The sequence below is a fragment of the Podarcis pityusensis genome (assembly GCF_964106645.2).
Source record: "Podarcis pityusensis genome assembly, chromosome: 16".
Taxonomy (NCBI): domain Eukaryota; kingdom Metazoa; phylum Chordata; class Lepidosauria; order Squamata; family Lacertidae; genus Podarcis; species Podarcis pityusensis.
The window spans coordinates 1544785-1616873 of NC_138041.1; the positions used below are offsets into that span (position 1 = coordinate 1544785).

Below are 72089 nucleotides of genomic sequence, written 5' to 3' on the forward strand. Positions count from 1 at the left end.
TTGAATTTTTTTCCTCTTAAGAATGCATCCTTGACATGTTCCCTTGACATGGTTTTCCCCATGTATTCAAAGAATACATGAAAAAGGGGAGTGATACTATGTGCATTGGGACGCGAGTGGCGCTGTGGGTTAAACCACAGAGCCTAGGACTTGCCGATGAGAAGGTCAGCGGTTTGAATCCCTGCGACGGGGTGAGCTCCTCTTGCTCGGTCCCAGCTCCTGCCAACCTAGCAGTTCAAAAGCACATCAAAGTGCAAGTAGATAAATAGGTACCGCTCCAACGGGAAGGTAAATGGCATTTCCGTGCGCTGCTCTGGTTCACCAGAAGCGGCTTAGTCATGCTGGCCACATGACCCAGAAGCTGTACGCCGGCTCCCTCGGCCAATAAAGCGAGATGAGTGCCGCAACCCCAGAGTCGGTCACGACTGCACCTAATGGTCAGGGGTCCGTTTACCTTTACCTTTACTATGTGCATTGGCCTCATCACCACCACAAGTGATTGTTGCTATTGGCTTCATACCCCAGACACCTCTCTATTCTTTGAAGATATATGAAGCTTTACAGGTGAAGGCTTCTCTGTGCAACTGGGAGCCCTGATCATGAAAGTTTTCCAAATGATATTTGACTGTATGTCCACAGCTCCCGCACTATAATTTTGCCTAATAAGTGGAGGTTTTGGAGGTAGAGCTTGTTGGAATGTTCACACAGTTGGGAGAGTCAGTGTAGGGTAAATCAGGGTTTCCCAAACTTGGGTCTCCAGCTGTTTTTGAACTACAGTTCCTATCATACCTGACCACTGGTCCTGCTAGCCAGGGATGATGGGAGTTGTAATCCAACAACAGCTGGAGACCCAAGTTTGGGAAACCCTGGGGTAAATGAATGGAGACATACAAATGAAGAGTTTTGGTTTAGCGCAGAAGAGGATAAGCAGACAATGAGTAAATACCCTCCTCTTCCCCTCCAAGTCTTAACCTTTTTATTAGTTCATCCTTACATAAGCCCAATGATTGGATCAGGGAACAAATCTACAATGACAGCACCTCTTTTATTTGCTCTTCTATATTGCCTCTAATTTGATCATCGGCATTTTTACGGTGCAAATGTGTTTCTCCCCTCTGTTTAGATGGTCCACTTTCTGAGAAGTGCTACATTTAACAACAGTGCCAGGGATACGATTTCCTTTGACCAAAATGGGGAATTGTTAGGTGGACTTGATATTATCAACTGGGTTACTTTCCCCAACCAGTCTTTCGTTAGAGTAAAGGTGGGAAAGATAGACCCTAATGCTCCCACAGACAAAGTGTTCGCCATTTCAGATGGTATCATCATATGGCCTGACAGATTTAACCAGGTAGGACCAGTGGCGACGCTACCTGCTACAACACTGGGAGGGACGTACATCCAGGGGCATGGCTGACACGCGTCCCAGGGGGCATGGCACGTGTAGTGATATTGGGAAATCTTAGTAGAATAAAACTTTGGCTCATGCAGAAGAAGAGCATTATGGGAGAGCCAAAAAACTGTAGAAAGCTGGGAATGTGTATCTGGGTTTAATTGCAGACTTTCTGTCTTTAGAAGTGTGAACCGGGTTATCTCCTTCATCTGCAGGGAGAGAACTTCTATTTGATTTGTAGTTTTGACACCTGGGGTCTCGGATGTAGATTCAGTATGAAAAGGCTATCAGGATAAATTTACCACTAAAAGGAATCTGGTGTGTCTCTGGGAATGAGAGGAGGACGCTTTGATTCTCAAGGTCCTTATGAATAAATAGACTTCTCCTAACAAGCCCGAGTTATTGTTCCCCCATGTAACCATTGGTGAATTGCTAATTAATCTAAAGAACTGATTGGCTCCTAAGTTGTGTCCCCCCCCCCCCCCGTGGGATCCTAAGGGATAAAACTTCAAGAAATTAAGTTGCAAATCGCAGACCATCTTGCCAGGCTTATCATCTTGCCATGCAAAGCCTTTGCTATGCAGAGCAGCCTGCCCGGGGGCGGGGGGCGGGGGCAGCCGAGACACTCTTTTGAATTGCTAAGCTTTGTATTTCTGTTCCTGCTGTGAGTATGTGCCTAGTCAGTGATATTCTATAATGTTTTTATTTTCTGTTTGAAACCTGTAAGAAATGTGCATGCTTTTATTTTCTGAAATTACCCTTTTTTAATAAATTTGGAAAAGGACTTTTGCTTTCTTGTATTCTGTGCCTTTTACCGGGGAAGCTGAACCAGTGCCTAATCCGCTCAGAAACCTACCAGAGTACCTGTTGGATTTCTGGCTGTGTCACGGTAAAGTGACAGAGTGGGGCAGTCTGGTAAATACTGAAAGGTGATCCTCCTCCTGGATTCCTTTTGGGGGACTGATCCTGAATAGGAGATGGTGGCAGCAGCATACTACTGTTTGACTCGTTTTCCGCAAGCCCTTTCACGTCCCTATCACTCTCCCTACCAGGTCTTTCTGGAGTTGGAGGACTGGTGAGGGGGTGGATAGCGTGTGTGAATGCTACAGCGAGCATCAGGGGGGCTGTGCGGTGAGCATCCTGGTGAGCAGGGGAGCCGCGATGTCACCCCCTGGATGGAACCCGTGGCGGCCGCCCCCCGCCTGCCCCCACCTTTGTCCACCAGTGGCTAGGGCCTGTACACACTTCTATATCTATGCACTTAATTTCTGCATTTAAAAAACCTCTCAAAACAAAGCAAAAACAGTTCATTGCCTAGTCCAGTGATGCTGCCAAATTCTGCATGTCAAGTGCTCTAAAAGTGAAGCTGGAAAAGCAACCCCCCCAAACACATTCCTCACCCACTTGCTTATTTAGCTGCATCACTTAGTGCTATTCCTCCCACCCCCCAAACAAGATGTATGACCGCATTCTCAAATTGTGAAAATGTTGGGGACTTACGGAATCTAGGAAAGGGGTTATTTGAGGAATTTCATTGATAAACTTACCACAGTAGCTTTCGAAACTCTGTCCAACCAGCAGTCACTAGACTAATTTTTCACAAAATATATTGGTAGGCACAAATAAATTGCAACCCCTTCTTCTTCAGTCACCCATTTCTTAAGAAAACATCGCAAAGCTTTCAAAACACTATTTTCCCGTAACTGTTAAAACAAGCCCCTCTTTCATTTATCAACAGGCGCAACCTCTTTCTCTATGCAATGACAAATGCTCTTTGGGTTACAGTAGAAAGAAGAAAGAAGGAAAGCCACCTTGTTGTTATGATTGTCTTCCATGTCCAGAAGGAAAGGTATCAAACCATACAGGTAAGAAATGGGTTGTTTTTTTATGGAATATGTCAAGTATTTGGGCATACATTTGTATTAGAAATTCATTTCACTCAGGTCTAAAAATTCATTCAAAGTGGGAAAATTATTAGAGGCCATACAGAAAATATGGTTGTTTCAGAATGGCCAGGGATGACATACAAAAATGGATACCCATAATTTGGGAATTATTTGTGTGTGTAGTAAGGTTGACCAAAATGCTCATATCAGCCATCTCTCTCTGTGTGTGTTTCTGTTCGTGGTGATTATAAAGAGTATATAATGATGATTACATATAACAATGTCTGGATGTGCTGGTAAGAATCTTTCTAAACTGCATGCAGACTTTATAAGGCCTAAAGTCAAAGTGGACTTATTTTTGGTTATCTATTTATGTATGCTATATTGTTACAGCAAGGAGAATATACATTTTACATATTTGGGTCTTCCTGGTGGTTTAATTATTTTTTGGGAGATCCTTATTGTGTTTAGGAATTGTATTTACAGTCAGTCTATATACATACACATTACAGGTGTTCAAAAGCCCAAGGTAGTTGAATGTGCATGTGTACTCCATTTCCCTCCCTCCCCCTCCATGCTGCCCCGGGTGTTGGCAACCCCTGCTACACCACTGAAGCACATGGAGTCAAATGCACCTGGAATACCCCTTTGCTGTTTCAATATATGATGTAACAGTGAGTGGGCATGGTCAACATGCACAGGGATATGGGAGATGGGACCAGTGCATTCATGACCAGTCCCCTACATATTTTTAGCTTACATCTGTAAGTAGACACTGCATGTTAGGAAATCAACTCTAATTATGAAACAAATGTCATCATTTGTATGCTAGGCCTGAAGAGACAGAAGAACATTCACTGGCTTTGTTTTACTTTTCTTTTTCAGACATGGACGACTGCTTTCAGTGTCAAAAAGATCATTATCCAAATAATAACAAAACTTTTTGCATTCCAAAATATATAACTTTCTTGTCCTATGAAGAATCTTTAGGCTACAGCGTCGCCATTTCTGCCCTCACTTTTTCTTTCTCCACAGTTTGGGTGCTTTGGATATTTGTTAAGCACCGAAACACTCCCATCGTCAAAGCCAACAACCGGAATCTCACCTACACTCTCCTCATCTCCCTCATTCTCTCTTTCCTTTGTGCTTTGCTATTTATTGGCCAACCTGGAAGGCTGACCTGCCTCCTTAGACAAGCTGCATTTGGCATCATCTTCTCAGTGTCAATTTCTTGCATCTTGGCCAAAACTGTCATTGTGATTCTCGCTTTCATGGCCACCAAGCCAGGATCCAATATGAGGACATGGATGGGGAAAGATCTGGCCAGCTCCATTGTTCTATGCTTCTCCTTTATTCAAGCCACCATTTGCACAGTGTGGCTGGTAACTTCTCCTCCATTCCCAGATATGGACATGCACTCCATGACTAAAGAAATTATACTGGAGTGTAATGAAGGTTCCACTATCATGTTCTACTCAGTCCTGGGCTTTATGGGCTTCCTGGCCATTGTCAGCTTTGCTGTGGCCTTCCTAGCCAGGAAGTTGCCTGACAGCTTCAATGAAGCCAAGTTCATCACCTTCAGCATGATGGTGTTCTGCAGTGTTTGGTTGTCTTTTATTCCAACCTACCTGAGCACCAAGGGGAAGTACATGGTGGCTGTGGAGATCTTCTCTATCTTGGCCTCCAGCTTGGGGCTACTGGGTTGCATCTTTTCCCCAAAATGTTACATCATTTTGATGAGACCAGAACTGAACAACAAAGAACAGCTCATGAGGAAAAAAGTAAAGAATTTTAAGCCCAAATAGTCTCAAGCCAGCTCTTTGAATCAAATTTACGGTTCAAGTCTATTTTCAATGTAAACCTAATCACACCTGTAGGGGAATCATGTTGAACTCAAAGTAATTAACTTCCTATTAAACATAGGTTGAAATGGTGCATTCCCTTGTAGTAAATGGGACTCTATTGTTGATTCAGTTATTTCCATTGAAAATCATGATTAATTTTAATTATCATTTTCAGATCAGAAAATGTCATGTGAGCTGCTGTTAGTGCGTGGGCCAAGTTTCCATTGTCAGCTATGATTAGGGTAGGGAAATATTGTATCAATGAATTCCTAGAAGAATTGTAGCCTGCTATATTATTTAATTCTAGCAAGTTTAGATGCCTATATATCTTAATATTTGGACATAACCAAAATATAAGGTATGTACTAATTTTGCACCACCAGTTTCACATTTTAGGGAATTTCATTTAGTTTTGCTGCCATACAATATCATCACATATCAATTTATGAAGGCTTTTTGCAAATTTGGGAACTTTAAACTGCTTTTTAGTTTCCCAGGTTTTTTCCTCTTTCCCTTTTCATGTGATATTGATGTCTTTTTATTTTCAGGTGTTATGTACATAAACTAAGTTTCATTCTCAGTGTTACACAGACCATTTCTGAATCTATACACATCATCAATGAGTTAAGTTTTTATATATGTACACTAGTCAGATCTTCTGAATGTTGGGAATTAGAAAATTAGAAAAAAGAAAAAAACTCTTCCATTTGATCATGTGATATGAATCTAGCAGCCCTTTTATGCACTTGTTAAAGTTCTGTTAAGGCAGGATCACACTTCAAAACGACCTTGACAGATTAGAGAACTGGGCAAAAACAAACAAGACGAATTTTAACAGGGAGAAATGTAAAGTATTGCACTTGGGCAAAAAAAATGGGAGGCACAAATACAAGATGGGTGACACCTGGCTTGAGAGCAGTACATGTGAAAAGGATCTAGGAGTCTTGGTTGACCACAAACTTGACATGAGCCAACAGTGTGACGCGGCAGCTAAAAAAGCCAATGCAATTCTGGGCTGCATCAATAGGAGTATAGCATCTAGATCAAGGGAAGTAATAGTGCCACTGTATTCTGCTCTGGTCAGACCTCACCTGGAGTACTGTGTCCAGTTCTGGGCACCACAATTCAAGAAGGACACTGACAAACTGGAACGTGTCCAGAGGAGGGCAACCAAAATGGTCAAAGGCCTGAAAATGATGCCTTATGAGGAACGGCTAAGGGAGCTGGGCATGTTTAGCCTGGAGAAGAGGAGGTTAAGGGGTGATATGATAGCCATGTTCAAATATATAAAAGGATGTCACATAGAGGAGGGAGAAAGGTTGTTTTCTGCTGCTCCAGAGAAGCGGACACAGAGCAATGGATCCAAACTACAAGAAAGAAGATTCCACCTAAACATTAGGAAGAACTTCCTGACAGTAAGAGCTGTTTGACAGTGGAATTTGCTGCCAAGGCGTGTGGTGGAGTCTCCTTCTTTGGAGGTCTTTAAGCAGAGGCTTGACAATCATATGTCAGGAGTGCTCTGATGGTGTTTCCTGCTTGGCAGGGGGTTGGACTCGATGGCCCTTGTGGTCTCTTCCAACTCTATGATTCTATGATTCTATGCAAGCTTGCATCTCCCTTTATTGCAACAAGTCACAGATGGATTAACCTTTTTTTTTTTACCCTGATGGAGTACCTGAACCTCTGTTGGCTGTGACTACCACACAACCATTCAATTGCATCAAGACACACACACCTCTCCTCTGCTTCATTCCACCCCAAACTCTGAGCAGTGTGAGATTCCAGGGGTTCCAGCTTCCTTCCTTGGAATGAGGGACAGTGGATACTGTGGTGTTTTCATCCCCCAAAGCCAACTATCCATCATCTGCGTAGAAACTTTTTGGGAACACCCCCAAAACAACTCTTGTTGAGGAAGCTGTGTAAGGAAACTTGTGTATAGGTTTCATAACATGCAGCAGACCCTTAACACAATCAGTTCAAACAGATTGCAAGCAATGTGATGTTAAGATTTTCTGTGTTGAAGTTCAATCATGCAAGTAGAAATCATTTCACAACCACAATCCCTTTGTCTGATGCAACTCCAAGTCTGTATATCTACAGGCCGAATGCAAAAGTAAAAGAAACCAAGTCTTCTTCATCATCCACCAATCCACATTTTACATTTGACGACCTAGAAGCAAGCCATCTTTATGTTTCTGTGCAAATAATTTAGAAACATTTATCAATTTGGAAGCTAAGTGTCTTTTCTTACTGTTGTATGGAAAAAAATACAAAAGAACTTTGAAGTGTTTTCAAGTAAATCATTTTAAACTTGCCAGATATGTGGTCTCTTTCTGTGTTAAGGAATGTAGGGAACTTTGGAAGCAACTTTGAAGGGGATTTTTTTAAAAGGTCTAACAGCCTATATTTTCATGCTTTGCTTTGCTGCATATTTTGTGATTCTAAAACCTCTTCTGGGGTTTTCTCACTAAAAATTACTTGCCACCAAAGAGAAACTCACCAAAGAGTTTCTCACCAGCCCAGACCTGGATCTAGGCATCCAGGGAATTCTCCTTTTTATTATACCTCTATTTCATTTTTATCCAAACACAAAACACAAAAAGCAACATAACCCCCATTAGCCCCTGCTAGCATGGCCAATGACCAAGTAGGATGGAAATTGTAATCCAGCAACTTTTGGGTTCCTCACCCCCGATATTAACGTACTGTCAGCCCTTCATGGACCAGATGACAGTGGTGGATGCAGCTGACATCATTGTACACACTCTCACTGACATATTGGAAAACACAAGAATCTCTACCCCCATCCTAGCACTGTGTTTCGGGGGTGGGGGTTGTCCATGCAGCAACCCCTAAATTCAGAAGGATCATAGGGGTCGGTGTTAGAAGAGAATCAGGAAAATATGTGTGAGATCCCAGATCAAGTGTTAGTTAGCTATCCCTATAGTAAACTTTCCCCAAATACTGATGGAACAGATTTAGGGGAGTGTGACCAATTGGGTTGCACTGGGAATATAAGGTGTGAGACAATCTTTTAGTATCCTGATGCCAAGCCGTATAGGGCTTTGCACACCAATGCCAGCACCCTAAATTTAGCTTGGAAGCTACTTGGCAACCAGTGCAATGCTGTTTCAGCAATAGGGTAAGAAAATCAAAGATGTGGGGAGAAAAGCAAGAAAGTATTACAGGTTCTCAATTCACCTGTCCTTCTCGCAATAAATCGAATGCACAAGGGTGACCAAGACTATAGCCAAGCTGGAGCACAGACTGAAATCGGTCCAGAACACCAGCTTCATCAAGGGCACATGCAATTTTTCCAACACCATCTTCTTGATCACATTCCCTGCAAAGGGGGTAAGTGTGACTGCGTGCCCCCCAAAATGTGCTACCTGATGAGATATGCCTCAGAATCCCTAACTGTAAGTAAGTACCATCCCTGTGGAAGAAGACGCTCTCAGGAGAATCACATGAAGTGCATTCAAGCACACACCATAACAGAAGACACGAACTTTGGTCAAACCATTCTCTTTATTATCCGCTCCTTTTTGTTTAGATCAGGCCTCAGCACAATAATGTAGCATTTGAGGAAAAAGATGCAACCCAGTAATCCTGCACCTGAAGCCAAGATGGAGAAGATCTCCACAGCCACCATGTATTTTCCTTTGGTGCTCAGGTAGGTTGGGAAGAAGGATAACCATACACTGCAAAACAATAACATGCTGAAGGTAATTGACTTAGTTTCCTGGAAACTGCCTGGTAAATTCCTGGCTAGGAAAGCCACAGTAAAACTGATGGTAGCTAAGAAGCCCATGAAGCCCAACACACAATAAAACATTACATCAGATCCTGCATTGCATTGTACAATGGTTTCACTAACCACTGAATGCATATCATACTCTGGGAATGGGGGAGAGGTTCCCAGCCAGACAGTACAAAGGGTGGCTTGAAGAAGGGAGCATGAAGTAACAATGGAGGCAGCCACCCTTTTCCCCAACCATTTCCTCATTTTGGATCCTGGCTTGGTGGCCTTAAAAGCTAGAATCACAGTGATAGTTTTGGCCAACATGCAAGAAACAGTGACTGAGAAGATGATGCCAAAAGCAGTTTGTTGAAGGAGGCAGGTCACCGTATTGGGTTGACCAATGAATAAAAAAGCACAAAGGAAAGAGAGCAGGAGGGAGACGAGGAGAGCATAGGAAAGGCTCCGGTTATTGGCTTTGACGATGGGTGTCTTATGGTGCTTCATAAAGGTTCCCAGCACCAGAACAGTAATGAATGAAAGGGAGAGAGCAGCAATGGCCAAACCTTTTCCCAAAGGATCTTCATAAGACAAGAATGTTATAGCTTTGGGGAGGCAGAAATCCCTGTTAATATTTGGATAATGGCCCTCTGGACATTGAATGCATCCATCCATGTCTGGAAAAAATGAAGGTGAAATTCCTGAACATATAGCTTCATTTGGTGACAGTGACACATGCCTTAATTACATCCTGTTCAGATTACTGTAACAAACTCTATGTGGGGCTTTTCTTAGAACAGCTCCATTGACTCCCGTTCTGTTTCCAGGCACAATTCAAAGTGCTGGTTATGACCTATGAAGCCCCAAATGGTTTATGACCAGACTATCTGAAAGACCCTATTCCCTCATGCAAACCAACCAAGGCCTTATATCTACTAGCACTTAATTACATTTTAATGATTGTCTTTTCTCTGTTTTTAGCTTGTTCTGTTTCATCTGTTTAAGCCAACTTGGTTCCTGGATTGGGGGAAAGGCAGGATATAAATAAATATAACAGGAATTATAATAAATACAAATTTTACACTAATTGTTCCATTCACTTTTTTGCCTGGCCATGCCCACCGCTGGCATGTTGCATATGATTGGTTTAATTGACACTGAAATGGGAATGGCTATGTGTATTAATGAAGGCTTTAACATAGTGCTATATTGAAGCCAAGAATAGGACTCTGAGCTCTGAGCTGATAATTAACTTGTTTCTGCTATCTAACACGTAAGTGTTTAACCTAAAATCAGATGATTAAGGTATTGAATAATAAATCACCATTTTGAAGGGAGCTGCCTTTAGTTCTTTGCTCCCAGGCTCTGTGGAATGAAGATGTAAATGAAGCTCTCCAGAAAAACAGCTTCCAGAAAAACGGGCAAAATGGATGCTATAAGAAGGGAGACTTTAGGTCTGCTTGGATTATTTCATATTTTGTAAGATGCTGAGCCTATGCCTTGGACTGGCATATGTCTTATGAAACTGTTTGGATGTACCGTTTGATGTTTTAATTCTGTTATGAAGAAAGTTCTGCAAGTAAAGTTTTGAATAATATCGAATGGGTCTGGACAATGCTTCATTCCAAAAGGAACAGTTTTAATGCATCCAGTCGCTTCCAACTCGCCCCCATAAAGTTTCTCAAGAGGGAATTTGGCCTTTGGGATGAGAAATAACGTACTTACTCATGTCTAATGCACCATCAAATCTAATGCAAACCACATTTTTCAGAAACTTGAAACCAAAAAAAGGATTTGCTAGCAAATGTAAATGTGCCATTGAACCTAAATGTGTACCTTAATTTTGACCCCAAAAGGTGCACATTAGAATCAAGTCAATACGGTAGTATACACTCACACAATCCATAATTGCACACATATCCCTGTGAAATCTATCAGCCACCACAACAACTATGAAGAACTTGGAACTTTATGATAACTTCTGAATGTCCATGTACCTTGGCTTATAAATGTTGCACACAACATTTCTTACCCTTCTGGTCTGCAATTTCCCCCTCTGGACAGGGACAGCAATCATAACAGCAAAATGGTTTCCCTTCCCTTTTTGTCTTATGATAACCTGGAGGGCAGTTGTCATTACACAGTGAAAGAGGTGTCTGTAAAGAAATGAAAGAAGAGAATGCTGGGGATAAAGATAGGATTCCCCCCCCCCCTTCAGTGCCCTCTAAATGCTAGGCAAACAAGTCTCATGCAAGCTACCGTAGGTTCCACCACCTCATTTGGGCCAGACTAGAAGCTTAAATTAAATTAAGCTGATGAAAAATTACATCATATCCAGACCCCGTTCACCGGTGGGGTTGCTGATGCTGCTTTGCCTAAACCTGGCAGAGGCAGGACAAACCTTTGACTTCGTGTTTTATCCTAAGTTCCCAGGTGACCTGACCAAGCTGAAGGAGTTTAGGATACAGCCAAAGTCCCCACTCTCTTGTGCTCCCCCCCCCACACCCAGAATACCCCTATTTGGGGGTTTACTCTAGCCTCATTCTGGCAGGTTCAGCTCAGCCAGTTTAGCCATAGCTGAGTTGCAATCAGCAACTTATTTATCCTCAGCTGAGCCAATGTTCATTGCTTAATGTAGATTGAGCCTGGCTGAACAGGAATGGTTGAGCTAGAGAAACATTGCACCCTAAGATGCTCATCCCAGAGGATCTTGCCATAGCATTCTCCAATGTATGTCTTGAAAGGCACGTAGGTCCTACCTTATTAAATGTTCTGGGCCATATGATTAAATCCCCAGAAATGGAGAACAGTTTATCTGGGGGTGCCTGAGGGTCTATGATTCCAACTTTTGCTCTAAGAAAGGATTGGTTTGGGAATGTGATCCAGTTGATAATATCAAATCCACATACTAATTCCCCATTTTGGTCAAATGCAACTTTCCCCCCAGCGCTGTTATTAAATGTGGCACTTCTTAAAAAGTGGGGAAGCTAAAAAGAAAGGGAAGAGAAGACAATTTACATCATTAGGTGATAATTGTTTACATTTGAGATTTCCTTGATGAAACAGGTTTTATGTCCAAGTTTCATCTGCAGAGGAATATGCCATGCAAGCTGAAATCTCAGGTTTTTATCTCCTAGTGAGTAGCATTACCTGCCATGTCTTCTGAGCCAGGTCCTTCCATTTGTCTCCCTTCACTGCTGTTCTGCCATTTGCAATGGATGAGTGCATGGCATGTAGTGCATGTGCCACAGCATAGATGGCATTGTAGATGCTGTAGCTGTGGGCAGTCATGCTCATTTCAAAAATAGACCCAGGAAGAGTCTCCAGTTTCTCTTCTCCAGTGCAAGTATTTTCATCCCTCTCTGCTTCCCTAGAGCTAGGGAGTGAGCAAACAAACACCTGTTGCCAGAAGTCCCTCAGAAAACCATCCTCTTTTTCTAGTGTTGGGTTCCTCATTTGCAGGAATTCACGGAATCCTGCCACCTCCTTTGAGGAGACTGCAAGGGATACAGAGCCATGGATGAAATGAATGTCCCAGTCTCTTTGAACCGGAGAAGATGTGAAATCCACATCTGCTGTTAAGATCCAGATCTTTGACTTCACTGGAACATCTTCAAATTGCAAGAGTTGGAACAGAATTCTTAAATTCATCATTGCCTGAAAGCCACCATGAAAGATCACTGTATTGACTGTACTTTCCATGGCAGCATTTATAACCCCAAATGCCTTCTTCATCATTTCAGAGAGTTGATTAGAAAAACCTATATCTGGTAAGTTTTTGATGAACTCGAAGCAAATGCCATTCTGAGTAAGGATGGGGAGCATATTCTGTACAAATATCTTGGAACTGTCCACATTGTGGTAAATCATCCCAACCCATGTCCACCTGAAATGCAACAGTAACTGAATCATTCCAACATATTGATGAGCCTCATTTGGGAACATCCAGTGGAAGAAATTGTTTTCAGTTCTGTTATTCATCTCTGGAGCAGATGCGTAGGTGAACTAAATAAAAGAAAGCAAAACAGGAGTGGTTAGGAGATGCTGGGTTTAACCTGTGACCTTCGATATGCAAGGCAGATGCTCTATGACTGAACTATGAACCTTTAATGCACGTAGCGTGTCAGAGCCTGATGCTTATTCTAAAGCATAACATTGCATACCATACAGAGTATTCGTGAATTAGAAGGATTCCTAAGCCACCACAAGCACCTGGACCTGTGAGTAGAAAAGTCTATCAATTGACAGGAAGGCTAGAAACAATGCATGTCTTTTCAAGTGAGTAGGGTTTGAAAGTGCATGAAATATGAACCCAAAACTTCTACTTTGGAACAAAAGTAGAGGAATGAAGCCAAAACTGGAGAGCAAATCAGGACTGAAGAAGAAACCAGGAGGCAGGATGAAAGAGCATGCAAATGATATAGGAAAGCTCTAATACAGAGGTCAGCAAACTTTTCCAGCAGGGGGCTGGTCCACTGTCCCTCAGACCTTGTGGGGGGCCGGACTATATTTTGAAGAAAAATAATAATGAACGAATTCCTATCCCCCAGAAATAACCCAGAGATGCATTTTGAATAAAAGCACACATTCTACTCCTGTAAAAACACGCTGATTCCAGGACTATCCGTGGGTCGGATTGAGAAGGCGATTTGGCCGGATTTGGCCCCCGGGCCTTAGTTTGCCTGCCCCTGCTCTAATAGCCACAAACTGGCTTTCTAGTCTGTCTTTATGAGACAATTCAGCTGATGTTCTGAGAGAACTGGCTGATAAAGCAGATGTTGCAAACTTCAGCTCTTCAACTTCCTTGCAGGGGAACTGCACACAAACATCTGTCTGTTTGGGTTTTAGCAGCTGGATTTTCTTCTCTCAAAGCCCACACCAAAGCTAGTGTCCAGACTTTTCTTTTGCAAATAAGCAACTAAGGTTCTATGCAGTTACACTTTTCCCAAAGGAGAACAATTGAAACCAATGGACCTAGATTTGTCATGTGAACTGTTTACAGTGGGTCTACTTTGACTAAACTGTAATGGTGTACAACCTTATTTTGCTGCTGGCTGAGGAAGCCCAATCTATTGTATTGTCCCATTTTTTAAATTGCTGGCAGATTTTGAAGTCCAGCAAAATGTGGGCTGTTCCCCTTGGCATTCAGGGATGGTTTTGTCATTTCATATCAGAAACTATAAATAGGAGAAAGAAATCATATCCAAACATTAAGCAGCATGCATTGTGTTACCTTTAATTTCAGTCAGATTACTTTCTGCTTCCGAACGCAAAACCTTCATCTTAAAAATAATTCCTATGAACAAAATTTACCTGCGGAATCTTGTAGGTGCCCAGTATGGCTGCAATGTGCCCAACTATGTTGGAACTGGGTCCCCCAGTGACTGCTACCAGATGGTTCTGAACATCACATTTGTAATTAGGGATGAACTGATTGTGTGTGGAGAGAACTTTCAATGTTGCCTGGCATGTGAACCGTGGATGGAAGTAATTGTTATATACGTCAAAACCAAGAGTGATGTTGGGTAGGATTTTGGAGTTGTCGTTGATCTCCTTCACTGCAAATACCAAGGCCAAGATGTGCTGGTAATTCTGCGCCAGTAATCTGCAATGAGAGTAACATGTGGCATCAAGAGTGTAGCAACTGCAAGAGATATTTGCTACATTTCTGTTCAATATGTTGTGATGGAAAGCTCAGCTGGACCAGAGTCTGGTGATTCCAAAAGGGGACTGGAGCCTCTTCCTGACTGGCTGCAGATTACCGCTAGCTGGAGTGAGCAATTGGGGAGGGAAAAGGGAGAGTTGAGAGTTGTGCTCTTGGTGTTAAGTCTCTGAGCTTAGATCAAAAGACAGTGATGGGTATATTTTAAGTGTTTAAGGCAAGAGAAAACATGGAAGCTGAATTGGGGACGGGAGAAGTAGTGGTGTGAAGATACATTCTGCTTGGGTCTCAATTCAGTCAGAAGGGGGGTGATCTTCTGAAAAGAGAAGAATTCAATAAAGCGAGATGAGGGCCTTAACCCCAGAGTCGTCCGCGACTGGACCTAAAGGTCAGGGGTCCCTTTACCTTTACCTATGCAATATAATTTAGTTATTCATACTTTTTATTTATTTTTAAAATTGCTGAAGTTTTGTATATTATTTATTATTGTTTTGTGTTAATTTATGTTCACTGCATAGAGCTTTATTTCATTAAGCATTTTATTATCCTGGCATATAAAGATATATCAATAAATAACCCAACCCTATTGGAAGCAAACATCAGTCTACACCACCTGGAAATATTAGTCAGGCAGAAGTATGGCATGGTGAACATTTTCAGCTTCTTACATGAACTCCCCAATCAGCTCCTGATATGGATGCCCTTGGAATTTGATCGGGTCATACAAGATGTAGGTCTGAGAAATTATACCAGCAACCGTCAGCTCTCCTGACTGATAATATCTGTGAAGAATAGGAACAGGCTTACTCACTGTACATTTAGCAGCAGGAATCCTGCTCACTGTTTTAGGCAGGAGCAGTAATCCCAACACTAGAAATAACGACATACTGTACAACAGCATTATTTCTTGAAATCTTCACCTGTTCCACATTATCCCAAAAATGTCCTTGAGTACAAAACAGGTTAACTTGAATGATCAAACATTCAGTGTGATTTTTCATGGTTAGAAACTGAGATGAAGCAACAGTCATCAGATTTATATCGTGCTGTGTCTAGAATCAAGTCTCAACTCCGAATAGATCTGGATGTGCTAATGACATCCTTCTGTCTTGTTCACCATTCTACCAGGACCCCTCTGGGACACGAGTAAGAAGTCAAATCAATTATGGTTAATTTGGAATAATTACAGAGAAGATAACTGCATGTGCAGAGTTAGGCACTGGAGGCAACGTAGCAGGAAACAATATGTTGACCACATGTCTGTAGAAAGTTCCACCGATTCCCTGCAGTGGAATAGCAAGAGACACAAAGGTTTGCAGTGGGCCATAAACAATGCTGGGGGGAAAGGTGGAAAATAAAATACCAGAAAAGATGTGGCAGGTTGAAATGGCCTGGTGTTGAAATTGTGTAGTATTTTGCACAAGGTACAAACTGCTGGGGCTGTGCACAGGATTCAGCCACAGCCTGAACCACAAACCAAACCATGCCAATTTGGGTGGAATCTGGCTTTGCCTAAGTCAGTTGGAGACAACCCCAGATCAACACTGTTTGTTGAACAACCACCTCTTGGAGTGATCTGGAACTGTCAGAGGTGGGGCATCAGGCAGGCAGCAGAGGCAGGCAATACCAGGATGTTCCCTCTCAGGAAGGACCCAGGGGAAACACGTCCCAGACTTTCATCATCAGTAGGACCAGGACCATGAATGATGCTAGAATGGCTAGAGCGTTCTTCAGCTCTGAAGTCCACTGCATCCTGTGACCACAATACACCCTCCCAGAAGCCATAGGATTGCATTCCAAGTTGCAATATATTGATACCAAAATAGAGAAGATCCTGAATATAAATAAAATCAGTTAAATACATAAATGAACCATTCACAGCAATTCTATTCAGTCAAAACCCATAATGCTTTTCATGCATGACCCCATAAAATAAGCGCAAGGGTGGCCTAAGGTATTCTTCTTTAAAAAACGAAAAACTGCTATATCTTCCTTTTGGCTAAACAGCACAACAACAACACATAAAATGAGCAAGAATGTTCTGAGTTCCTATTTTTCTCACTTCACTTTTTAGTATCAATGGTTGGTTGAATTCACACTACTAGAGCCTACTACACCCTCTACCCACCTGTCCATACACCTGGAGCTTTAATAAGCTTTAACAAGCCAACAGTTCACAGTGGGCTTTCCATTCCCTGGACTCAAGGTTAACAAGACTAGGAGCAGATGTTGACAATACAAAAAAGTTCAACTAGACAGTTGGATGCAATGTAGGAAGAAAAGTGGCCCTTACTGACAGTTGAGGGGGTCACGAGAAACTGGGTATGGAGCAGGGGGTTCTGAACAGCAGCAGAACCCACTGCAAATTTCCCTTGCTGTTATAACAGCTTGATAAGCCACACTTCTCCCAGGAACATGCATATTTAAGAGATGTCCTGGTTTCCAGCATCATTTTCAACAAACTATAATGTGGGGAGAAGCTTCCTTCTGTTACCTTTGTCTAAAGCACTGGTGTGCAGTCCATAGACTAGTGCATGGTGAAGGGAAGTTTTCTTTCTGCAGTTCTCTTACTGCACATAACTGTGGCATTGTGGGAAATCTTGCTATGAAGTCTTGCTATGAGAACTATTGCTTCTTTTCTCTTGCATGCTGGGAAGTCTCGCTCATAATCTTTTCTCTGTTTCTGCACAAGAGTCTGAGAATGTTCTGAACAGTTCCCATTGAGTTCATGAAACAGTGTATCCTGACCTGTTCTTAATGCATTGCTGACCACATCTACGGAACGTGATTGTTGTATTCTTTCATGTTATGTTCTTTCAATATCAATCTTTAGTTATAATTTAATTAGGAGGTTTTATGCCTGTCTAGTTCCAGCTCCGTTTCTCAGCCTTTGATCTATCAGTGATAAATGGTCATATGTAATTCCCGCCTTGTACCTATGTTAACCAATCAGCAACAAGTTGCTTTGTGTTTGTATCAACCAATCAGCCACAAGCACACCTGTGGCAATGTTTGTAATATTCAATAAAAGAGAGTTCCCGGGGCTCGCCCCGGAGAGACGCCTCTCATATGACACCTACCACTCGTCTGTCGTGATTTCAACCCAACATCTGGTGACCCCCAACGTGCCAGATCCCTTACGCAGCCAGCCCTCATACTTCACTCGACTGGAAAAGTCTCAGCGCGCTACTTCGTGAGTATGGGAGGGGAATTGACTAAATTCCAGAAAGAGCATGCTAAAGAATTGCTTTATTTAGTTAGACAGCGAGCGGTGGGTGTTAATATTTCCTTAAAAGAAATTGAACAATTGCTATGTGAGATTAATTGCCAATGTCCCTCATATCCAGAGAAAGGTTCTTTGGAGGTAGAGACTTGGCAAAAGATCGGAAAGACCCTTTTTACTGAACCAAGGGCTCCGATTCATTGTCTGCTCACTTGGCAGAAATGTGCAGACGCCGTTGCTAAATTAGGGGTGTCTCCCTCGGCTCCTGCACTTCTGGCCATTGCAGACAATCCCCCACCTTACCCAAAGCTTTTGCCTCCTTCCCCTTTGCAGCCCAGCCAATCCCTCCCTGCGTCTCAACCTCCTCAGCCTGCATCCTCCCCCCCATCCCTCCACCTCAGCCTGCATCCTCCCCCCCATCCCTCCTCCGCCTGCCACAGCCCCTGTTTGCTCTATAGGAGCTGTGCGCGCTGCGCTTTCTTTGGCCAGGCAGAAAGGGCTCCTGTCCTTAGAGGAGGAGTCTGAGTGGCCAGGTGAAATGCCGTCTGCTTTCCCTATCACCTATTCAAACCCTGGAACTGCTCAACAGCAGGTTTTTTATGAGTCGCTTCCTTATTCTGTAATGAGAGAATTAAGGAAAGCCATTGCTGATTCTGGTCTAAAATCCTCTTATGTGACAGGAATGCTAGAAGGCATAGCAACTGGTTACATAATGCTACCTCAAGACTGGAAAGACCTGATGCTCATGCTTTTATCCCCAGCTCAGTATGTGGTGTTTGAAAGTGAATTTAAACATAGCGCTTCAGCCCTGTCTGATCCGCAGCATACTGCCAATCAACTTTATGGCGCTGGTCAGTATGCTGATATAACTGCCCAGGCAACGCTGACACCTGTACATTTTAGTTGCACCGCGACCTGTGTACAACGCGCCTTTCGGAAAGTCCCTGTTTCTGGGCAACCGCTGAGCTCCTTTGTTAATATTAAGCAACAGCATTCGGAGCCATACCATCAGTTTATAGATAGATTGAAAGAATCAGTCACTAGGCAGATTGATAACACTACAGCTCAAAATGAATTGATGAAAAAATTGGCCTTTGAAAACGCAAACACTGATTGCAAGAAAGCTTTGCAGTCAATCATACATCGCCCTAAATATGACCTGGCCGATATGATTCAAGCCTGTGCGGATGTCGGTAGCCAGAGCCATGCGATGTCTTTGCTTGCCGGCGCAATCCAAGCTACCAATAGACCTACAGGTGATTGCTTTAATTGTAAGCGCCCAGGCCATTTTGCCAAGCAATGCAGAGCCCCTGGCGGGGGGGCCAACAAGGATGGTGCTGCCTCTAAGGCTAAACCTTCTAAAAAATGCCCGAAATGTGGAAAAGGCTATCATTGGGCTAATCAATGCAGGAGTCCGGGAAACTCCATTGCGGCCCCACTCTCGGGCCAGGGCAATTAGAGAGTTTTCCACCTTTAGTTTCCGCTGCTGCAAACTTTTCCAAAAATACACCCTCTGAATTTGCCATTGATTTGATCAATCAAGAGACCAAAGACTCTGTTTTACCTGGTGAAATTGTGCTTATGCCCACTCAATTGGCAGGCCCCCTGCCTCCTAAAGTCGCAGGTTTCATTTTACCCAAATTTTCTGCGGCAAAAGAAGGAATCCAGGTTATTCCAGGAGTTCTGGATCCTGACTATGTAGGCACAATAATGGTTCAACTCTGGAGCCATATGCCCATGCAATTAAAAAAGGGTGAGTCTTGGGCGCATTTGGTGGTGCTCCCTTCTCATCCTACTGCTTCTATTATGGATACTAATTTGCACGAGCTCTCTTCTTTCCCTCCACAGCTGTTAGCTGTAGTCCAGAGGATTGGTGAAAAGAAACTTCTTCGTAAGTATAAAATCAATGGGATTGTGCTCGCCCCGGAGAGACGCCTCTCATATGACACCTACCACTCGTCTGTCGTGATTTCAACCCAACAGCATGGGAAGGCAAACTAAGGCCCAGGGGCCGGATCCAGCCCAATCACCTTCTCAATCCAGCCTGCGGACAGTCCTGGAATCAGCATGTTTTTACATGAGGAGAATGTGTCCTTTTATTTAAAATACATCTCTGGGTTATTTGTGGGGCATAGGAATTCGTTCATATTTTTCTTCTTCAAAATATAGTCCAGCCCCCCACAAGGTCTGAGGGACAGTGGACCAGCCCCCTGCTGAAAAAGTTTGCTGACCCCTGGGTCACTGGTGGAACTAGCTTAGTCTCCTAAATCAGGCATGTCCAACGTGTCAATCACAATCGACCGGTCGATCATAGGATTGATTTTGGTCAATCAAGAGAGAGAGAAGACCAGTGCGGTCCAACTTGTTCCTGAGAGAGAGAAAGGACTGGTTTATGGAGAGGGAGAGAGAGTTTATTAGATTATAACAGGCTTCCTCAACCTCAGCCCTCCAGATGTTTTTGGCCTACAACTCCCATGATCCCTAGCTAACAGGACCAGTGGTCAGGGATGATGGGAATTGTAGTCTCAAAATATCTAGAGGGCCGAGGTTGAGGAAGCCTGGTTTATAAACTAATATAAAAATATAGTTCGACTTTTCTCACTTGTTTAGTTACTTGTCCATCTAGTAAGTATTTGGATCTGCCATGATGATATCCAAACATAACTACTGTACCTGTGAAATTAAGATTTATTATTTGTTTGTTTGTTTCTTTGTTTCATAAACTTAAATCAGGCTTCCTCAAACTCAGGCCTCCAGATGTTTTTGGCCTACAACTCCCATGATCCCTAGCTAACAGGACCGGTGGCTGAATTGACTCCCAGTTCATTGTTCCTCGATGGGCCTATATTGCACACTTGATTTGTGATTTTTCATTGGTACAAATTGGGTTGCCAATCTCAAAACATGAAAGGACTCAGTGAAGGAGGTCACCCCAGAAAAGTAAAGAAATAGAAATATTTATCCTGTCTTTCATATAAAGCCATCAGTGCCCTCTGAGTAGTTGCAAATATGCACCTAACCAGCGATATCTCCCTCAGGTTTTGGCCCTCAACTTCTTTACTTTTATTATAAAACTGACCTGCAAAGTCTTCCTAATAAAATCCTAGAAGCCTCCGTTGCTTATATGTTAATCTGAAACAATGATTTGATTTGAATTGTGCAGTGGGAACTTAGGAGCAAGAATAGAGTGAGGAATCATTTAGGTTACACATCACAGAGATAGCTGTAATTCACTTTAAAGTTAGTGGAAAAGAGGAGGCAAATTGTACCATTGCCAATTCTAGTACAAACAATAAATTGTGGCAGACTAATTCCATCATCGAAGTCACTATAGGTCATCCTCAACTCACTGCTCAGTTGCTATCCCACTAGGGCTGATTGACATTTCCACAACTATTTTTGCATCAGCCGGCTTGCTGCGGATGATGCCACCCACCGCACAAATATTTTGCTATACTGATTATCTCCTCTGTAATTATCCAAATTACTATGTTTGATTCAGCTGGCCAAAGCTCTGTGGCTTTCCAGAAGACAACAGGCAACCCCCCTCGAAAAAACAACTCATATTGATATGATTTTATAACCACACTGTGCCATTGCCAGATACAGTTATGGACTTGAGACAGGCAGAAATTTAATGCAGATAGTTCCACCTTTGAGTTGTGTAGGTCAGGTTCCCAACTGGCATTCAAGACATGCTTTGTTCACCTGCTAAATATTAAATATAAGCTGGACATAGGTCAAACAATATATCTTTTCAGAGCAGGCAGCCATCTAAGTCATCTTGTTCAAACTAGGATTGCAAGGTTAACCATGCTGTAGAGCGTGTGGAGGAAATTACATTTGGCACTCACTCCATCAGGAAGATGAGCATTGTGATGTTACTGTTGCTGTTGCTACCTCGTATGACCTGCAAAGTATTAGATTATCAATGCAAAGGAAATAATCCTGCGCACATTTCACAGGAATGGTATCAACCAAGCAAAATAATCATTGGCGGAATAATGTCTCATCTCATCTTCCTTTTATCTGAACTTTCATTCCAGATGCACCCTTCAGAGGAAGAGATTAATGCCCATCTGTAAGAAATTATTTTTCCCATGCACCCTTGAAGAGAGGTTGGCTTTTATTTTGGCTTTTATTTACGGTACATTTTTATGTCTAGGAATGTTTAATAAGGTAGATTTCTGACTCATCTCTTACTCTAAAGATCCAAGGCAGGTTGCAAGAATTTTTTTTAAAAATATATTAAATAGATTAAAATAAATTACAGTCACAAAAATCTCTATTTCAGTTGTCAAAGGCCAGGGTAAATAGGTGCGTCTTAGAATTTTGATTCAAATAAAATAGAAAGGTATTAATAAATGCATTTGCTGACATTTTTTTCATACAAAATTTATATACTGTTTGATTTTAATAAAATACAGAAAACAAACATTAAAATTGTATTTAAAATCACTTAAAACAGATATTTAAAAACATTCAAAACTAAGTAAAGTAAACAATAAGATAAAACAGTTTTTAAGAAATGTATCTTTTGGATTAGGATTTCCAAAACCACCAACCAACCAAAAATGTTCTAAGAACGCAATAGAACAAATAAAGTGAAGGTGCCCTTTATCAGATTTGAAGCAAGAACTGTCAATGAACAAACCCTACCTTCTCACTTTCTCCCAAACTTCACAGGAGTTTTTCAGGGGGGAGGGAGTAGGTGTTGGAGATTGCAAGACTGTGTGCTTATACATTTCATGTATTTTGCTACTGTCTCCAAATTAAGTTCCTTTCAAATTAATGAAGTACACAATAGAGGGCATTAATAACAGGATCTTTGAGTCATTAAATTCTTCTCCGGTTGTGTCTATAAGCTAAATCATATATGGGATGGGTATGATACCTATTAATTTATTTGCTTCCAGATTTGTTTCATTTGTTTTAAAATTACGTCTTCCTCAGGAAGATCAGTTGAAATAAAGTAAAAACAGAGGTAAAACAGAAAAACAGAAGTAAAAACGTTTCAGCAGACTTGTGTTTCTTGTGCATATTTTTAAAAAGTTGCCCATGCATTTTCCAACTACTTGCACAGAACTTTTCAGAATGAAATTTCATCATGAAGTTTGAGGTTTTCTACAGTTGTAAGAATGGACTTGTATATCATTAATCCCCCCCCCCTTTGGCATTTTTCTGCTGAAACAGCTCAGATGAAGAGTGTTGGTTTCCTTTCTTCTTCAAACCTTTCAATAACAAAAATCTATGATGAAAATGAAAATACTCTCTGGGTTGAGAATGTTGAATTGTAGGAGGGCGTTGCCTCAACCATTTCTGGTATGTGTCAGACACACACACACACACCAACAAAAATGGTTCCATTTGGGCAATCTGGCTCCTGAACCAAAGCAATTTGCCAGCTCTCATGAACAGGTACACACCCCACCCCTCTTTGTATCAATGGCAAGAGAATGTATCATTTGTGAAACTATATTTGATGGATCTCACCTTCATGTTATAGTATCTGCAGCTCAGCACCGGCGAGTTAAAGTTGAACACTACATGGATAACATGTTGATTTCTCCCTTTAATGATGAGCATGTATATCTCTATTTTGCAGGATGGTCCCAAAATTTTATCAGCACATCCTGGCCTTGGCATTCGCCATAAAAGAGATCAACGAGTTTCCCAATGTCTTGCACAACACCACTATTGGGTTGCACATTGATGATAGCTACTACAATGCAAGGATGACCTACCGTACCACTCTGGAACTACTCTTCAAATCACCCCATTTTCTCCCAAATTACAAATGTGGCAGCAGAACACAACTAATGGGAGTCATTGGTGGACTTAGGTCTGATACCTCCTCACAGATGGCAGATGTCTTGGGACGTTACAAGATTCCACAGGTGTGGAGTTCATGGGGAAGTATTTTCAAAATGATGAATATTTTATTTTTAGATTTATATTCCATTTTTTGCACAGTCTGTGCAATGGTTTATAATAAAACTAGTAAATAAAGGGGCAGATGGGGATTGTCAACCTGGGAAGGTAGCCCATATTCAAAACAAACAAACGAAAACATCTTGCTCTGCTTTCCTTTGGACCACAACAGCATGGCCAAGAGGAGGGTCTTGTCATCTAGGCAGCCCAGGACCTCCATAAGAGCCAGTGTGGTTAAGAGCGGTAGTCTCGTAATCTGGGGAACCGGGTTCGCGTCTCCACTCCTCCACATGCAGCTGCTGGGTGACCTTGGGCTAGTCATACTTCTTTGAAGTGTCTCAGCCCCACTCACCTCACAGAGTGTTTATTGTGGGGGAGGAAGGGAAAGGAGAATGTTAGCCGCTTTGAGACTCCTTCGGGTAGTAATAAAGCGGGGTATCAAATCCAAACTCTAAACTCTAAATATACACTGCCCAGGCTTGCACCCTGGGAAGGTCACTTTGGTGTTGCTAACACAGTGGTTTGGCTTCAACCCCTTGTCTCTCAAGGAAGATGGATGCCAACAAGTAAACCAGAATCTATCAGAAGCACAATCCGTAAACAACTCTAATCACTAATAACAAAACTCTCCTATAAATGCCCTCAGAAAATGTGTGTTGTGAGTAAGAGGATGGATTGAGGTCAATAAATACATGAAATCATGGAAGATGGGGAAGGTGGTAGGGTAGTTAAACTGATCATGGAGCTGGAGGACAGTCTTATTAGATTAGCCTGCCTGCCTCACCTTGGAGTAATATGGCAAGAAGTCTGATTCTGAATGCCCAGGTGGTATCCTACCCACTCTCCCAAGAACTCTCTAGCTCTCTTGGCTGCTTGACTAATGATTAGCTTGCCACTCTCTTTCATGCTTTCATAATTTCCTGAGTAGATTATTGCAATAAAATCTGTTTGGGACTGCTATTGAACAAATATATAGAACTCACAGGCTGGACACCAGTCAGATGTTTGTTAGAGGTGCACACTACATAGAACGGAACATTGTGTCCATCTTTGTTTCTGGGTGCAATTCCAACTACTGACTCTGGCCTTGGAAATAATAAAAAACATGCATCTAGAATTTATTGCAAGGATAAAACCAGGAAATGATAAGTGTTGGACAGCAGTGATTCCTCAAAGAGTCTTCAGATAAATACCTGTCCATTACTTTTTTTTTATTTTAGTTTTCTTATGGCTCATTTCATCCAGCAGTGAATGATCACATTGGGTTCCCCTCCTTTTACCGCATGGTTCCCAATGAATCTCTTCAGTACCAAGGAATTGTCCAGTTACTTCTGCATTTCAAATGGAAATGGATTGGTCTGATGAGTTTTGATGATGATGGGGGACAGCATTTCCTGCAGACTATAGAAGCCATGCTTTCCGAGAATGGCATCTGCTCAGCCTTCACAAACAAAGTTCCAGCTAATATCCGTATATTGGAAATGGGGGATATGAACAAATACATATTGGAAAGTATTCCTATTTTTAGGGACAGCAAAGCCAATGCAATTGTTATATATGGGAAAACGTCAAACCTCAGGTGGTTGGCTGCCATTATTTTTGGGATCAAAGAGTCTCTTGCTGGTAATCTTTACTACAATGCAAAGGCACCTTTTGGGAAAGTTTGGATTACGACAGCCCAGATTGATTTAGCACTCTTTCTATTCCAAAGAAACTGGGATATCCAGGTGTTCCACGGAGCCATCTCCTTCACAATTCCTTCAAAAGACATTCCAGGTTTCCAAACATTTGTTCAGAGTGTGAGTCCTACCCAACCGAAAGGGGATGGCTTCATCAAAGATTTCTGGGAGCAAGCGTTTGACTGCTTTGTTTTAAATTCTGATGGCTCTACAGATATTGATGGAGCATGTAGTGGTGGTGAGAAGCTGGAGAACCTTCCTGCACAATTTTTTCAGTTGAAGATGACAGGCCATAGCTATAGTATCTATAATGCTGTTTATGCTGTAGTCCATGCCTTGTGTGTCAAATATTCAGCTAGCTCCAACCACAGAAAAATTAAAAGTAGAGGCAAGCTGCATTCTTGGCAAGTGGAGCCCTGGCAGGTAAATGCCTCCACACTCACAAACATCTATGACTTGGGCTAGAGCATTATAGTGGCACATAGAATAGTATGCATGGATTTAGTTTTTAGCTCTCTTCAAAAAAATAGGTCCAAGCAGCTAGTCAGACTCATCACATCAATTTCCTTTCTGTAGTTTCCATATATTGTTTAGACCAGTGGTGTCCAAACCTTTTTCAAAGAGGGGCAGATTTGATGAAGTGAAGGGCCGTGGGGGCCAACCAAAGGGCCAACCAAAGTTGTTGACCTTTTGGGGGGAGTTGGAGTTGTTGAGCTTCTTTTAGGATTGAAGTTGTTAAAGTTTTTTTAACAATGGTTTGCGTATATCTTGCTGAGAATATTCTGTTTCTTATGGGGCTCTCTGTTCTATTTCTCTCCTCGTGTAGCTCCATTCATTGCTTAGGAACAACCCACTCAACAACACTGTTGGAGATGAAATTATGTTCAATGAACATGGGGAATTTGTAGCTGGATTTGATGTTACAAACATAGTCACTTTCCCAAACAATTCCTATGTCAGAATCAAAGTGGGAAGGCTGGATCCTCAGGCTGCTCTGGACAAAGCACTCACCATCAACGAGGACGAACTTGAGTGGCACAGAGACTTGTCTCAGGTGCAGAGCCTTGGCAGAGCATCTCGTATGAGATCATTGACATCCATCCATGGGCTGGCATCCGTTTAAAATAAATGGATACAAATTTTGTTTCATACAATCAATAACATTCATTGGCTTGGCATAATATTAGCACATACTTCCAATTAATAAATAACAATGTATCTTGAGTAAGGGTGGTAATTTGTTGGTTTGTTTTTGAACTCAGAGTAATTTTGTATTCTGTCCATCACCTTGTTGGTTTGTTTGTTTTTTTAAATAGAAAAAGGCAGCCTACAATTATACACAAGCGCACAAACAAATATATAATGAGTGATATCATTACTAGAGAAATGCCACCCTAAGGAAGAAATTCATTGTGAAAACTCTTTAATTATTTATTAAAATGCAAGTGGTACCTGAGATTACAGACTACACTAACCCAGAAATAGTACCTCAGGTTAAGAACTTTGCTTCAGGATGAGAACATAAATTGTGTGGCGGCAGCAGTGGGAGGCCCCATTCACTAAAGTGGTACCTCAGGTTAAGAACAGTTTCAGGTTAAGAACGGACTTCCAGAACGAATTAAGTTCTTAACCTGAGGTACCACTGTATACCTCAATTTCACTGAAAAGAACTGAAGTTTATATATACAGAATTATATATACAGAATAAAAACCATCATGCCATCACCATCATCACTTCAGAAACCATTACAGAAAGCGTCCGAATAAAAGTTTTCAGTATGCATTTAAAGGGCAATATAGAAGCTGCATTCTGAATCTCCATTGGAAGAGTGTTCTACAAGGCTGGGCCAATGGCACTCAATTTCTTGTCAGTGTCAACTGAATCAATGTGGGGGACAACCAGTGACACTGTCAGGAATGAGCCAGCTCCTAGTGGAACGTTAGAGCCTGCGGCAGAACAGAGAGGCTCAGATTTGACTCCTTCGAGCATTGGAGCACAGCCAAAGCTCTCAGGAAATTCAAACAGGAGCGAATAGAGACATGGGTAGCCTGTCAGAAAAGGAAGAGGCTGGAGCTAATCCAATAAGTGTGGAGAATTGGTGAAGGGGTGGGCTGTTAGACAGGAAGCAAAACAAGTGACGTTAGGTTCATGAGTTCAATATCTTCTGTCATCATAGGAAGGATTCTTCAGAAGGGTCATCTTGAGTAACGATGCCGGAGGCTTTGTTAGAGCCATCCGGAGCTATCTGTTTGTTTTTGCAATAAATCCTCCTTTTTAATTACCTATGCTTACTGTGTTATCAAGCTGAGAACTGGGACTTCTGAAAGACTCTGAGCTGGGATATATTTGTTCAGGAAGTCCCTAGACCTGGACTTGAACCTGGCTTCGTAGCAAACAGGAAGCCACTGCAGAAGATTGGTGCTGGTGGCTAAGAGATTGTAGATATTTTAGCCCATCTTGTCGTGCTATTTCTAATTTCTCCCCCCCCCCCCTTTTTTGTTACTTTCTAGTTATTGAAAAAAATATAGTACAGGGTTTGCCATGGACAGAGATTTCTTTATCATGTTTTCCTCTTAACCCAATAGTAAGCATTGCCCACACTCTCTGCACTGTTTCTGTAGTCAAATATGTTAATGTTTAAAATTAACCAACCCTTCTTTATAAAATAAAAACAATTAATTCCATGGAAAATTATTCCTTTGCCAATGTATAGGTGCCTCCATTCTCCTTATGTAATGATAAATGCTATCCTGGGTACAGCAGAAAAAAGAAGGAGGGGATGAAATTTTGTTGCTACGACTGTTATCCATGCCCAGAGGAAATGATCTCAACACAGGAAGGTAGGAGACATGTTTAAATATTTCTAATGAAAAGTATAGACAGTTCTTGGAGGCGGATGCATGAGATTTAGCCTGTACATTATTTTCAATAGTGTTTTTATGGATGGGAAGGAGATGGAAAAGTTGCTTCAGCAAAAAAAACACCCAACAGCATATTGTATGACCCTTTAATAATGTTTGAAACAACTGATCTTTTGTTGAAATCTTGGAACTCTACCAAAAAGAGGGGGGAAGGGGAGAAAATCATAAATCTGCACAATAGAAAGCTGGATCACTATGGCTGAATTAACCCAAAGGAGCCAGGCAAGGGGTCTAGTGAGCTTTTGACGCTGCCTAAAGCAATGACAATAGGGACACAGGTAGCACTGTGGGTTAAACCACAGAGCCTAGGTCTTGCTAATCAGAAGGTCGGCAGTTCGAATCCCCACGACGGGGTGAGCTCCCGATGCTTGGTCCCTGCTCCTGCCAACCTAGCAGTTCGAAAGCACACCAGTGCAAGTAGATAAATAGGTACCGCTCCGGCAGGAAGGTAAACGGCATTTCCGTGCGCTGCTCTGGTTCACCAGAAGCGGCTTAGTCATGCTGGCCACATGACCCGGAAGCTATACGCCACCTCCGTCGGCCAATAAAGCGAGATGAGCGCCACAACCCCAGAGTCGGTCACAACTGGACCTAATGGCCAGGGGTCCCTTTACCTTTTAAAGCACTGACAAAGATGGGGAATAGTAATAGTTATATGTCTATATATATACTGTATGTTATATACTGTAAAAGGAAAGGGAAGGCTCGGGAAATCTCAATTGAAATCAACCCCTTTCCCCTATCTCCAAATAGTCTGCCACACCACAAGTCTTTCTTTACTCAATAAGGTTAAAGAACCCTGGCAAATCGCATGTTCCTTATGCAGAATGAATGAGAATTAATCCCTGGAAACAATTACCAAGACTGCAAATACTGATTTAGGTGGACTCATAGAAACTTGGTTCTGATTACTGATGTTATCTTTAAAATATACATATATATATATATACACACACACATATCCTTTTCTTTCAGATTTAGATTACTGTACCAGATGCCCCGAAGATCACTTCCCTAATAATCGTAGAGATCACTGCATCCCCAAGATTCAAAGTTTTCTTTCTTTTGAAGATACTTTGGGCATTACTTTGACTTCTCTGGCTCTTCTCTTTGCCCTGATCACAGCTCTGGTGCTGGCAGTCTTCATCAAGCAGCGGGACACTCCCATCGTCAAAGCCAACAATCGGAGCCTCACCTACCTTCTCCTTGCCTCTCTCCTCCTCTGCTTCCTCTGCGCTTTGCTATTCATCGGACAACCCAAGAAAATCACCTGCCTCCTCAGACAAACAGCTTTTGGCATCATCTTTTCGATTGCTGTCTCTTCCGTTTTGGCTAAGACTATTACAGTGGTTGTGGCTTTCATGGCCTCCAAGCCAGGAAACATTTTCCGGAAATGGGTGGGGAAAAGATTGGCACATTCTGTCGTATTGTGTTGCTCCCTCGTTCAAGTCACCATTTGTGCTCTTTGGCTGGGTTTTTCTCCCCCATTCCCAGATTTGGACAGTCACTCAGTGTATGGAGAAATCATAACTGAATGTAATGAAGGGTCAGTCACCATGTTCTACTGTGTCCTGGGTTATATGGGCTTTCTAGCCACTGTCAGCTTCACGGTAGCTTTCCTTGCTAGGAAGCTGCCAGACAGTTTCAATGAAGCCAAGTTCATCACTTTCAGCATGTTGGTCTTCTGCAGTGTGTGGCTGTCCTTTGTTCCAACTTACCTGAGCACCAAGGGGAAATACATGGTGGCCGTGGAGGTCTTCTCCATCCTGTCATCTGGCTCAGGTTTACTGAGCTGCATCTTTACTCCTAAGTGCTACATTATTGTTTTTAGGCCTGATCTGAACAAAAAGGAGCAGCTAATAAGGAGAAAACATTAACGTTTCAAATATTCAAATCATTTTCTTCATTTTAATTTGTTTTCTGTGAAAGTCAGCTTTCCTGTGCAATGTCTGATTTTGGACAGTCCTTTTGAAACATTTGAAACATTCTTCTCACATACCCAAAACAAACAGCCTGTGAAATTTATGTAGAATGAAACCTTCATATGCATTTTTGAGTAATGCCTTCCTCAGTATTGAATTTTGTTCCTGTTTGCTTGGTGAATTGTAGAATTTGGAAGTAAAATGTAGAACAGACTAATCCATAGTGTCCTTATTTCCCCATTCTTATTTTTTGTGTATATGTGAGTCTTTAACTACAAAATTGCACTTGTGGTTTAGAGCCACAACAGCCATTTCGTGTCATGCCAGCCCTCTATTGGAAGCCATTTTGTATCATGTGAAGCATACAATGGTTGTTATTTTGTAATTTGTTCTTATATACATTCTCAAAATCATAGTTCCTTGGCTCATAGCTTATAGCTACATTCCATGTACTTTTATAAGTACAAAATCTACGAATAAAAGCCTAGAGGACTCCAGTGATCATATATCACTCGAAAATACATATTAATTTGATGTGAGGAATTATCTTGTGATAACCAGTGGAAATTGAGGACAAGGAAGAGGGCAGGATGTGTGGGAAATGACAGACCACCAAGGGTGCTTTGCTATTTGCCATAATGTCATTGGAGAGCAGGAGTTCAACTGTAACTTTGGCAAATCTAATAGAAATATCCCTGTATCCAGACCTTTTCCATCCTTGTGGTCACTATGGGTCACTTTCAAGTCACCACTCAGCTGAAGACCAACTAGAGAGCTGAAGAAGTTTGATTTGACATTTCACAAACATGTTTGAATCAACAGGTAGTGATGCCACCCTGTAATTACCCAAATTACTGTACTTTATTCAGCTGGCCAACTCTGCAGGGACTTTTCAGTGGGGTGGTGGTGCAGAAAATAAGCACGCCTGGAAGGATTTTATATTACCCCACTGTAAAATTGCCAGCTACAGGTAGGGGGATTGGAGAGAGGCAAGGCTTGAGATCTAACAGGTCAAGAGTCAGATTATTGTCTTGCAATTGATGTGAAGGGACATTCACCCTCTCGATGATAAATGCAAGGTAGATACGAGATACAGGTCCCTAAAAGTGTATTTTCGAAAGAGACCGGCAGCAGAGCTAATTTGTTCAATCCAAGCTAGCAATAATAACTATACCCTAGAGCATCAGAAAGAAATCTCAGTTCAGAGCTTCCTATGGCCATCAGGATGAGGTTTGAGATGTTGTTCCTGCTGTTGCTACCACATACGGCTTGCAAAGTAGAAAATTTCAACTGCACTGGGAATGATCCAGTACATATTCCGCATGAATGGTACCAGTCAAGTGAAATCCACATTGGAGGAATAATGTCTCATATCTACTTCCTTTTAACTGATGTCGATTTCCTGAAACACCCTTTGGAGGAGGAGATTGGTGTCCAACTGTAAGAAATTATTTTTCCCACACACCATAAAAGTGACCTTTGCTTTTATTTTGGTGTTTATATCCTTTTAGAATCACCAAAGGTTGGTTTATATTGAACAGTATCAACTGTTGTGACTGAGTGAATGTTCCTAAGGACCAGAAGACATTAACTAGATATATCATTGTTCTAAAAACCCATTTGAATCATTAAAATATTTTGAGATGATTTCACTCAGCTGAGGTGATAGGCTTGCTTGCTGAGGCTTCCCATTTAAGCAAAGAAGCAGCATGTGTTTTTTTCTTATTGGCTTGTTACTCTCTCTTTTTAAAATTTATACAAAACAGGTCAATGATCAACAATGTGCTGCTTTTTAAGAGATCTCCATTTTTCCCCACCTGGAAATATCTCAGTAAATATATGAAGTTAAAGAAGTGCTTTAAAAATCAGTCTGTAACTTTTGTTAACTTCTTCTATCAGTTTTTGTCTGGACAAACATACATTGAATTGCCACAACCCTTCCCTTTACTGAAATTGCTGGTGGAGAAGAAGAGCATAGCTGCTGATTGGCTGCAACAACTTGAGTTTATGGTGCCCTTCAGGACCACTTGAGTGTGAGGCTGATGTTTGTGTCAGCTTTCCAGGGCAGGCGCACCCATGAGGCAAGGTGAGGTAACTTCCTCAGATGGAAGATTCCACAGTGGCAGAAGATCCTGATGTAGATATTTATTCCCCACTTGTTCCTGGTGCAGATCTTCACTCATCCCTTCTTCCCTGGCAGGGAAGGTGTGTGTGCCATTTTATGGTTTGCCTCAGATGCCAAAATCTCTTGAGCCAGCTCTGTCACTACCAGTGCTGATTGCTTATTTATCAGGAGCTGGGATTGAGTGGGTGGAAGTAGTATTATAGCTCCCCACCCCCCGCAGGTGACAGCCTGCTCTGAACTGACCCTTTCTCAGGTGAAAGATGGGAGAAATGTATTGAATGGTCCAGCAACTGTGGGGCAATGAACCCATTAGAGCTTCAGGGATGTGGAGTTGGTCTTATATGTATATGCTTGGTAGCCATTTTTTGTAAGTTCTAATATTGTTCAGTATGTGTTGTTTATTTATGACTGCTTTGGTTACAAAGATAATGTATAAATATATAAATTTTAAAAATAAAAAAATTGTCCAGTAACACCTTAGAGACCAATTAAGTTTGTTCTTGGCATGAGCTTTCATGTGCATGCACACTTCTTCAGATACACTGAAACAGAAGTCACCAGACCCTTATGTATGGTGAGAGGGTGGTGAGGGGTATTACTCAGAAGGGTGGTGGGAATGGGTGATTGGCTGAAGTACTACTGTACCTGTTTTGTTATTTTGCATATTTCTTGTAGGACTGATGTCCAAAAGGATCGAATTTGGTGGCAATCCCACCACATCTGTAGGTATGTTCCTGTAGTGGTGCAACCTCCCCTGCATTTAGGTGAAGTTCCTGGCTGTGTCAGCACCTGCTTCCGAGGTGTTAGGTACCATCTATGAAGTAGTTGCAAAGTGAGTTTCCTTCTTTTGGCTGAGATGGCCTTAAAGGGTGGTTTAGACCACAGTTTAGATCATTTGGTAGGGTTTATTTCGTAACGTATATCATGTTCCCATTGGTCTTTAATTTTGGTGAGGGATCTTGGAGTTATCTTTTGTATAGTGTGGATACGATCCCCTTGCTGTGTTCCTCTGTTGTCAGGAGAAGTTTTTCAAAGGTTGTCAGAGGCCTAATGGCTGCTGCTATGATTGGTGGATTATTTAAGAAGCCATGTAGTTGTTGTTGGGTCAGCTAGGGTATTTGAGTGTCTGCTAGTTTGTCTTGTATTTCTTGTGTTGGTATGGGTTTTTCATTTTTGTAGAAGTCTGTTAGGCGGTGTAAGCCTCTGGCTTGCCATATTTTTGTTTGGAAGCTTTGGGCTACATGGTGGAATAGTGGGTAATTTTTTAAAAAAACAAAACACTTCAAGATCTTCAGAGGGTAAGTGTTCTATTAAAATAAATAATAAAGAAAGCAATCCAGTAAAAGTGAGCCAATGTGAATTTCATTTTCTGTCCAACAAAATGTATTTACCGCAACCATCTTCTGGGAATTGTAGCTTTTCCTTTTCACTGGACAGCTAAATTATCTTAAAACCAGAATGGAACCCTATTTTAATGTACTGAATCATAGAATCATAGAATCATAGAATCATAGAGTTGGAAGAGACCACAAGGGCCATCGAGTCCAACCCCCTGCCGAGCAGGAAACACCATCAGAGCACTCCTGACATATGGTTGTCAAGCCTCTGCTTAAAGACCTCCAAAGAAGGAGACTCCACCACACTCCTTGGCAGCAAATTCCACTGTCAAACAGCTCTTACTGTCAGGAAGTTCTTCCTAATGTTTAGGTGGAATCTTCTTTCTTGTAGTTTGGATCCATTGCTCCGTGTCCGCTTCTCTGGAGCAGCAGAAAACAACCTTTCTCCCTCCTCTGTTGATTTTTCTCCTAAGAAAAGCTTGTAAATCTGTTTCCAGGATGGTGCCAAAATTCTACCAGCACATCCTGGCCTTGGCATTTGCTGTACATGAGATCAACGAGAATTCCAATATCTTGCCCAATGTCACTCTTGGGTTCCACATCTATGATAGCTACTATGATGCAAGGATGACCTACCGCACCACACTGGATCTTATTTTCAAATTCCATCAGTTTTTCCCCAACTACAAATGTGACACCCAGGCACATCTAATGGGCGTCGTTGGTGGACTTAGATCTGATACATCCTCACAGATGGCAGATATTTTAGGACTTTACAAGATTCCACAGGTAGGATCAATGTGTTGCATTCATAGGGGATAATAAAATCTTCTTCTTTTCCTGGAAGGGGTCTAAGGGCACACCCATACTTTTGTTTGTGCCTCAATTTCTTGGCAGAGGACTGTGACTTCCAGGAACAGATCCAATTAAATGATATCGTCCAGGTTTTAGATCTGGTGTTGGGATGGATATTGTCTTGCTTCTTTGGACCAGTAGTTTGCTGTGGAAAAGAGGCAGAGGGAAAATACAACCTGGCTCATTCTTCAGGATGCTATTACAGTTAAAATCTGTTTCTTTCTTTGTTCTAGTTTTCATATGGCTCATTTCAACCAGCAATGAATGATCAAGTAGCTTTCCCTTCCTTTTACCGCATGGTCCCCAATGAAGCCCTCCAGTACCAAGGAATTGTTGAGCTACTAGTACATTTTAGATGGAAATGGGTTGGGCTGATGACTTTTGATGATGCTGGCGGAGAACATTTCTTGCAGGTCATGGAAGCAATCCTTTCCAAGAATGGAATCTGTTCAGCCTTCACAAATAAAGTTCCAATTTATATGAGAATATTGGAAATGGGTGAAATGAATAAATACATTATGAAGAGCGTGCCAGTTTTCAAGAACAGCAAAGCCAATGTGATTGTTCTATATGGAGAAACTGCAAATATTAGATGGTTGGCAGCCATTATCTTGGGGGTAAAGAAGTCTCTAGCAGTTGAGTCTCAGTACAATGAGACTGCATCTTTTGGGAAAGTATGGATTACAACAGCCCAGATTGATTTTGCACTCTTTATATTACAAAAAACCTGGGATATCCAAATGTTCCATGGTGCTATTTCCTTCACAATTCCTTCAAAGGAGGTTCAAGGATTCCAAAAATATATTCAAACTTTAAAACCTACTCAAGCCAAAGGAGATGGTTTTATCAAAGATTTCTGGGAACAAGCATTTGACTGCTTTGTTCCAAGTTCTGATGGCTTCACAGATATTGATGGAGCATGTAGTGGTGGTGAGAAGCTGGAGAGCCTTCCTGGACAATTTTTTCAATTAAGCATGACAGGTCACAGCTACAGTATCTATAATGCTGTCTATGCTGTGGCACATGCTTTACAGATCATGCGTTCATACAGATTAAATTACAGACAAATGGAAAATGGAGGCAAGCTGCATCCTTGGAAAGTGGAACCCTGGAAGGTAATGCCTCTGAAATCCATTTAGAACATGTGTCTAAACCCTTGGTCCCGCTCATCAATTTCAATCCTCCCTAGAAATATTTAGGATAGGTTTTTGTTTTGTTTTTTTATAAAAAAAAATATCTATTTTCAGGGAGAGAGGAGTTTTGGGGGAGGGTGATCAAAGATTTTGCCACTTTTGGTGAAGTGACATGGGTTCACATGTTGCACCTCACACTTGGTACCATAAGTGAGATGCTGTCCCTTACCATAACCCTTTAACTGAAAAACAGTTGCATACTGTGATGAATATGAGTTACTCGTGCGTAAACTGGTGCCTCTCTAGGCTAATTTGCCTTGTTAAACCTTTCTGACTGCACAGCCCTTTCTAATCATGACTGTCTCAGTCACTAGCAGAATCCGTCAGTGGGCGTTTCTTGAATCTCTTCCAACATAAGAGTTGTTTGACACCCAGTCTCCTCCGCCTCTCACTGCGCGGGAGCCTTCTGCGCAGGGAGGGCATAGGTAGCGGAGGACCTGTCCCCTCCTCACTGAGTTCCAGTGAAGAGTCCGTGAGCCCTCTCTCCGATTTCCCCATCTGCCCACTTTTGTTCCTGGTGTTGCGCTTAAATGCTTCCCCCTCCACTGAGTTGCTTCTCCCCCTGCTGCTGGGTCCTTCTCCAGCATCATCTAGGAGCCTCCCCTTCGCCTCCCGCTCTGATGTCAGTTCCCTGACACATACATATAACTGATTGGTGGAACAATGTGGTATGAAATACAGAATAGAACACTTTTTATCATGAAAGTTATGTACAACATAGACCCAAACAGCATCAAAAACCTGCTGTCATGGGTTAATGTCTGTATCCATTCATTCCTGGAAGGAACCCAATGTAGACTTCCAGTTTCAAGTTTGACTGCAGCCAGCAGCAGAGTTAGCAGCTCCTTCTAAGCAACTGTGAAATTTAGATCACTTTTAACAGCCAAGTGCAGGGCTATAGACCGGCTTGTTATTGAAGAAATATTCATGAATATAGTCAATGTTGTTCATTTTTCACACTCCCACCACACTTGAAGGAAAGTGTCCTTGTGACTGCAAGCTCTCATACAGTGGCGGGGTGTCCCAGAGTAATGTTTTTGAAAATAATCAATGTCTTGGTATTTTCTCATGCCAGTGTGGTGTTGTGGTTAAGAGCGGTGGACTTGTAATCTGGGGAACCGGGTTCACTTCCCCGCTCCTCCACATGCAGCTGCTGGGTGACCTTGGGCCAGTCACACTTCTCTGAAGTCTCTCAGCCTCATTCAGCTCACAGAGTGTTTTTTGTGGGGGAGGAAGGGAAAGGAGATTGTTAGTCACTTTGAGACTCCTTAGGGTAGTGATAAAGCGGGATATCAAATCCAAGCCTTTCTTCTTCTCTCCTCATCCAGAGTCATTCATTGTTTAAAGACATTCTATTCAACAACACTGCTGGTGATGAAATTATGTTTAATGAACACAGAGAAATAGTAGCTGGATTTGACATTACCAGCTTGGTCACTTTCCCAAATAACTCTTATGTCAAAGTCAAAGTGGGAAGGCTGGATCCTCAGGCTCCCCCTGGTGAAGTGCTCACTATTAATGAAGAGAGACTTGAATGGCACAGAGAATTGTCTCAGGTGTGGAAAATTCTCACTTTATGATAACTTTCATAGTAACTGGATGGCTGAGGTGGCATCAGATTTCCTCCTACATTGTGGTGGAGTAGACCCACCCGCACCTTAAGACTTGGTACAGCATTCCTTACACTGAATTTGCCATTTGTGCAATCACAGATATTAATATTTCATTTCATCAGCCCTTTGTTTATCGCTTATTATTTGGAAGAGAAAGGAAATCCAAACAATTAATGCTAAATCCTTCCTTTGTTCAAGAATAGGTACCTCCATTCTCTTTATGTAATGATCAGTGCTATCCTGGGTACAGCAGGAAAAAAAAGGAGGGAAAGAAATTTTGTTGCTATGTCTGTTCTCCATGTCCAGAAGATATGATTTCGAACCAGGAGGGTAGGAGAAATATTTATAAGAAATACATTTGTCATGAAAAGTATGGATAGTAGTAGAACATATATGTGTAAACAATCACCATTTTTGAGTTCTTCAGATTTAGCTGCTGCCACTTGCAGAATATTCTTGTTTGTGGTTAGAGTAATAATGTCTAGTTTCGGAGGGAGTAAGCAATAGCCTGGAGCATGCAAGAACATTCATTATTAATTAGAAATTGTCAACAAGATAGATTTTATTTATTTCTCTGTACAATTCTTTCAATGAGTTGCATAGCTGTAGAGTATTTATCTTTAACAATCCTTGACCCTGTTTTATGTTTTGTACTCAATTAAATAATTTATTTATTTTTATTTCCACCTTCAAAAAATTGATTAAAAAATTACACACACAAACCCCCAAACTCAACAATAATAATATAACTACCTGCAAAGAAACTTAGCAGGTAAACACAGTGAGCTTCCAAATCTTCACACCATGCATAATCCAAATACTCTAGTGTCCTTCTTCCCATGTCTTTTTTTCTTTGAAGTTAAAAGCTGCAATTGTAACATTCCTCAAAAAGGAGTTGTTCCAACCCTCTGAACATTTTGCTTGCCCCTTTCAGAAACTTTTCCAGCACCACATTAGTATTCCAAGAGTGGTCACTCTATAGATTTATATAATGACGCTAACTGGTTTCCCCCCAATAATTTCCCTAACACTCCTTAACACACAGCTGCCATATACTAGGTTAGATTCTTCATCAAGCTATCCTCCACAATTTAAAGATCTCACTACTAGTCAATAACCACCAGATCCGACTGAATTTCTGAATATGTGAAATTAGGATTTTTGCTGCAGTTTACACCTTCTAATGCTGGATTTCATTTGCCATTTTGATGTCCATTCACCCAAAAGATTTATTTTCTCACTTCAGTGCTGGATAAAGGTCACTGGTGGACAATGCTGAATCCAGAAGATTTAAACACAGGATTTAGGTGGATTTTTAGAAAAGTGGCGCTTATAAGAGAGAACAATTATGGACATCTTTACCGTATGCATATTATATTTCTCTTACAGACATGGATTACTGTATCAGATGCCCTGAATATCACTTCCCTAATAATCGTAGAGATCACTGCATCCCCAAGATTCAAAGTTTTCTTTCTTTTGAAGATACTTTGGGCATTACTTTGACTTCCCTGGCTCTTCTCTTTGCCCTGATCACAGCTCTGGTGCTGGCAGTCTTCATCAAGCAGCGGGACACTCCCATCGTCAAAGCCAACAATCGGAGCCTCACCTACCTTCTCCTTGCCTCTCTCCTCCTTTGCTTCCTCTGCGCTTTGCTATTCATCGGACAACCCAAGAAAATCACCTGCCTCCTCAGACAAACAGCTTTTGGCATCATCTTTTCGATTGCTGTCTCTTCCGTTTTGGCTAAGACTATTACAGTGGTTGTGGCTTTCATGGCCTCCAAGCCAGGAAACATTTTCCGGAAATGGGTGGGGAAAAGATTGGCACATTCTGTCGTATTGTGTTGCTCCCTTGTTCAAGTCACCATTTGTGCTCTTTGGCTGGGTTTTTCTCCCCCATTCCCAGATTTGGACAGTCACTCAGTGTATGGAGAAATCATAACTGAATGTAATGAAGGGTCAGTCACCATGTTCTACTGTGTCCTGGGTTATATGGGCTTTCTAGCCACTGTCAGCTTCACGGTGGCTTTCCTTGCTAGGAAGCTGCCAGACAGTTTCAATGAAGCCAAGTTCATCACTTTCAGCATGTTGGTCTTCTGCAGTGTGTGGCTGTCCTTTGTTCCAACTTATCTGAGCACCAAGGGGAAATACATGGTAGCCGTGGAGGTCTTCTCCATCCTGTCATCTGGCTCAGGTTTACTGAGCTGCATCTTTACTCCTAAGTGCTACATTATTGTTTTTAGGCCTGATCTGAACAAAAAGGAGCAGCTAATAAGGAGAAAACATTAACGTTTCAAATATTCAAGCTATTTCCTTCATTTCTATTTTTGTTTCCTCTAAAATATCAGATAAACTCATATGTAGCTTTATACAAAGCATGATTCTGTGCTATCCTGTTGAAACCTTTGATCTCCTCTCTGCATCAAAGAAAGGAGGAGTTGAAATGGTGATTTAAAATGTTTACCATGTCACAAAATTTTCCTTACGTCAAAACACTTGTAGGGTGGAGTTTATTGTACCTTTATTGAGATTATTAAGTGGTGTAGAATGTTAAAAAAACCCTATATCACTGGGGGAAATTTATAACTAATAATAAAACTGCATATAAAAACAGATCTGTAATTGTATCCTTTTTCATGTGATCTATGCTAAACACCTCATGACAGAGCTAGCAGAGATACATTCTCACTTAATCATTAGACTTCCAGAGTTCAACTCTGTGCTCGGTTTGTAGGGCATGAGACTTATAACCTCAGGGTCATGGATTCAACCCCACTTTGGGCATAAGATCCCTGCATTGCAGTGGTTGGACTAGCTGATCCTCGTGGTCTTTTCCAACTTTATGATTCTATGATTCTGTGGGAACAAGATTTCCTACAGATAAGACAGGGTTTCATCTTATGGATCAGGGAAAGCCTGCACAAAATCACAGGGTTGTTGTTGTGGTGGTGTGTTCTTTACAGGACTTCATTTTCATACCCCTAAACACCCTAACAGAGACAAGAAGAAGAAGAAGAAGAAGAAGAAGAAGAAGAAGAAGAAGAAGAGGAGGAGGAGGAGGAGGAGTAGTAGTTTGGATTTGATATCCTGCTTTATCACTACCCTAAAGAGTCTCAAAGCCGCTAACATTCTCCTTTCCCTTCCTCCCCCACAACAAACACTCTGTGAGGTGAGTGAGGCTGAGGGACTTCAGAGAAGTGTGACTGGTCCAAGGTCACCCAGCAGCTGCATATGGAGAAGCAGGGAAGCAAACCCTGTTCACCAGATTACGAGTCCACTGTTCTTAACCACTATACCACACTGGCTCTATATAGAGCATATAGACAATATAAGGACAGAAAAACCTTATGACTATTAAAATACAGTGGTTTTTTTTGCTGCTCATAGATCTGCATTGCTGTGCTACAGAGACATGACTGAAAACTTAGTGTGATAGAAGCACAAGGTTTTACGACTGATACTGGTCTGGCCTAGGCTGAGTGTTTCGATGTAGAGATTAAAATAAAAGCCAACAGCAAAACCACAAGTATAGTTGACTAGGAAGTTGAAGTTCAGTTTTATCAGGGTATAATTTTACTCTTGAAGGATCACATTGCTGTACAGATTGATAGTCAAATGACCTCCCAGGAATCAAAAGGTTTGTGTCTCTTTTGTGGGAAATATATGCCAGTGTAGCAAGGCACCCCCCCCCTACTCTTCTGTCCTCCCCAATTCTAAGAATAAGAGACATGACAACCAATGTTTTTGTGAAATCAGACCGCAACTTTATTAACAACAGATGTAAGAAGTTTGCCCTAAGCAGGAAGGGCTGGAGAGACGGAAAGTTCCTGGGCTTATTCCAATCTCTCTCTCTTCCTTGCCTCCCTCCCCCTCAGTCACCTCCTCCACATCTTCTGCTCCCAGGTTTCCCCCTCCAACAATAAAGTCCCATTTACTACAAGGGAATGCACCATTTCAACCTATGTTTAATAGGAAGTTAATTACTTTGAGTTCAACATGATTCCCCTACAGGTGTGATTAGGTTTACATTGAAAATAGACTTGAATCGTAAATTTGATTCAAAGAGCTGGCTTGAGACTATTTGGGCTTAAAATTCTTTACTTTTTTCTTCATAAGCTGTTCTTTGTTGTTCAGTTCTGGTCTTATCAAAATGATGTAACATTTTGGGGAAAAGATGCAACCCAGTAGCCCCAAGCTGGAGGCTAAGATAGAGAAGATCTCCACGGCCACCATGTACTTCCCCTTGGTGCTCAGGTAGGTTGGAATAAAAGACAACCAAACACTGCAGAACACCATCATGCTGAAGGTGATGAACTTGGCTTCATTAAAGCTGTCAGGCAACTTCCTGGCTAGGAAGGCCACAGCAAAGCTGACAATGGCCAGGAAGCCCATAAAGCCCAGGACTAAGTAGAACATGATAGTGGAACCTTCATTACACTCCAGTATAATTTCTTTAGTCATGGAGTGCATGTCCATATCTGGGAATGGAGGAGAAGTTACCAGCCACACTGTGCAAATGGTGGCTTGAATAAAGGAGAAGCATAGAACAATGGAGCTGGCCAGATCTTTCCCCATCCATGTCCTCATATTGGATCCTGGCTTGGTGGCCATGAAAGCGAGAATCACAATGACAGTTTTGGCCAAGATGCAAGAAATTGACACTGAGAAGATGATGCCAAATGCAGCTTGTCTAAGGAGGCAGGTCAGCCTTCCAGGTTGGCCAATAAATAGCAAAGCACAAAGGAAAGAGAGAATGAGGGAGATGAGGAGAGTGTAGGTGAGATTCCGGTTGTTGGCTTTGACGATGGGAGTGTTTCGGTGCTTAACAAATATCCAAAGCACCCAAACTGTGGAGGAAGAAAAAGTGAGGGCAGAAATGGCAATGCTGTAGCCTAAAGATTCTTCATAGGACAAGAAAGTTATATATTTTGGAATGCAAAAAGTTTTGTTATTATTTGGATAATGATCTTTTTGACACTGAAAGCAGTCATCCATGTCTGAAAAAGAAAAGTAAAACAAAGCCAGTGAATGTTCTTCTGTCTCTTCAGGCCTAGCATACAAATGATGACATTTGTTTCATAATTAGAGTTGATTTCCTAACATGCAGTGTCTACTTACAGATGTAAGCTAAAAATATGTAGGGGACTGGTCATGAATGCACTGGTCCCATCTCCCATATCCCTGTGCATGTTGACCATGCCCACTCACTGTTACATCATATATTGAAACAGCAAAGGGGTATTCCAGGTGCATTTGACTCCATGTGCTTCAGTGGTGTAGCAGGGGTTGCCAACACCCGGGGCAGCATGGAGGGGGAGGGAGGGAAATGGAGTACACATGCACATTCAACTACCTTGGGCTTTTGAACACCTGTAATGTGTATGTATATAGACTGACTGTAAATACAATTCCTAAACACAATAAGGATCTCCCAAAAAATAATTAAACCACCAGGAAGACCCAAATATGTAAAATGTATATTCTCCTTGCTGTAACAATATAGCATACATAAATAGATAACCAAAAATAAGTCCACTTTGACTTTAGGCCTTATAAAGTCTGCATGCAGTTTAGAAAGATTCTTACCAGCACATCCAGACATTGTTATATGTAATCATCATTATATACTCTTTATAATCACCACGAACAGAAACACACACAGAGAGAGATGGCTGATATGAGCATTTTGGTCAACCTTACTACACACACAAATAATTCCCAAATTATGGGTATCCATTTTTGTATGTCATCCCTGGCCATTCTGAAACAACCATATTTTCTGTATGGCCTCTAATAATTTTCCCACTTTGAATGAATTTTTAGACCTGAGTGAAATGAATTTCTAATACAAATGTATGCCCAAATACTTGACATATTCCATAAAAAAACAACCCATTTCTTACCTGTATGGTTTGATACCTTTCCTTCTGGACATGGAAGACAATCATAACAACAAGGTGGCTTTCCTTCTTTCTTCTTTCTACTGTAACCCAAAGAGCATTTGTCATTGCATAGAGAAAGAGGTTGCGCCTGTTGATAAATGAAAGAGGGGCTTGTTTTAACAGTTACGGGAAAATAGTGTTTTGAAAGCTTTGCGATGTTTTCTTAAGAAATGGGTGACTGAAGAAGAAGGGGTTGCAATTTATTTGTGCCTACCAATATATTTTGTGAAAAATTAGTCTAGTGACTGCTGGCTGGACAGAGTTTCGAAAGCTACTGTGGTAAGTTTATCAATGAAATTCCTCAAATAACCCCTTTCCTAGATTCCGTAAGTCCCCAACATTTTCACAATTTGAGAATGTGGTCATACATCTTGTTTGGGGGGTGGGAGGAATAGCACTAAGTGATGCAGCTAAATAAGCAAGTGGGTGAGGAATGTGGGGGGGGGTTGCTTTTCCAGCTTCACTTTTAGAGCACTTGACATGTAGAATTTGGCAGCATCACTGGACTAGGCAATGAACTGTTTTTGCTTTGTTTTGAGAGGTTTTTTAAATGCAGAAATTAAGTGCATAGATGTAGAAGTGTGTACAGGCCCTAGCCACTGGTGGACAAAGGTGGGGGCAGGCGGGGGGCGGCCGCCACGGGTTCCATCCAGGGGGTGACATCGCGGCTCCCCTGCTCTCCAGGATGCTCACCGCACAGCCCCCCTGATACTCGCTGTAGCATTCACACACGCTATCCACCACCCCCACCAGTCCTCCAACTCCAGAAAGACCTGGTAGGGAGAGTGATAGGGACGTGAAAGGGCTTGCGGAAAACGAGTCAAACAGTAGTATGCTGCTGCCACCATCTCCTATTCAGGATCAGTCCCCCAAAAGGAATCCAGGAGGAGGATCACCTTTCAGTATTTACCAGACTGCCCCACTCTATGTCACTTTACCGTGACACAGCCAGAAATCCAACAGGTACTCTGGTAGGCGTCTGAGCGGATTAGGCACTGGTTCAGCTTCCCCGGTAAAAGGCACAGAATACAAGAAAGCAAAAGTCCTTTTCCAAATTTATTAAAAAAGGATCATTTCAGAAAATAAAAGCATGCACATTTCTTACAGGTTTCAAACAGGAAATAAAAACATTATAGAATATCACTGACTAGGCACATACTCACAGCAGGAACAGAAATACAAACCTTAGCAATTCAAAAGAGTGTCTCGGCTGGTCCCGCCCCCCCCCCCCCCCCGGGCCCAGGGCAGGCTGCTCTGCGTAGCAAAGGCTTTGCATGACAAGATGGTAAGCCTGGCAAGATGGTCTGCGATTTGCAACTTACTTTCTTGAAGTTTTATCCCTTAGGATCCCGGGGGGGGGGGGGGACACAACTTAGGAGCCAATCAGTTCTTTAGATTAATTAGCAATTCACCAATGGTTACATGGGGGAACAATAACTCGGGCTTGTTAGGAGAAGTCTATTTATTCATAAGGACCTTGAGAATCAAAGCGTCCTCCTCTCATTCCCAGAGACACACCAGATTCCTTTTAGTTGTAAATTTATCCTGATAGCCTTTTCATACTGAATCTACATCCGAGACCCCAGGTATCAAAACTACAAATCAAATAGAAGTTCTCTCCCTGCAGATGAAGGAGATAACCCGGTTCACACTTCTAAAGACAGAAAGTCTGCAATTAAACCCAGATACACATTCCCAGCTTTCTACAGTTTTTTGGCTCTCCCAGAATGCTCTTCTTCTGCATGAGCCAAAGTTTTATTCTACTAAGATTTCCCAATATCACTACACGTGCCATGCCCCCTGGGACGCGTGTCAGCCATGCCCCTGGATGTACGTCCCTCCCAGTGTTGTAGCAGGTAGCGTCGCCACGGGCCCTACCTGGTTAAATCTGTCAGGCCATATGATGATACCATCTGAAATGGCGAACACTTTGTCTGTGGGAGCATTAGGGTCTATCTTTCCCACCTTTACTCTAACGAAAGACTGGTTGGGGAAAGTAACCCAGTTGATAATATCAAGTCCACCTAACAATTCCCCATTTTGGTCAAAGGAAATCGTATCCCTGGCACTGTTGTTAAATGTAGCACTTCTCAGAAAGTGGACCATCTAAACAGAGGGGAGAAACACATTTGCTCCGTAAAAATGCCGATGATCAAATTAGAGGCAATATAGAAGAGCAAATAAAAGAGGTGCTGTCATTGTAGATTTGTTCCCTGATCCAATCATTGGGCTTATGTAAGGATGAACTAATAAAAAGGTTAAGACTTGGAGGGGAAGAGGAGGGTATTTACTCATTGTCTGCTTATCCTCTTCTGCGCTAAACCAAAACTCTTCATTTGTATGTCTCCATTCATTTACCCCAGGGTTTCCCAAACTTGGGTCTCCAGCTGTTGTTGGATTACAACTCCCATCATCCCTGGCTAGCAGGACCAGTGGTCAGGTATGATAGGAACTGTAGTTCAAAAACAGCTGGAGACCCAAGTTTGGGAAACCCTGATTTACCCTACACTGACTCTCCCAACTGTGTGAACATTCCAACAAGCTCTACCTCCAAAACCTCCACTTATTAGGCAAAATTATAGTGCGGGAGCTGTGGACATACAGTCAAATATCATTTGGAAAACTTTCATGATCAGGGCTCCCAGTTGCACAGAGAAGCCTTCACCTGTAAAGCTTCATATATCTTCAAAGAATAGAGAGGTGTCTGGGGTATGAAGCCAATAGCAACAATCACTTGTGGTGGTGATGAGGCCAATGCACATAGTAAAGGTAAAGGTAAAGGGACCCCTGACCATTAGGTGCAGTTGTGACCGACTCTGGGGTTGCAGCACTCATCTCGCTTTATTGGCCAAGGGAGCCGGCGTACAGCTTCCGGGTCATGTGGCCAGCATGACTAAGCCACTTCTGGTGAACCAGAGCAGTGCACGGAAATGCCATTTACCTTCCCGTTGGAGCGGTACCTATTTATCTACTTGCACTTTGATGTGCTTTTGAACTGCTAGGTTGGCAGGAGCTGGGACCGAGCAAGAGGAGCTCACCCCGTCGCAGGGATTCAAACCGCTGACCTTCTCATCGGCAAGTCCTAGGCTCTGTGGTTTAACCCACAGCGCCACTCGCGTCCCAATGCACATAGTATCACTCCCCTTTTTCATGTATTCTTTGAATACATGGAGAAAACCATGTCAAGGGAACATGTCAAGGATGCATTCTTAAGAGGAAAAAAATTCAATATGCATATACAATAATAGATGAAAGCTGCCTTTCTTTTTGTAAAACATCCCAGTGACACCCAAGGACAGTTACAGGCACACTTGTAAAGAGTGCATTGGGCATATTTGCTTCCAGGACTCTCGAGACAGACTTGTACAATTAAGGAAGTTAAAGAAAATGAGCAGAATGCTTAAAACAGGCATAGGCAAACTCCGCCCCTCCAGATGTTGTGAGACTACAATTCCCATCATCCCTGACCACTGGTCCTGTTATCTAGGGATGATGGGAATTGTAGTTCCAAAACATCTGGAGGGCCAGAGTTTGCCTATGCCTGGCTTAAAAGGTCCACAGGCCACCTCATATTGGAGCAAATTTTAATTCTAATATAATTATGAAATACAACTTCTGCGTGAGTTTATAATGTCAGATTCTGACGTCATTGAGGAAATTGCAAATTAAGGCAGAGCCAGATTGCCCACCACTAATTTCTAAACAATCAAGGGCAGTTTATTTCTTCACCCATGGATAGGGTGCGATCTATAATAGTTTTAAGTTCAGAACGTTACCTGCCATGGATGTAGATTAAGAAACTTCCATTTTCCTTCATCTGCTCTTGCTCTGTGCTTGAATCTGGATGAATGCATGGCATGCAAAGCATGAGCGATAGCATAGACTGCATTGTGGGCACCGTAGCTGTGGCTAGTCATGCTCATCTCAAAAATAGATGCAGGGAGAGTTTCCAGCCTCTCCTCTCCAGTGCAGATTTCATCAATCTCCTTGTCAACCATGGATATGGGGAAAAAACATTCAAATGCCTTTTCCCAGAAGACCCTGATGAAGCCATCTTCTTTTTCTAAAGCAGGATTTCTCATCTGAAGAAATTTATGGAACCCCAGCACCTCTTTTGAGTGAACAGCAAAGGATAGTGCACCATGCAGGATGTCTACATTCCATCTTCTTTGAAGAGGAAGGGACGTGAAAGCCATCTCAGCTGTCATAAGCCATATTTTACCCTGGGTGTTCACCGATATATCATAAAACTCTAAATACTGAATACAATTTCTAAAAACTATCATAGTATGAGTCTCACCATGGAAGACCACCACATTGGCTTTGCTTCCCATGATGACCCTAAATGTTCCAATCACCTTCTGCAAGGTGTTTTCAATCTCACTGGAAAAATCTGTTCGGGGAAATTTCTCTATGAAGTCAAAGCAGATACCGTTCTGGGAAAACATGGGAAGCATGTTCTCTACAAATATATCTGTACTTGCAACGCTGAAATAAAGCACTCCAATCCATGTCCACCCAAAATGCAGCAGTAATTGGAGAAGACCCTTGTGTTGACTGGATGCACTTGGAAACATCCAGTACTCAAAAGCAGCTTGGGAGTTGCTGTTGGTTTCTGGAGCGGAGCTATAGGTGAGCTAAAGAAAATCAAGAAAAACGAGAAGAGTGGAAAAGGTATTTAAAAATAAAATAAAATTGAAAGATGATTTTGCAACTTTCTTTCTTTTTCCGGCTATGTACACATTAGTGGTTTGAAAAAGCAGCGATGTTCCCAACACCATTGCAAATCCCTGGAACAATGCTGGATCCGGGGCATTGTGCATGTTGCAAAATGGTGATCAGGCTGGCAACTCAGCTGTGTCCAAGAGGCCTCTCTTCCCCACCCCATCCCAATTCCTATGACTGTGTTACTGTGTCTAAGGGACTCTCTCTTAAAAAAAATATATGTTGCTGCAGAGGACTCCACCCCCATGGATTGGCAGTAAAGGTAAAGGGACCCCTGATAATTAAGTCCAGTCGCAAACGACTCTGGGGTTGCGGTACTCATCTCGCTTTACTGGCCGAGGGAGCTGGCATTTGTCCGCAGACAGTTTTTCTGGGTCATGTGGCCAGCCTGACTAATCCGCTTCTGGCAAAACCAGAGCAGCGCACGGTTTCCCGCAGTTTACCTTCCCGCCGGAGCGGTACCTATTTATCTTCTTGCACTTTGAGGTGCTTTCGAACTGCTAGGTTGGCAGTAAAGATTCCACAGTTATGTTTGACCTACACTCCTGCCTGACTTTCCAGCACTGCTTCTTCATTTCTCAATCATCTGAGGTCTTTAAGGAGAGCTGGATGTCCACTTGCTAGGAATGCTGTGGGTTCTTACAGTGAATTGGGAGTTGGACTAATAGAGGTCATAAAAGGAATATTAGTTTGAAGAAGAAGAGGAGGAGGAGGAGAAGTTTTGACTTGATATCCCGCCTTTCACTCCCTTTAAGGAGTCTCAAAGCGGCTCACAATCTCCTTTCCCTTCCTTCCCCACAACAAACACTCTGTGAGGTGAGTGGGGCTGAGAGACTTCAGAGAAGTGTGACTGGCCCAAGGTCACCCAGCAGCTGCATGTGGAGGAGCGGGGAAGCAAACACTGGCAGTTTGGAACTGCACATGAAGCCAGTTTAAGGATTATTTTTCCTTGGTGTATATTTGTTCCTTAAGCAGCATGCAGCCTGACTATCTAAGACACTCCTCTTCCTGCCTTCACCCCAGATTTATAAACTTCCAGTTCCTTGGGTAGCCAACTTACACGTGGAATCTTATAGTTGTTCAAAATGACTGCCATGTGGAGACAGACATTAGAGTCAGGTCCCCCAATGACTGCTGACAAACTGTTCTGGGGTTCACATTTGTAGTTATGGATAAATCTTCCCCGTGCGCAGAGGACTTCCATGGAGGCTTGAAGTGTAGATATTGGATGGAAATAATTCTCATAGATGTTGAAACCCAGGGTGAAATTGGGTAAGATCTGAGTGTTGCAATTTATCTCCCTAACAGCAAATACAAAGGCCAGGATGTTCTGGTAATTTTGAGTCAGAAACCTACAATGGAAGTTTGATTATTTTTTCGAACTGCTTTCCCCTTCTATGATAAATATCAAGGCGGTCACATCATGAAAATACAAGACAATATCTAGTAAATATAAGGGGTGAGAGACAAAACCCGACCAAACCTAAGAGGAGGCGTGTAGTGGTGATAGGGGATTCCCTACTGAGGGGAACAGAAGCAGTGATCTGTGGGCCTGACAAGATGTCTCGGGAAGTGTGCTGTCTCCCCGGGGCTAAGATCCAAGATGTAACTGAACGACTGCAAGGAATCATAAAACCCACTGACAAATACCCCTTCCTCTTGGTTCATGTGGGAACCAATGACACTGCAAGCAATAGCCTCCAGAAGATCAAAAGAGACTACGAGGCTCTGGGCAGGAAATTGAAGCAATTAAATGCACAAATTGTCATCTCATCTGTCCTCCCAGTTGAACGACGTGGCCTAGGGAGAGAGGGAAAAATAGTGGAAGTGAACAGCTGGCTTCGCAAATGGTGTAAACAGGAACGGTTTGGATTCTTAGATCATGGACTGCAGTTTCTTGAAGATGGACTTCTGGCAAGCGATGGGCTGCACCTCACAATGGTTGGGAGAAATGTTTTTGCCAAAAATCTCAGAAACCTCATCAGGAGGGCTTTAAACTGACTAATGTGGGGGAGGGAGACAGTGCTCCTGAAGGTGGGAGTCTATCAATTGATGAAGATGATCATCCAAATGTCATAGACCAAATGGAGCAAACCGCACGCAGACCTAGTGGTGGGAGGAAAAAATCCTTAAATAAGAGACATGGGGGAATGATTAATGGACTTCAATGTCTGTACACTAATGCGCAAAGCATGGGAAATAAACAAGATGAGCTTGAGCTCTTGGTACAGCAAACTAAATATGACATAATAGGCATCACTGAAACCTGGTGGGATAAGTCCCACGATTGGAATGTAATAATGGGGGGATACAATCTATTTCGGAGAAACAGACCAGACAAGAAAGGAGGAGGAGTGGCGTTATATGTCAGGGATGTGTATACCTGTGAAGAGATCCAAGATTTAGAACCTCAAAGCCAAAGTGAGAGCATTTGGGTCAAAATTAAGGGAGAGAAGAATAACAGAGACCTCATTGTGGGAGTTTACTATAGATCCCCAAGCCAAACGGAGGACATAGATGATGCCTTCCTGGAACAGATGGCCAAGCATGCAAAAGGAAGGGAGATAGTAGTAATGGGGGACTTCAATTACCCGGATATTTGTTGGATGTCAAACTCAGCCAAGAGCATAAGGTCAAACAGATTCCTCACTGGCCTTGCAGACAACTTCATTGTCCAGAAAGTGGGAGAAGCAACAAGAGGAACAGCCATTTTAGATCTGGTCCTAACCAATGTTGATGAGCTGGTTAGTGGGGTAGAAGTGGAAGGATCATTAGGCGCGAGTGATCATGCTCTTCTGAAGTTTACTATACAACGGAAAGGAGCAGCCAAGCATACTAGGACTCAATTTCTTGACTTTAAGAAAGCCGACTTCATAAAACTTAGGGAAGTGCTGGGTGAGATCCCATGGACAGTAATACTAAAAGGAAAGGGAGTTCATGATGGCTGGGAGTTTGTTAAGAGGGAGATAGTAAAAGCACAATGTCAGGCAATACCAATGAGACGGAAACATGGAAGGTGCCTAAAGAAGCCAGGGTGGCTATCTAAAGAACTTTTAACTGAGTTAAGATTAAAAAAGGATGTGTACAAAAAATGGAAAAGGGGGGAAACCACCAAAGAGGAATTCAAACAAATAGCCAGCACGTGTAGACACAAAGTCAGAAACGCTAAAGCACAGAATGAACTCAGGCTTGCTAGAGAGGTTAAAAGCAACAAAAAAGGCTTTTATGGGTATGTTCGTAGCAAAAGGAAGAACAAAGAAACAGTGGGGTCACTCAGAGAAGAAGATGGTGAAATGCAAACAGGGGACACAGAAAGGGCTGAACTCCTCAATGCCTTCTTTGCCTCAGTCTTCTCCGATAAAGAAAACAATGCCCGACCTGAAGAATTTGGAGCAAATGATTCAGCAAAGGAAACACAGCCCAGAATAACTAAGGAGATAGTACAAGAATACTTGGCTAGTTTAGATGTATTCAAGTCTCCAGGGCCAGATGAACTGCATCCAAGAGTATTAAAAGAACTGGCAGATGTGATCTCAGAACCACTGGCAGTCATCTTTGAGAATTCCTGGAGAACAGGCGAAGTCCCGGCAGACTGGAGGAGGGCAAATGTTGTCCCTATTTTCAAAAAGGGGAAAAGAGAGGACCCAAATAATTACCGCCCAGTCAGTCTGACATCAATACCAGGGAAGATTCTGGAGCAGATCATTAAGAAAACAGTCTGTGAGCACCTAGAAAGGAATGCTGTGATCACCAATAGTCAGCATGGATTTCTGAAAAATAAGTCATGTCAGACTAACCTGATCTCGTTTTTTGACAGAATTACAAGCCTGGTAGATGAAGGGAACTCAGTGGATATAGCCTACCTTGATTTCAGTAAGGCATTTGACAAGGTGCCCCATGATATTCTTGTAAAGAAGCTGGTAAAATGCGGTCTTGACTATGCTACCACTCAGTGGATTTGTAACTGGCTGACTGACCGAACCCAAAGGGTGCTCATCAATGGTTCCTCTTCATCCTGGAGAAGAGTGACTAGTGGGGTGCCACAGGGTTCTGTCTTGGGCCCAGTCTTATTCAACATCTTTATCAACGACTTGGATGATGGACTCAAGGGCATCCTGATCAAATTTGCAGATGACACCAAACTGGGAGGGGTGGCTAACACCCCAGAGGACAGGATCACACTTCAAAACGACCTTGACAGATTAGAAAACTGGGCCAAAACCAACAAGATGAATTTTAACAGGGAGAAATGTAAAGTATTGCACTTGGGCAAAAAAAATGAGAGGCACAAATACAAGATGGGTGACACCTGGCTTGAGAGCAGTATGTGTGAAAAGGATCTAGGAGTCTTGGTTGACCACAAACTTGACATGAGCCAACAGTGTGACGCGGCAGCTAAAAAAGCCAATGCAATTCTGGGCCTCATCAATAGGAGTATAGCATCTAGATCAAGGGAAGTAATAGTGCCACTGTATTCTGCTCTGGTCAGACCTCACCTGGAGTACTGTGTCCAGTTCTGGGCACCACAATTCAAGAAGGACACTGACAAACTGGAACGTGTCCAGAGGAGGGCAACCAAAATGGTCAAAGGCCTGGAAACGATGCCTTATGAGGAACGGCTAAGGGAGCTGGGCATGTTTAGCCTGGAGAAGAGGAGGTTAAGGGGTGATATGATAGCCATGTTCAAATATATAAAAGGATGTCACATAGAGGAGGGAGAAAGGCTGTTTTCTGCTGCTCCTGAGAAGCGGACACGGAGCAATGGAGCCAAACTACAAGAAAGAAGATTCCACCTAAACATTAGGAAGAACTTCCTGACAGTAAGAGCTGTTCGACAGTGGAATTTGCTGCCAAGGAGTGTGGTGGAGTCTCCTTCTTTGGAGGTCTTTAAGCAGAGGCTTGACAACCATATGTCAGGAGTGCTCTGATGGTGTTTCCTGCTTGGCAGGGGGTTGGACTCGATGGCCCTTGTGGTCTCTTCCAACTCTATGATTCTATGATTCTATGATTCTATGATTCTATGATTCTATTCTATGACAATGCTGATCATATTCAGAACGGATCCATTGGAATAAACATATACTTATTTCAAAGGGTGTACTCTCAGCATGATTTAGTTGGCTGTCACCTATAATCAAGAAAATCCAGCTGTTGACTTTTTAAAAAATCAGGTGAAAAGATACCTCAAGATCACATGATCAACAACAGGAACTGATAATTGTGGTCATGAAAACTAAGAAATAAGTGCATTTCTAACCTCAAGTGGAAGCCATCCAGAGTCAATGGCAGCCCAGCTGCCTTCTAAATATGTCAGGGGGGTAGCACATGTTTTGACAACAGCCTCTCAGCAGTGTGCAGCAAGTTCAAGAAATTCAACAGAGATAAAATCTATTAAAAGCTTACTATAATGTAAATCTGAGAAATAATGCCAGCAACAGTAAAGTCTCAGGACTGATCATACTTACAAATAATAGGATTTAGCAATTGTAAACTCGGCTTCAGAAATTGTCCACATGGTTACTGAGAGAAGTAATGCCAGAGAATATCTGCATTTATTACTACTTTTAATGCTAATATTATCATCTACAGCAAATAAGAATATACCAAAAGGTAGCGGTAGAGGCAGAATGCCTTTCTGATAAGGAAGTAAGGAATGAGCTCAGGTCATCCCCCTAACTACTGAAGCTAAAGCTCATCTTCATAGAACCATCCGGAGAATATTATCTGAAAAGATTATTATTATTATTACTGTCGTCATCATCATCATTAAAACCTAGCTCCGTACATGAGCTCATCACCTACGTCCTGAGAGGGATGTTTTGTGAATGTTATCTGGTAAGAAGATATGTAGATCTGTGAAATAATGCACCCAATTATGAGATCACCTGGCTGATAATAGTTGTGGAGACTGGGAGGATGCTCATCCCTGCAAGATTTGAGAACAGGGAGTCTGCAGCCAGCCGGAGGCAGCCACACTAATGCCAGTATTCCAAACAGAATAATCTTGGATGAAAACCATCCAGTGAGAAACCATTTTATCAGTTCCCACATTATCATTTGAGTGCCTGTTAGTTTCATCATCTGAGCAGAATAATCACTCAGTCAGCTGAGCTTGAAAGCCGGGACATTCAAGAGTGCAGTTTATTGGCACTCAGTCTGATGGCACAGCGGATGTTAATATCTAGCTTGAGTCAGAATTTACTATTTTGCCAATGGCCAATAGAATTTCCCATGATATTTGCAGAAGCGGTTGTAATCACAGTTGATTTGATAATTGCTGGGGAGTTAATCACATGTTTAGCATTTACAGTGCAGGTGAAGAGGAATATCTCTCCCCCCCCCCCCCAGACATATCAGCAGAACTCAGTAGGCTTCACAGCCCTCCCTGGTGTGGCAACAATAAGCTCCAAAGGTCCAAGGCCACCAAAAAAGAGAGGCATTGAGAAACAAACAAAGACTAACACAAAGTTGTGTTGGCCTTTCAGCCCTATGAAATGGCAGGATTGTGGTCAGATTCCAGGAGCAATCCTATCACTAATTCAGGATGATGGTAGTGATGATGATTTTATTGAATTTACATACCACCCTATACCTGGGGGTCTCAGAGCTGTTCACAGAATATCAGGGCGGTTCACAGAATAGTCTGGCATCAAATGGTAATGGTACCTTAAAAAAGGTATTCATTTCCTAATCTCAGCACATGGGGCCATCAGATAATAGGAACCATTGCATTTTCTCTGGTATTCAGGGCCCAAGAAAAAGAGACTTATTCCATAGATACATAGGCCAACCATTAAATGATGTTAATGACTAAATCCTGCTGTTGATTTATTAATATATATATATATATTCAGAATATAGTAACATTCACCTCACCATCACTATTTCCCATAAGTCAAATGTTTTAAAAACGTTTAAAAGCTGTTTTTGCGGGGGAGAACAATCCTGCTTTTCTTTCATGACACTAGACTTATTCTGGTGGTTGTAAAAATTACGTTATGACAGACCCAACCCTGAGATATCAAAACACCAGGCCTGGTACAAAGGCAGTTTTCTAATTTAGCTGGGGTGTTTGGATTGCTCCAGCCAAAGATCTGGTGAGCCTTCTTGCCCTAGTCCAATCAAGACATTATCTTTCTTCACCAAACATTTTTCTCCACTCAAATGTGGATGAACACAAGGCACGCCAAGCACGCTGTCCTGAACTGCAGGCCCAAAGGAGGGGTTGAGCAAAGAAATGATCACGGCCAGATCCAATCCTTTATTAACGAAAGGTGTAAACTGTAAACAAAGTGTGCAGAGTTGCACTTTTCTTAAAGACACGGGACAAGAATTATGGAATATTATTCCAATATGTGATCACAAGTGGAGAGACTTGTGGACACAGATGGGAGAATTTGCTATTACTCAGTCTGGAGAAATGGTGGAGAGAATTAATGGAGTAAATTTGATAATTAAGGGGGGGAAACACGGCTGACATTTGTCACGGCTAAAATGGCCGCTGTTTCTTTAATGCTTAAAAAGCTGGGTCAGCATGACTCAGCGGCCTGCACCAAGTTGTATATATAGAGTCAGAAATGTTAGTTTGGTTGCTGGTGTTTGGCTTGGTTGGTTGGTTAGTGTTGGTGTGTATAGTTGTTCAGTCGCTTTTGCACAAAGACTTCTAAGAATAAAACTCTGCAAGGATATTCTTCTGGACTCTTTTGGGCCGACAAGGGTCTGAGGACCAGGCTGAGGAGACAAAGGGAGGTCAGAACCCTTTCCTCCTTTTCTGCATTTTACAAACACTGACAACATTTACCAATAATATTAATAATTTGGGAACTCCTCTTGGACTTTTCATGGGGAAAAGAAATGAATGACTTTGAGACACTTTGACTTAAAAGAAATATTATTTAACAGAAAGTAGATAAGATGGTGTTATCTGGACTAAATGTCTTAATCCCCCTCCCCCGCTTTTTCTGTAATCAACAGATGGAAAATCATTAAGTCCTTTCCCCTCCTTAATTGTTTCTTTTCTTTTCTCAATCATTTCTCTTCTTACTTTCCCATCTTCTTTCTGCTTCTATCTCTTTCTCTTCTTCTGTGCTCTTTTTCTTTTTCTTGTCTCTCTCTTTCATTTTCTTCTCACAATTGGGGCTGCAATAGTAGTGCAACTTAGCTGAGGATAAGTATATTTGGTTGGAATTGCATTGTGAGTTTCATGGATGACAAGGTAGATATTTAGCTATGACTAAATTTCCATTGCTTACAATGTGGTTAAATGATGAATAACGTTAATTGGGTGGAGTACCACATTACAATGATGATTTTTTCCTCTGTATTAGCTGCTCTCTGTTGTTCAAGTCAGGCCTCACCATAATTATAAAGCTTTTCGGGAAAAAGATACAAACCAGTAAGCCTGCACTGGAGGACAAGATGGAGAAGATCTCCACAGCCACCATGTACTTCCCCTTAGTACTCAGGTAGGTGGGAACAAAGGACAACCACACACTGCAAAAAACCAGCATGCTGAAGGTGATAAACTTGGCTTCATTAAAACTGTCAGGCAACTTCCTGGCTAGGAAAGCCACACTGAAGCTGACAATGGCTAGGAAGCCCAAAAAGCCCAGCACAGAGTAGAACATGAGAGGTGAACCTTCACTACATTGCAGTACAATTGCATCACGCATTGTGTGCATGTCCAAATATGGGAATGGAGGAGAGATTGACAACCCCACAGTACAAATAATGGCTTGAATCAGGCAGCAGGAAAGAACAATTGAGGTGGCCAGGTGTTTCCCCACCCATTTTCTCATTTTAGACCCTGGCTTGGTGGCCCGGAAAGCTATGACCACAATGATGGTTTTAGCCAGCACACTTGATACAGCCACAGTAAATATGAAGCCAAAAGCAAGTTGTTGGAGGAGGCAGGTTGCCTTCTCAGGTTGGCCAATGAAGAGCAAAGCACAAAGGAAGGAGAGCATGAGGGAGATGAGGAGAGTGTAAGTGAGGCTCCGGTTGTTGGCTTTGACGATGGGAGTGTCCCTGTGCATAATGAAGATTCCCAGCACCAAAGCTGTGATGAAAGACAAGGAAAGAGCAAGGAAAGCCAAACTGAGGCCCAATGTTTCCTCATAAGACAAGAAGGTTATATATTTTGGAATACATGAATCCTGGTCATTGTTTGGATATTGTCCATCTGGGCATTGGAAGCAGGCATCCAGGTCTGAAAAAAGAAAATGTAGTTTTCAAACACCTTTCATTTTGTTGTACATGCTCTGATATTGGAAAAACCCCAATGAAGGCAAATAGGTCAAAACATGATACAGTATATTGCACCCAAATGCCAAGAGCTCAGTGGCACAGGAAAATACCACTGCTGCTTTTTGTCCATGATAAAATGGGAGTAATGCCTCTGCTGCCATCTTGCCTGGATGTATATATCAAAATATTTATTTTGTTTTAGTCAGGTGGCATAATATACAGCTGTATATTACATATATCAGTTTGTATTCTCTTCACCATCACCATCAAACTGAAATGATTTATGGAGGAAAGGATCATTCTGTTTGGCTTGTAATATAGATTTGTTAAGTATAATTGGTTTAATTCACACTGGAATGGGACTGCCTGTTTGTTTTGGTGAAAGGGCTTAACTTGAAGATTCCATTGAAGCCAAAGAACAGTAAGAAGAGCTCTCTCTGAGCTTTAACTGAGCTGATAATTAACTGGTTGTTGTTCTCTAGCAGCTAACATGTGAGTGATTAACATTAGATCAGGTGACAAAGGCTTTTGGTTGCAAATCTCCATTGTGAAGGGAGTTGCCTTTGGGTTTCTTTGTTCTCAAACTCTGTGGAGTAAGGGTGTAAATGAAGCTCTCCAGAGCTATATTTGTCGGCTTTGATTCTAAATTGAAGTTATTTCTAAGTTGGACACAACAAGGTATTGTATTGATATTTTTGCCATATATTTGATGTTTTTGAAGACATGTAAGTAAACTTGTGAATTTATTCCAAAAGGACTTTGTTTTCATGTATCCATTCACTTCAAACTGTTCAATATTAGGATCACCAATAAAAATTGCCTATTCATTCTTCCAGAAATAATACAAGTACTAAAAACACTGTTAACCTTCAGAATTCCCTTTTTTTCTGAGCTTTGTTATCGAGTTCTAATCCAAAAATTTGTAGGAAAATATATGGAAAACTGAACTACAAATGTTTTTTAGAATCATTAGATAAATGAGTGTCAGCCTGACATGCATCCAGTGGACTACATGCAATACTTCTGAGAACTTGATACATTATCATGCTTACCCTTCTTGTTGGAGATCTTTCCTTCTGGACATGGAAGGCAATCATAGCAGCAAGATGGCTTCCCCTCCTTCTTGCCCTTTCTATAACCTGGATGACAATTGTCATTGCATAGAGAAATGGGAAGCGACTGTCCATAAAAGAAAACACAGAATATTTTAACATTCAAAAAATAGCTTTAGATAGTTTGTATGATATAGTTTCTATGATATAGTAAAAGCTATGGTTTTTCCAGTAGTGATGTATGGAAGTGAGAGCTGGACCATCAAGAAGGCTGATCGGCGAAGAATTGATGCTTTTGAATTCTGGTGCTGGAGGAGACTCTTGAGAGTCCCATGGACTGCAAGAAGATCAAACCTATCCATTCTGAAGGAAAATCAGCCCTGAGTGCTCATTGGAAGGACAGATCCTGAAGTAGAGGCTCCAATACTTTGGGCACCTCATGAGAAGAGAAGACTCCCTGGAAAAGACCCTGATGTTGGGAAAGATAGAGGGCACAAGGAGAAGGGGATGACGGAGTACGGGATGGTTGGATAGTGTTTTAGAAGCTACCAGCATGAGTCTGACCAAACTGTGGGAGGCAGTGGAAGACAGAAGTGCCTGGCGTGCGTTGGTCCAGGGGGTCACGAAGAGTCGGACATGACTAAGCGAGTAAACAACAACAAATGATATAGTTTAATCTACAGCTGAGAACGAGATTGATGTTGGCATGGCATAATAAATCTGCTTGAGTCTTAGGAGTTACTTTCTATGCAGTAGGACTGATTGAACTTCTGCCTTAGTTGTGCTTAAGATAAACGAGCCTCATCTAGCTGGCATGAGAAAGAGAAGAAGAAGATGAAGAAGAGTTTGGATTTGATATCCCGCTTTATCACTACCCGAAGGAGTCTCAAAGCGGCTCACATTCTCCTTTCCCTTCCTCTCCCACAACAACCACTCTGTGAGGTGAGTGGGGCTGAGAGGCTTCAAAGAAGTGTGAATAGCCCAGGGTCACCCAGCAGCTGCATGTGGAGGAGCAGGGAATCGAACCCGGTTCACCAGATTACGAGTCCACCACTCTTAACCACTACACCACACTGGCTCTCAAAGAGGCAAAGTTGGTTCCAATTCTGCAGAATAAGCCGCTTTCTAAACTTTGGGGAAATAATGGGAACCATGTGAAATGTTTCGTGGATCCTTACCTGGTAAGAGATATTAGGCCATACAATGGCATCCTCATCAATAGTGAATGCTTGGGGAGCATCTGGGTCTATGCTTCCAACTCTGACTCTAAGAAAAGATTGATTTGGGAATGTGACCCAATTTATAATATCAAATCCAGATAGTAAGGCCCCATGTTGATCAAATGAAACCGTTTCCCCAGCACTGCTGTTAAATGAAACATTTCGGAGAAAACGTTGGAGCTAAAGGGAAGAGTTAAAGAGAGAGAGAGAGAGATCTTAAGAGAGAAGCAAGGCAATAATACAACACACTTCCAACTAGGATCACTGGGCTCTTTCAGTGATCAGTGCAGGATGTGGCAGTTCATTGTTCCTAGCAGGAAGCCCCTGATGTTCTCCTCTAGGGTACTATGGGCTCAAGCAGGGCAAACCCCCTTGTTCCCCCATGTTCCTTGTCTTCTGGAGGCTACTGAGCATGCTTCGGTGTGTGGGGGGGGGTTGTTGCTTTCTTATACTATTAGAAATACGTGTTTTTTCTGCTTATTGTGGAGTTCACCAACATGAAAAAGAAACTTTAGCCACAGTGACATTAACCAAACAGTATGAAGGTGCAAAGACCAGCTTGCTCTTTGAGGGCTTATGACCCTCAAAATTGTCTCCTGAAACATGGCAGGCTGGTTCACCTACCTGCCCAGGAGTTAGGATAACTATTTCATCAAGCATTTGACTTTATCATGCTCCAAGAAACTTGGATGACCAAATATATAGTAAAAGGGAGATACTGTGCATTCAGATTAGAGGCCACTGCACGTCTTGGTCCTGAAAGAAAGAAGGGTGGCTAAACCAGTGTTTAATGTGTTTACTGTGAGCAAGAAAACAACAGAAAACAAGTTGAAAAATGGATTAGTGAGAAACCAAGTTTGCAGCTGCCCCAAACCCAGACTTGGCAGAGAGGGGGACCACACTTCTTTTGTTCATTTTACCTGCCATTGCAATTTGATGAGAAACTTCTTTCTCTGTCCTCCTGCACTTCCTTTCTTTCTGAAATTGGACAAATCCATGGATTGCAGGGCATGAACTATAGCAAAAACAGCCAGGTAGATGTTGTAACTGTGAGCAGTTGCACTCATTTCAAAAACTGATGCTGGAAGAGTGTCTAGCTTCTCGTTTCCTGTGCAGAATTCCTCATTTGCCATGTCTACTTTGGTGTCAGGGAGAAGACAGGTAAATGTATGTTCCCAGAATACTCTAAGAAATTTGTCTTCTTTTTCTGAAATCGGGTTCCTGTTCTGAATAAATTTATGGAATCCTAACACCCCTTTAGAGTGAACTGCAAAAGACAGCCCACCATGGATGAAGTCTATATTCCACTGTCTTTGCAAATGAAATGATGTGAAATCCATTTGAGCTGTCATAACCAGAAGTTTTGCATTCTTTAGGCCACGACTGAATTCCCAAAACTGGATCAATGTCCTCAAGATAAGCATGGTCTGAATTTCACCATGCACAACCACCACACTGGCAGTGCTCGTCATGATTCCCACAGTCATGTTGATCCCCTTGCCCACAATTTCACCAAAAGCACTGGAGGATCCTTGTTTTGGTAAACTTTCTATGAAGGCAAAGCAGATGCCTTTTTGGGAGAAGATGGGAAGCACATTCTGCACAAACCTCTCTCCATTATCATCATCCAGATAAACCACCCCAATCCATGTCCACCTGAAATGAAGAAGTAGCTGGAGAATCCCCATATATTGGTGAGTCCCATTTGGGAACATCTGTTGGATGAAAGCACCTTGGTTTTCAGTATCCAGGACTGGTGCGGAACCATATGCAAGCTGAAGAAACAATAAAATAAAACAGTACGTTCTCATATTATCATGTTCTTATAGGTTGATGTGTGTATCTCTGGCAATACAGCCACTGTACTACCAAATCATAATGCTTCCCACAACATATCACCTAAGAAGCATCAACATTTTCTTTTGAACCTTCTGCCAATCTAACCTCATCTTAAACTCTGATATGTAATAGCATTAAAAGGTAAAGTAAAGGGATCCCTGACCATTAGGTCCAGTCATGACCGACTCTGGGGTTGCGGCGCTCATCTCACTTTATTGGCCAAAGAGCCGGCATACAGCTTCCGGGTCATGTGGCCAGCATGACTAAGTCGCTTCTGGCGAACCAGAGCAGCTCACGGAAATGCCATTTACCCTCCCGCCAGAGTGGTACCTATTGATCTACTTGCACTTTGATGTGCTTTCGAACTGCTAGGTTGGCAGGAGCTGGGACTGAGGAATGGGAGCTCACCCCATCACAGGGATTCGAACCACCGACCTTCTGGTCGGCAAGTCCTAGGCTCTGTGGTTTAACCCACAGCACCACCTGCATCCCTGATGGTAGCATTGATTAATGCCAAATAGAGATTTCAATTTCAGAGCCTATATACACTGTACCTTTATCTTAAAAATTTATTAAAAAATAATCCCAGTCTTCCGACGGCGCTGAGGGTTTTTACCTTTGGGTCACTACAAACAATAGCACTTCCCCCCACCATACCTTGGTGACACAGCTGTGTATGTTCCAAGAGGTGTCAGGTCTGATCATAAACATGTCTTAGATGCAAGGCTGGTGGATCCCCTCCTATTTCTGAAGCACACTCAGGTGGATTGTGGGAGGGCCTTTTTTGCCACAACCCAAGGGGCATGCTGAAGGCTACACAGAGCACAAGAGAAACACAAAGTCCTGTTGCATGAGCAGCAAACCTCTTTATGCCGAATGGACCTGAGATAATGTAGACATTCCCCCCATTGTCAAGTTTTCCTGGAAGGCTTCCAGTGTGATTTCAGCCACATCCATTTTAACCTCCAAACCACATCTATAAAGTAAGAGAAGCACTCCGTGGTTTGCTCATACATCCTGCTCATGAGCAAAGCTTACCTGTGGCATCTTGTAGTTGCTCAAGATGGTTGCCATTTGGAGGCAGACGTTGGAATTAGGTCCCCCGATGACTGCTACTGGATTGCTCCAGGTGTCACACTTGTAGTTTGGGATTAATCTTTTCTGAGTCGAGAGAAGTTCCATTGAAGCTTGATAGGTTGCGCTTGCACTGAACTGGCTATTATAGATCTGGAAGCCCAGAGTGATGTTGGGTAAGAGCTGAGGGTTTAAATTGATTTCCCTTACAGCAAATGCCAAGGCCACGATGTGCTGGTAGAGCTGGGTCAGTACCCTGTAAGGAGAATTACATACCACAAAATGGTGCACCTGCTGCAGATTATATGGGCCACATTTCAATACAATGTGGCATTTCATCAAGCTATGTATTACAGCTCATATACAGGAAAGAGTCAGTTGACTGTGGTCATGCATCCACTGGCATTTTATCCCCTTTACTCTTCTCAATATGCATCTAATAACGACACTTAGTAGAGGCTAAAGAAGGCCAAGTTAGAATAGAAATTTGGGAGGCTTTGTATTGCTTAAATCAGGTCTATTCCGATTTTTGAAATTATCAGGTACCATATATTTAACAAAAGAAGATATACTGAAAGTACCAGGATGATAATCCAGGATGGTAATAATTGCCTGTAAATTGTTATCCAATCCAGAATATCTAATAGACAATGCAGTTCAAAATATCATTCCCCTACAATTTAATAGGCTGTTCCAGGCAGTTAGTTCAGAAGAGCAAATATAGGACTGACCCAATTCTTGAGTAGGACAGTTATTGCACCTTGTATGATATAGAACTATTACAGCAGATAAGGAAATAGATTACCCCACAGCAGATAATTCGAAAGAAGATTATGGTGAATGTAAATGCTTATCCACAAAACCATTCTTGCAATAATATTATCAGAACAGGTACATTTTATCAACTCCTTACATGATATCACCAAAGAGCTCAGTAGAGGGAGGTTTTTCAAATGTCATTGGACTTGAAAACACAAAGTTTTGTGAAGAAATGCCAGCGATATTGAGATCTCCAGGCTGATAATACTTGTGGAGAATAGGAAGAGGGTCCCTGATACTACATTTAGCATTTGGAAGCTTGCACACTGCTTGAGGCAATAGCACAAATACTAACACAACTAACACCATCATTTTCTATTAAAATCTGATTTCTAGAAAGAATTTCACCTTTTCCAGCATTGCTGTTCAAGGAGTTGTGAATCCTGGAATTAGATTCAAATGGCTGCTTATTCAGCAGATGTGATGATCTGCATTTCAGAATGACAGATTTCTGCCTGTCTCTTTCTCTTTTCTGAATGGGGCAAAGGGATATGGATGGTTTATTCAGTGCCAACCGACAGTTTTGCTCGTGGCCATGGGCACTCCCCAGGAACTTTGAAAAGAAGGGGAAATAATCATAGTTAATTTGATAATTACAGAGGAGATAATAAACTTATTCAGAACTGCAGCTTCTCCATGAAAATGTTCAGTTGATCATGCCTAATTGAATATAGTGCCTACTAAATTGAAAGGGACTTAAATTATTACTAGTTTGTCACCTTGATTTCCTTGGGACCTAATTTCAACTCACTTGGTATGGAATTGATTTAAGCAAATATTATGCATTGTCAAGTAGAGGCAAACTGATCAAGTTGTGTCTCCTCCCAGCCTTAGTTCTAAGTGGCACAGGAAATAATACAAACCTAGATTTCACTGTTGCTTTGTAATTTGCTAGTGCCCACTACAGGTCAACAGGGAATTGGAGAAAATGTAATCACAGTTAACCTGGTAATCAGAGGGGAAATAATCACTACTCAGACTTCTAGGTGCTCTGAGACATGAGAAATAAAACATGTTTAACTCAGCATAATTTTCTTGTCCACAAGAAAAATGAGGTATTCAGAAAAGAGTCTTTCAAATAAATATCATTGTGCAATATACTTGTATGTAGAGATGTTTTAAAACTTTTTTAAAAAAGCAGTTGTCCAACATAAAGCAGTCTCCCTTCTGTTTTCATCTAAAAGGGGGCATACACCTCCCCAAACTCATGTTATTTCATATGTGTGATCACCATGTCTGCCAAAATGAAACATTTTTACCAAGTTTCCCTTATGATGAAAACACCAAAGGCGAGCGAAACTTGCAGGTGTGATTTACAGGTTGAGCTCCTTACCTGGGTGAATTATTTTACAAAGGCTAGATAGTCACATTGTTTTCTGAGGTGGACATTTAATTACAAAAATGTTGCTCTTGCCTATATTCTGTGTGGTTTTTTCAGAGCAGAAATGTATCGGTAGCATTGAAGTTTCCTTAGAATCAGATGATCGTAGGTGTGCTGGTCCCAGGGGGGTTACCGTACTCCGTGCTCTGAGTCCGGTCCTGGGTCAAGGGTCTGGAGGCTGTCCGTCAAGGGCGAAGCGAGGTCCAAGGCAAGGAGCCGGGCATGGTCAAGAACGCCAGAAGAGCAGGTCAGCGTGCTGGCAGGAACAGGTTTCCAACGATGTTGCTCCCGCAACCTGGGTCTGGGCTGACTGGCCTTTATCTTCTCTGAGGCCTAGGGCGGTCCTGGCCCACAGGTGACTCGCCTCTCCTGGCCTTAACGCGGGCACTCCTGCTGAGAGAACTAAGTTCCCTCCGCCTCTCTGCCCTGAGCCTCTGCAGCTCAGGAGAGGCTGGAGGGTTACTGGACCCAGAGGCAGCCTCACCTTCCCCTGACAGGGCTGGGAGAGGAGCACCTGCAGGCAATGGGTCCTTGATCACCTCCGGAGTCAGAGCGGATTCAGCTGGTGTCTGCTCCTGAGGATCCGGCACAGGTGAGGGCCCTTCAGGCTCAAGCCCCAGCCCCAGCTCAGCTGGCCCTGGAGGCTGGGACTCCTGTGCAGGCTGGGATTCCTCAGGTTCAGCCTCCGAGTCTGAATCCCAGGCCATCACAGTAGGGTTGGGAGGGAATATGCAGGAAGATGCAACTGTCCCATGCAGAGATCGAACCTGTGACCCAGATTTTATCAGTACCACACTCTAGCCAACTGAACTATCCAGCTGGATGATAAACTACCTGTTACCCAGTTATATTACCCAACAAGCCTTGCTGGATCAGACTGGGAGTCCATCTAGTCTAGCCTCCTGTTCCCACATAAACCGGTTCTTCATGCGGCACCCCCAATACCAATGTAAGTTGAGCACTTATATACTGTTGTAGAAAAAATTGGGGTTATCTGTCAGAGAAAAGTGAGTGGAGGCAGGAACCAGGAGAAAGAAAGCAAGGAAGACCTTTATTTGTCTTGCAACAGAGTACCCCCACCCCCCTCAAGGAGGTGAGGACTCAGAACAAAGGTGTGTCAGCTTTTAAATACATTCGAAATTGCCCGGTCCCTTAGCCAAAGATCACCCAAAAGCATCACAGAAAGAGGTGGTCTACAACAGAAATTCAAGAGTGCAGCTTTTCTCCCATTTGTCAAGATAATCTGGTAAGGTTTGCTGGTTGCCCTCACCTTGGCCAGCCTGGGCTATGCTTTTGAAATAGTAAATACCTTAGTAATACCTTAGTTCTTTAATCCAGTTCACACTTACATTATTCATACACAAAATATGCCCTTTGGACAGGATTTAAAGAATCTGTAAGTGAAAACAACTATTGGGAGAGGGTTTTCTTTCTGCAGAGGAAATATTTGGGGTCATTAAGAGTCAAGATGGCTTCAGGATTGCTCTCCTGTACTAAGTATTAAAATACAGTAGTCTATTAAACTACTGTATTTGGTCCATGGGGTCACGAAGAGTCGGACACGACTAAACAACAACAACATTAAACATTAAAAGCTTCCCTAAACAGGGCTGCCTTCAGATGTCTTCTAAAAATCTGGTAGTTATCCCTCTCTTTGACATCTGGTGGGAGGGCGTACCACAGGGCAGGCGTCACTACCGAGAAGGCTCTCTGCCTGGTTCCCTGTAACTTGGCTTCTCGTAGTGAGGGAACCGCCAGAAGGCCCTCGGCGCTGGACCTCAGTGTCCGGGCAGAATGATGGGGGTGGAGATGCTCCTTCAGGTATACTGGACCGAGGCCATTTAGGGCTTTCAAAGTCAGCACCAACACTTTGAATTGTGCTTGGAAACGTACTGGGAGCCAATGTAGGTCTTTCAAGACCGGTGTTATGTGGTCCCGGCGGCCACTCCCAGTCACCAGTCTAGCTGCCGCATTCTGGATTGGTTGCAGTTTCCGGGTCACCTTCAAAGGTAGTCCCATGTAGAGCGCATTGCAGTAGTCCAAGCAGGAGATAACCAGAGCATGCACCACTCTGGCGAGACAGTCCGCAGGCAGATAGGGTCTCAGCCTGTGTACCAGATGGAGCTGGTAAACAGCTGCCCTGGACACAGAATTGACCTGCGCCTCCATGGACAGCTGTGAGTCCAAAATGACTCCCAGGCTGCACACCTGGTCCTTCAGGGGCACAGTTACCCCATTCAGGACCAGGGAGTCCTCCACAGCCGCCCGCCTCCTGCCCCCCAAGAACAGTACTTCTGTCTTGTCAGGATTCAACCTCAATCTGTTAGCCGTCTTCCATCCTCCAACCGCCTCCAGACACTCACACAGGATCTTCACTGCCTTCACTGTTTCTGATTTGAAAGAGACGTAGAAATGGGTATCATTCGCATACTGTTGAACACCCAGCCCAAACCCCCTGATGATCTCTCCCAGCGGTTGCATGTAGATGTTGAAAAGCATGGCAGAGAGGACAGAACCCTGAGGCACCCCACAAGTGAGAGCCCAGGGGTCTGAACACTCATCCCCTACCACCACTTTCTGAACATGGCCCAGGAGGAAGGAGCGGAACCATTGTATAACAGTGCCCCCAGCTCCCAGTCCCTCTAGACAGTCCAGAAGGATGTTATGGTCGATTGTATCAAAAGCCGCTGAGAGATCCAGCAGAACTAGGAAACAGCTCTCACTTTTGTCCCTAATCCGCCGGAGATCATTGACCAGCACAACCAAGTCAGTTTCAGTCCCATGATGAGGCCTGAATCCCAACTGGAAGGGATCCAAATGGTCCGCTTCTTCCAGGCGTGCCTGGAGTTGTTCAGCAACCACTTGCTCAATCACCTTGCCCAAGAATGGTAGATTTGAGACTGGACGATAGTTGGCCATGTTGGCCGGGTCTAGAGTTGTTGTTTTTAAGAAGCGGTTTAATGACCGCCTCTTTCAGCAGGTCTGGGAAGGCTCCCTCACAGCGAGAAGCATTCACCAGCCCTTCCTGGCTTGCTTTTATAAGCCAGGATGGGCAAAGATCAAGGAGACAGGTGGTTGGTTTCACTCGTCCAAGCAGCCTGTCCACATCCTTGGAGGTAACAGATTGGAATTGATCCCACGCAACTTGACTCTAGCACTCTCCCCGCCCTGGCTCTGCTCCCACAGTGGAGTCTACCTCTTCCCGAATCTGAGCGACTTTATCTGCAAAAAACTTTGCAGGAGATCATGTGGCCCATACTGGGCCCCGATGGAGCAGGTGCTTCGGCTAAATCGCGAACCACCTGAAAGTGTTCCGAACCACCTGATGTATGTGTGTTTAACCTTGTGCACTTATGAACGTTCATTTTACTTATGACACCTTAGGATTCTTATAACAATGCTGATGTAAGTTGTGTGGTTACTGGGCACATCAACTAGTCACTGTGTGTGTTTTTCAGCTCCTATATGCATATAATTCTTCCATGAAGAGGGAATTTCTACATTTTCCCGTCAATATACATAGCCCCCAACAGACCTTTGAGAAAACCTGTCCATTATCCAGTTGATATGCATAGTCTGGAATAAACATGGTTCCCCACGCTATTTCTTGTTCAGAAGTGTGCAATCTGTGTTCACCAGGCTGCTTCTTGCCCACTGCCTAATCTTACATGGCCCACAACATAACCTGTGATGGGTCAAACAGCATGAAGAAGGTTGGGCTCCAGATAATTTTCACATTTTTTTCTGCAGACCACTTTTCATTACTATCAGCTGTTTTCCAGTCAGCTGAGCAGCACAAGGGGCATTGCTGGAAGAGGAGCTTTTGAACCTTCCATCTCCCAATTCTGATGGAAATTTCCCATCCACCCCCCCCCCCAGTGCTGCCATCAAGGGTATCACCTACTTTGTTTTCCTTTACTGGAATTAAACAAAACTCTACTGGAATTGTGAAACCTTAATTCATAACATAACAATGGATATTTCCATTTGCATTATGAAATCCTAGCCCAATTTGGAATACACACACAATCTTGCAAACTGGCTATTGTTTAAGAGCCTCTTTCTTTTCTTTTTGAAGACGACAAAGACCTTGTGGTCTTTATTTTATTTTTTACTGCTAGTCTTTTGATGACCTATTAAGGAGGATAAAATAGGAACTGTTGCTGAAGTGTGATAAACATCCCCCCCCCGCCTTGTCTCAGAGGCTGCAATGCTGTGCAGGTTATTATCTCTCTTGCGGTTATGACAATAACTATGATTACTTCTCCAGTTCTACAGAGAATTCCAGTGTCCAGTAGCAAAACATTGAAGCGAGACAGAGGGTTGCATTTAATATCACCTGCACCATTCAGAGCTGGGGCTTGAGGTACACAGGGCTGCATCAGTCTGATTGCTAAAACTTTGTATCGTATCACCCTGGCTTCAGTCTTCTGAGTGAGTGTACATTCAAGCCAGAGATTGCCGATGTAGGAACAGGTTATTTGGTTTCTAGAAAGGAGGTTTTCATGCAGTATGGTGATATTTGTGGTGTTGGTATTAGTACTGCTTCCTCAAGCAGTGTGCAAGGTTCCTATTTCTAGATGCAATGTTAGTCACCCTCTTCCTATTCATCACAAGTATCATCAGTCAGGAGACCTCATAATTGGTGGCATTATTTCTCATATCTTCCGTTTTTTAGATACGATTTGCTTCCAAAACCGTCCCTCTCCTGAACTTTTTGGTGATCTCATGTAAGGAGTTGGGTTTTCTTAAATGTACCATATCTATCCTGATAGTATTTGTTGCTGGTCTGATTCTATTATAGTCTTCAAAATCTATGGGCCTGTTTGCCTGTCATATGGTCGGTTGTATTCAATCTGTAAATGTTACAATGCCTGGGAATTTTATCCACATTGGTCAAAAGAGATGGCGGAGGGCAGTTCTAGCTTCCTTAAAGAAAAACAATTAATGATAGCCAGTATCAGTAACATAGTAGATAACCTGGATTTAAATATATTGCATGTGCTATTTAAAAGCTACCAAAAGAGGGCTATTGTTTGAATAAAATGCATGCAAGTCAAAAGTTGAGGTGTGAGTGTAAAAATCAATTCATGTGTTCTTCAACCTTGGCCATATAGTGCAATAATTTTTAGTAATTGAGTATTGACTTGAAATCTCTAGCACACTCATTTTAAGGTGGCAATTTCTTTCCTTTTAGAGTTCTGACGCAGCACTACCAGCACATCCTAGCCTTGGTTTTTGCTTTAAAAGAAATAAATGAAAATCCCCAGATCTTAGCCAACATCAGCCTGGGTGCCCATGTCTGTAACAGTGAATTCAGTGCAAGATCCATATATCTTGCCTCCATGGAACTTCTCTCCACAAAGGGCCAGTTTTTTCCTAACTACAAGTGTGATACCCGGGAAAATCTGGTAGCAGTCATTGGGGGACCTAATTCGGATGTTGATCTCAACATGGCAGACATTCTGTATAACTACAAGATTCCACAGGTAAGTTGTTCACATAAAGTACAGGAATTTAGAGAGCTCTTGTCTATCCTGCTTTCTTCAAAGTGAAGTTTTTCTTGCGTAGATTATAAAGAGGGCTTGAGATAAATCGGAACACCTTTTACTCACTTTAGGCATAACATTCTGTCCAAGAAAAAGAGTATTTACAGTTGATTCAGAGTTGGCTATTCTGGTATTCATGCGCATAACCACTTACAGAGAAATAAAGAAATTTTCTACATTCTTGAAGGTTTTTGTTACTGCAAATATTGGCTAGAATCCAAAGGGCAACTAGTTTCTGATAGGCCAAATATTATTTTTTGTTTTCTTTCAGTTTTTAGATCTGAGGGGACTTTCAGAAACAATTGGTGGAGCAATATATTTGTTGGATATGAGCATCTGAGGGATGGAGAGAGGGACATTTTTTTAAAAAAAATTCATTTATTTATTCATCCATCCATCCCCCACATTATTCCCAGATAGGGACTCAATGTGGCTTACAGATAAAAAACACAAATGGCTAAAAACATACTAAAACAACAACAACAATTAAACATTAATACAATAACTTAAATCTTAAAGTACAATGTTTTTATGCAACATATTAGTTAATATTAAAAAAATGAAAAATTCCAGCATATTGTGTGTTCCATAATATTTAGCCTTGAACTGCACCACATTGTGCTTGGGATCATTTAAAATAGTTGTTTGGAACCAGGCACACTTCTGTTGTAGGTAAGTAAGAGGTAGCTCTAATAATGAAATTTCAGGACATATTTTTGCTGCCAACTCCATGTCACAGTAAATTCTAAAAAAAAAGAAACAAAAAAACCCAAGAAGGGATATAAACAAAGTTATGGGGAATGTAATGTTCCTAAACTAAAGCTGCTGACCAGTGTTTGGAACCAGTGTGCTATGATCCAATTTCAAAGCATAACATAATATAAACATCTTTAGCTCTTCATCTCTTGATGTGCTTTTCATCTCCAGTATGTTGGGAAGATAAATAGGGTGCAAGCACAATTTGCTGCCCTGACCTGGTCCACTGACCTCCCAGCTCTTGCCCTGTTTATACCTCAGTGCTCCTGTCTGCAACCCTTGTGGAATATCTACCGCAGCTTGGCAGCAAATCTTCTGTGTGGATGCATTAAATAACAATAGTATCATATGGTGATTATTTGCAGATGGAGAAGAATCTATCAGTGCAACTGGGAGCAAGGGCCATTTTTCACTATCCCTCTTCCACCCTGGAGTTCCCCGTGCCCACTTCTACAAATGGGAGGGGGGCTCTCATTAGCAATGCTTGGTTTGTGTGGAATACTGCAATGGGGAAAGAGATCACCAAAAACGATCTCATTTCCAATACAGCTGATGGACCGTAAGCACTGGATCAAACCCCGTGTCTATGCCTTTTCCAGTCTATAACACCTGTAGGAACTGAGAAGATTTTGAATCATCATGGATATTCACTTAAGCAACAAGATGAAATCTGGATGGGATGGGGGGATCTCAGTAGATATTTGGGGAGATGCATAATCATTTTGCATCACACACCCCAACACAAAATTTGTTTTACTTTGGAAAACATTGCCTTAGAAATAACTTTTCCATCTCCTTGTTGTTTAGCTCTCCTATGGCTCTGCCCTAATAACGGATAACAAAATGCAAGGAGTTTTCTTCCACCAGATGTTCCCGAATGTGGACCATCAGTATAAGGGCATGCTCCAGTTACTCCTTCATTTCAGGTGGACCTGGATTGGCTTACTTTATTTGGATGACAGCAATGGTAAGAGATTTGTACAGAATGTACTTCCCAAGTTCTCTCAGAGTGGCATCTGCTTTGATTTCATAGACAAAATCCCAGAACCAACATTTGCCAGCAATGCCGATGTAATGGTGGACTATGGGATTCAAATTGTAAAGGTTATCATGGCTAGCACTGCCACTGCTTTGGTTGTACATGGTGAAATTCAGACCAT

The 72089-nt window shown here is 42.3% G+C and overlaps 2 protein-coding genes across 2 annotated transcripts; both read left to right on the forward strand.

Annotated features, from left to right (window-relative positions):
* Positions 1 to 23353: 23353 nt before the first annotated feature.
* On the forward strand, positions 23354 to 30156 carry LOC308464794 (vomeronasal type-2 receptor 26-like; the record flags this gene model as incomplete). The annotated part of the gene is made up of 4 exons (XM_080984384.1): positions 23354 to 23644; positions 24899 to 25780; positions 28072 to 28198; positions 29255 to 30156. The coding sequence occupies 4 exons, from the start codon at positions 23354 to 23356 to the stop codon at positions 30154 to 30156; spliced, it is 2202 nt and encodes a 733-aa protein (XP_080840510.1).
* A 1270-nt stretch (positions 30157 to 31426) lies between these two features.
* On the forward strand, positions 31427 to 39615 carry LOC308464795 (vomeronasal type-2 receptor 26-like; the record flags this gene model as incomplete). Its single annotated transcript, XM_080984385.1, has 6 exons — positions 31427 to 31641; positions 34161 to 34452; positions 34752 to 35192; positions 37040 to 37267; positions 37528 to 37654; positions 38714 to 39615. 6 exons carry the CDS (start codon positions 31427 to 31429, stop codon positions 39613 to 39615), a joined length of 2205 nt encoding a protein of 734 aa, XP_080840511.1.
* Positions 39616 to 72089: the final 32474 nt, after the last annotated feature.